Genomic DNA, 72,089 nt, shown 5'->3' with positions numbered 1-72,089 from the left:
CATACTTGAAATAAGAGATAATATGTGTACATTACAGGATGTACATGCAGTTCAGGGTAGTGTGGCAAGAACTGGGGGATATGGGTAGGAACCACATACTTTTAAACTCTTCTTTCTCTAAGACATAACAAAAAGCTTCAAGAAAAGGGGATATCTTTTACCTTTTAATAGAGCTTACAAATCCAAATGAAAAATAACACTTTGAGCCCTTGATCCATACTGGCAAAGTGCTTGAGAATATTGAGAAAGTATTGAGAACATGTGAATGCCAAAAAAGTAAAACTGATAAGATATAAATAGAACACATGCACATACATGTACAGACACACAGAATTCATAAGATTACAAAGATAGCCACTCATCATCCACCAACAAAATGCAAATAAATCCCAATACTATGTATATAAAATACGTAACATATATGATACTATAGAAAATATATGTATGCATATATTTGTGTATGTGTGTACTATTTATGCTCTTTATCAATCTTACCTTTTTGGCATAAAAATGATTATATACAGCTTTGAAACAGATAAAATGTTTTTCTATCTTCCTTATCTTTTGCTCAGGCTGCCCTCATTTCTACTCTCCTGAATCCCCTACCACTTTTACAAAGGAATTTCTGGCCTCCATGTTGACTTGTGGACTTTGCTTATAAGGTCCCTTCTAAAACACGTCATGATTCAGGCCTTTTTTTCTTTCAATCTGTTCCATAGACTATCTGCAACTGAATCACCCATTATGGGCTTGAATGACACCAGTACTTAGAAACAGAGCAAGAGAAAGGCCACCACATTCTTTGAATCTCTGAATCCAACCAGCCCTGAAAATTTCTCTTCTCCTGAACTTCCACGATAACAGATCTAATAAATCTTATTTTAGCTAGCCTGAGTTGGAGTTTTATTAATTTTTATATATATTGTTAATTATTTGATTTGAAAGTTGAGGCCAGGATTGCAGTGTGGAAAGTAACATACTACAAAACAAGGAAGTGACTGAGATAAAATGAACTGGAGATGTTCTGAGGGGGAAGAGGGAGTCCATTTCTGGTTACACATTAGGAAAAGAGATAGTTAAACTTTTATCTGGATTTCAGTCTATATGCATACCAGAAACAGAACTTGAAACATAGGGAACTTGACAGAAAAATATCAGATTTGTGGATATATTAGTTGTTTCTTATTGTCTTCAGTAGACTCCCGATAGAAAGAAACCAACTTCCATCCGAGGTAACCTGTCTGACAGGAGAAAGAATATTACATACAGTTCTTTTCTTTTTTTAAAGAGAGACCTTCTACCTGATGCCAACAATATGAAGGCATGCATCAAATAATCCTCTGGTTTCCAGGAGTAAAACAAAGAAAACAAAATATTTTGCAATGAGCAATTAGTCAACAAGGACAGCGGGGATTGATTTTTGGACACAGGAGTACTTATAAAAATGTGTCATGTTGTTTCTTTTTACTCCACCCCTCCATCATCTCCTGCTCTTGACTTCAGTGTAGAGGTAATAATTGCTTCCTTTATGGGAGGCACCTTATGACAGGGAAACACTGAGCTATGCTTCATCAGCCATGCCAATAATTTACACAGTCTCTAGGCAGAAAAGACAATGGATGTCATTTCTCTGGGGGCTAAAAGAAAGGATAGAAATGATGGAAGACTATCATGTAGAAAAAGAAACAAGTGCATGATCCAGATTCAACAATTATGGATTTACAATATTTCTATAAGTCAATTCTAATCCATGGTGCTTATTATAACAAAACTGACTAGCTGCTTAACAGGGTGCTACATTTCTTTCTGAGAAACTCCAAACAATGTTATACAAAAAACTGAGATTTTTTTACTGCATAATCTAGCCAGTTACAATGAATGGCTTCCTGTCCCTTATTATGTTCACTTAAAACACCCTGAGTTATGTCATTGGTAGTCAAAGAAAAATACAGTTATCCTAGGAAGCATTTCTGTATGTTGGCAGATTCTTAAACCAAGGAACTTGTTCTATTATCAAAGAAGAGATTATTCTTTAGCCTAGGCAAGAAGCAAGTGAAATCTATACACCAACTTAGTTATTTACTTACTACCTATTATTTATTTATTGTGTACATGTGTGTGCATACTTGTGCGTGTGTACATGCCTGTCCTTGGAGATTCAATGGTGTTCTCTCTGAACCTCTATACTATGGAAGGTTTCTCAGCAGCTGTATGTTTTACTGTGGGGTGCAGAATGATAGAGCCACATCTGACCTAACAGAGGCATGAAGATCACCTCAAAATCCTTCACTTTAAGCTGGAAGCAGATACTGAATGTGATTATAGACTGTCTCCTTAGAGAAGGGTAAGAGTAAAATGGTGGGTGGGTGTGTGCACACACACGCATGCATGTTTTCAGCCTGCTGGTCTATCCTACACATTTCCGATTTGCCATTCCCCATAACAGCATGAGCCAATTCACTAAAGTCTCTCTGTAAATGCATATATATATAAAAGTATATGTAATCATAAGTACAAAGACTTACATATATAAGTATATGCATATGTATATACACATATACAACTTACATATACACAGCTGAGTACAAACACTTTATAAAACAACTTGTTTTTTACAATTGTTTTTTTACAACTTGTTTTTTACAAATTGTTTTTACAATTTGATAGTTTCTTAAATGTCAAATATGCGCCTACTATATGATCCAGTCATTCCACTCCTCATATTTACTCACGAGAAATGAAAGAATGTCCAGATGAAGACCAATATATGAACATTTATAGTAGCTTTATCTGTATTATCCAAAAACTAGAAACAATCTTCAACAGGTTAATGAATAAGTAAACTGTGGTAAAAATTATACAACCCAATATACTTGGCAATAACAAATAGACAGAACTATTGGCATATAGGACTAATAGACAAATCACAAAATAATTATCCCAAGTGAAAGATGCCAGACAAAAAGGGGTATGTACCATGGGATATCCTTTATATACAAGTCTAGTATGATAGGAGTTATTTTCTACGTACACACTATGTACATTTCAGATTGTAACTGTTGGTTTACAAATGGGCCTCTCCATGTCTCTCTTTGCTTAACTTTGAGATGCTTACAGGTAGTCAAAAAAGATGTCCATACTTCTATTCATTGTTTTTCTTACTTTACCCTAGTAAGCTTTTAGTAAATACTGGCAACACTAGCAAATTCCTAAATGATAGTATCTTCCAAAATATTATGGGCAAATGAATAGCCTATTGTTTTCTTAAAAAGAATCCAAACTCTGCTCCATTAAGCTGTAATGACTATTTTATTAAGAGCCCAAATTCAAGAACATACAACAAATTCTGCTACTAGGAAACGCAAGGTACTTATGGGCAAGTTGGGGATGGGAATTGGTCTCGCGGTAGCACTTGCCATTCATTCCTTAATTCATTCAAATATTGAATTCAAAACTTTTAACTTTCCTCCCCCTCACAGGAACAATCAGATGACAACGCTGGCTTTCTTCATTTAGGCCCAGAGAGACCTTCCAAGATTACTTGACACTATGCAATCCTCAACTCATGCAAGCTACCAAGTATTGTTTATAAAACAGGGGTAGGATTGTGGGTGCCACAGACCCAGCTGTGGCTTTAGAACAACTGTCGTTTTGAGAAACGCCTTCTCTGTAACTATTTCAAAGAGACAGTATGTCAGTCACCGTCAAGAATATTTGGCATTAACACAGATGAAAGAGCTGAGCTGGTGAGAGTATGACTGGGAACTGGTAACCACGATGGTGACGTCTTCCCCACTCAAGCAAGAGGAGCCTTTAAAGACGACATAGTGCGATTTGCAAACTTTGGTTGAGAATGTACCCTTTGAGATTCCCTTTTGGAGCTGCATTTTATGAATTGCTGAAAACAGAACCCTAAATAATATTTATAGTGATCCTAATAAGCATTTCCCCCCAACTGTTCACAAACCAAGTCCTAAATGCCATTAAATCCATTCATTTCTCAAAAACGTCCAGGTTGCCATTTCTGAATGTCATCATAACAGGTTGGTTCTTCTATTCTTTCATATTTGTATTGGTGTTTGGGACATTTAAAATAGTGTTAAATTTTTTTTAAAAAAAGTGTTAAATTAATCAAGTTAATAGTAGCAAGACTAAGTTGGCAGTACTGTATCAATAAAGACCATTTTGTATCTCTACAGTGTTCTTTCTTTAAGGAAACAAAAACTCAAACACTGGGGCATTCATTAATCTAGAAGATGAATATCTTAAAAAAGAAAGGAGGATATTGTGCAAGGCATCTTTCTGGAAAGCATTCCAACACTCACACTTTCAATAACTAGCTTATAATCAACCATGTGCCAGGCACTGAGATACAAGCATGTATAATAAAGAAAGCTTTAACTTAACAAAGGAAGATGATCAGGTAAACACTTAACTGCTACAGAATGTTCATAATACCACAATTATGTAGAAAAGCACATGCCGAGGTTCTCAACTGTTTTTTCTCCCTAACACATGAAGGATAAAACACAATTTCTTCAGTAACAGTTGTCCCTGAGGTCAAAAATAGGAGAGAAGGCTAAAAGCAAACAGTGTATACAAATATGACAAGGTATAGAGACAACTAAATCTCACTCATATGGTTGAAATGCAGAAGATAGGATATGAAGAAAGGAGTATTACTTGTGTAGAGACCCAGTGGGATACAAATTCTGAAACATTTTGTATATCATGGTAAAAAGTTTGTGCCTAACCGAGGTAAGTAAGAACCACAGAAAAATTTTACATGAAGGTAATACATTTCCATTTAGAAATTTCTATGAGGTGGCACTGTAAAGAACATTTTTTTTAAGATTTTATTCATTTATTTGACAGACAGAGATCACAAGTAGGCAGAGAGAGAGGAGGAAGCAGGCTCCCTGCTGAGCAGAGAGCCCGATGTTGGGCTCGACCCCAGGACCCTGGGATCATGACCTGAGCCGAAGGCAGAGGCTTTAACCCACTGAACCACCCAGGCGCCCCTGTAAAGAACATTTTTAAGATGGACAGCTACAGCTAGGATATGGGCAAAGCTGTAGGATAGTTTCAAAGGCACAGCATTAATACACTAATATAAATTTAATGCTGCTTTTACTTCCTGATGACAACAGCACTGACATCAAACTCAACTGGGTTCTCAGTCATGACTGAAGTCATCTTTGCCATTAAGATAGGGAAATTTGGGGACTTATCTACCAGGCTTTTTTTTTTTTTTTTAATTTAATTATAACTAACATACAATGTTATATTAGTTTCAGGTATACATTATGATTCAACAGTTCTACACTTTTCTCAGTACTCATAAAGAGAAGTGTACTTTTAATCCCCATCACCTATTTCCCCCACCCCCCACCCATCTCTCCTCTGGTAACCAGTCTGTTCTCTGTACTTACAAGTCGTTTTTTTGGTCCCTTTCTTCTGTGTTCATTTGTTTTATTTCTTAACTACCACATATAAATGAAATCACATATGTTGTTCTCTGACTTACTTCACTTAACATTATACCCTTTAGATCCACCCACATTGCTGCAAATAGCAAGATTTCATTTTTATGACAAATAGTCCATACATATACACAAACACACACACACACACACCCCAAATCTTTATTCATTTGTCTACCAAGTTGTTTCCATATCTTGACTACTGTAAATAATGCTGCAATAAACCTGGGAGTGCATATATCTTTTTGAATTAGTGTTTTGTTTTCTTTCAGTAAATCCCAGGAGTGGAATTACTGGATCATATGCTAATTCTTATTTTTAATTTTTTGATGCACCTCCATATTGTTTTCCACAGTGGCTGCACCCATCTACATTCCCACCAAGAGTGTACAAGGGTTCCCTTTTCTCCGCATTCTCACTTGTTATTTCTCGTGGTTTTGATTTTAGCCATTCTGACAAGCATGAGGTGATATCTCATTGTTGTTTGGGTTCCCTGATATTTAGTGATGTTGAACATATTTCCATGAGTCTGTTGTCCATCTGTATGATTTCTTCGGAAAAATGTCTATTTGGGTTCTCCGCCCATTTTTTAACTGGATCTTTTTTTTTTTTTTTTTGGTATTGAGTTGCAGAAGTTCTTTATATATATTGGATATTAACCATTTGTCATATATATCAATTGCAAATATTTTCTCCCATTCAAAGCTTGTCTTTTTATTTTGTTGATGGTTTCCTTTGCTGTGCAGAAGTTTTTTGTTTGGCATAGTCCCAGTAGGTTAATTTTGCTTTGTTTCCCTTGGCAAAGAAGACAAATCCAGAAGAGTGTTAATATGAGTAATGTTGAACAAATTACTTTCTATCTTTTCTTTATGAATTTTGTGGTTTCAGGTGTCACATTTAGGCTGTTAACCCATTTTGAGTTTATTTTTGTGTATGGTGTAAAAAAAAAAAAAAAAGTCCAGTTTCATCCTTTTGCATGTAGCTGTCTAGTTTTTACAACACCATTTGTTGAAAGATTGTCTTTTTCCCATTGTATATTCTTTCCTCCTCTACTAGTTATTTTGATAAGTCCCTTTCTGTATTTTCCAGGTTACCTAAATGTAGTATTATGGAATTATTGATCCTCTCCTTGTGAGAAGGGTAAAGATTTCAGTTACTCCTATATTTCTAAGAAGTGCAGAGAATAAGGAAATACCACCATTTCTTTCTAAGTGCTCTCAGAAAGGACTCTGCCATCCAAGATGTGTAGGTTGTGAACTTTGTCAAAAGGAATATGAAGTGTCTGCTTGTTCCTTATTTAGAAAATGGAATAATAATTCCTACTTTGCCAGACTACTGTTCACAATTATAGAAATACATCGAAAGTGCCCAAATTGTCTTTTATAATAGATCTTAACAAATCATAATCATTTGTATATATTATTATTTAAATTCTGTAAATTATTCTTATAAAAAGGGTCCATGAGCCACAGGAACACCTGGGATAAGGATGCATGGAAATCTAAAGAGGAAAGGGATGTGAGCAAGAAAGATTCATTTATGTTATTCATGAGATTTCATAACATTTGACCCAACTTCTGACACTCTGAAGCATGTGGTTTTTTAAGACAGGCAGTAGTGAAAGATGGGGGTGAAGGAACTGGGGCAGATAAGGGTCTGCGTGTAGATCTGAGGTGTCTGTCAGGATGGTAACTATCAGGAGAGATTAGCAGGCATCTAAAGAAGATAGCAGGGGTTGAAAGCACCAACAGAGGGAAGATAAACGTCAAGAAACGTAGAAATGAAGGGTAAAATCCAATGTTATCACTGGAGTTGCTGAAAGACAGCCACAGTGCTCCTCTAAAGCTTCCGAAACTGAAGTAGTCAAAGGAGGTCATGAGGAAGACCAGGAAATCCTGTGCAGTAACAGAAGTGGAAGAAACCACTTTAGGAATCCCCTTTGGCCGATGAGCTGAAGAGCAGTCTCTGGAAGGCAGACACCATGTTTGCAAGTTACAGCGAGACAATATCATCCCCAAATTTAGAAGTCTGATGTGAGAAGCTTGAAGCTCATCTGTGCTTATGCTCAGATTTTCTCCCTTTTCACACCTCTGAGATTTTCTACACAAACTCAATCTTTCCACCACCATTGGGCCAATATCGTCATATAGAGAATACACATCTACTACTTTCTTGGGAACTCCAAATTTAAATTTGGGAAAAATATCCATTCATTCACTCAACCAGTGGGCTAGGCTCTGTGCTGGTTTCTGAGAAGAACAATGAGAAGATGGGCATGGTGTCTTATTTATGGAACACTGCATTATAGTAGAGAAGACTAATATTAAATGACAAATCACACAATTGCTTAATCCTTAAGTAAGTAATGTGGGGTAAATGGGGGATGCATCAGAATGTATACCATTGTACTCACTGTTGTTTTTTATTCAGTAAGAAATGAAAAGCCACTGAATAATTAAAGGAACTGTCATGGTTGTATTTGTTTCTTTGAAAGGATCACCTAGATAACCTGATCAGAACAGTGTCTATTTACTGATTAAAGCTCACTTTAGGCTGGTCTCCATCATCGTCATTCATTAGAATACAGTCCATCTGGGAACTGTAGGCATTTATGATGCTAACTAAAACTAACAGTTCTCCTCTGTTGCCCACCTCCTCCCCCACCCCCACCTTCAGGGATCCAAGGAGGCATGGGAGATAGCGGTCGAATGGAGAAGGGTGGCCTCACACCAAGTCCATGACTCACTTTTGCCCTTGCTTTGAATCTCAAACTCTTCTCTTTCTTGAGAAACTCAAAAGCTGTCCAGAAAACAAGGACAGGATAGATGACACACCACACCTCCAATCTCCATGATTTTGTGTACTACAGACCCAGTGAAACACACACACACACAGACATAAAATCTTGTATCGCTTCATATAAATGATCAGATCTTGTATATTTGTGTTTGGCTCCATTCTTTATAAAAGAATCTCAAATACCCATAAACATAAATGTAAAAATATTTAACTTATTTCCTTTAAGTCATTGCAAAAAGAAAGGTAAAATACTAAGAAGATGGGTTTAAACAAGGTGACATATCCTTTCAACTACAAAGAATTCCTGTTTACTCATTTAGAAATCTGTGGAAGTATGCATCAATTTGAAGAATACATTTACTAATTCCATTCTAGGAAATGTATTTATTCTGTAGGCCCTTTGATAAGAGCTTAGTATACCAATGAATGATGGGTTTTACAAAAGAGTAAAGAGTCTCATGCCTTATTTGCATCTCAAGGCTGTCACAATTCTTACATAAGTAACAAATAAAAATTGTAAAATGAGGGGCACCTGGGTGGCTCAGTAGGTTAAGCATCTGACTCTTGGTTTCAGCTCAGGTCATGATCTCAGGGTAGGGTGATGGAGTCCCACATAGGGCTCCATGCTTAGCATGGAGTCTGCTTGTGCCTCTCCCTCTGCTCCTCCCTCGGCTCACTCTCTTTCCCTCTTAAATAAATAAAAATCTAAAAAATAGAAATATCTATGATATTCCTTTCAGTAAACAAAGAATATGTATTGTCTCTATATCACTTATTATCTGAAAGTATATATACATTTTATTTATCATCTATCAATCATTTATCCTTTGGCCCATTTCCCTTCATTTAGATTGTCACATCCATGAAGTTTTCAGTACCGGCAGAATTTTGAACAGTAAATATAAATTGACTCCTCTGATCCATGAATAGTACATTTCTCCATTTATTGGGGGCTTCTTTAATTTTTCTCACTAATACTTCAGTTTTTCACAGTTCACCTAATGCACTTATTTAATGAAATTTAAACATTCACAGGGCACATGGGTGGTTAGTCAGTTAAGTGTTTAACTCTTGATCTTGGCTCAGGGCGTAGTCTCATGGGTGAAATCAGCCCTGAGTCAGGCTCCACACTCAGCAGTGTATCTGCTTGAGATGCTCCCCACTTGTGCACGTACGCATGTGTACATACACTCTCTCTCTCTCAAATAAATCTTTAAAAAAGATTCATAATTCTTAATGTTATTGTTTTAAAAAATTATAATTTACAACTATTCTTTGACAGTATATTGAAAATAAATTTATTTGGGGCCCTGCTCTTAATTCCATTTTTTCTGCGTGTTTTGGGTATCTATTTTTTTTTCCCTAGTTTCTTAAAGCGCAAGTTTAAATCACTATTTAGATAACTTAGGACAGAGAAACTTTTCAAAAAATCACATTAGCATTATTCCATAATTTGAAATGCTGTATTTCAATTTCATATTAATTTAAAATATTTTTTAATCTTTCTATGATTAGCTATTTGATCCACAGTTTAAGTGGAGAGTAAAACTCCTGGATATTTGACCATTTTCCACATATCTGTGTATTCATGATTTCTAGTTTGCTTTCACTCTAGTCAGAGAACATTCTTTGTCTTGTTTCAATCTTTTTGATTTATTGAGACTATTTTTATGGTCTAGGATATTCTTCATTGATTCTACCATTAACAGTCAAAAATGACATTTGTGTATGTATGCATATGTTTTACATATATTTGGTCAAATTGGCTGACAGTGATGTTTGTGCCTTCTATATACTTACTTTCTATGTCATTTGCTAACACTCAAGTGTTGAAATCTTCATGTGTAAATGTGGATTTCAAAATTCTTTTCTAAGTTCCAATAGTTTTTACTTGGTATATTTGAAGTTATTTTATTAAGTAAATAGCTGTGAACTGACTCTTTTATCATTATATTATGTCCTTATTCATCCTTCTTTATCCCTGATAATATTCTCTATTCTGGTCCACTTTTTATGATGGAGACAACATTACTATAATTCCTTTAAATTTTTTTTATTATTATACTCAGTTAGCCATTGTATAGTACATCACTAGTTTTCAATGTAATGTCCAACGATTCATTAGTTACATATCACACCCAGTGCTCATTACAGCACGTGCCCTACTTAATACCCATCACCTTGCTACCCCAACCCCCCTCCCTTCTGTAACCCTCAGTTTATTTCCTGGGGTCTCTCATAGTCCATCTCCCTCTCTGAATTCTCCCCCTTTGGATTTCTCTCCCTTGCCCTATGGTCCTCCATGCTATTGCTTATGTTCCACATATGAATAAAACCATATGATAATTGTCTTTCTCTGCCTGACTCACTTCACTTAGCATAATCCCCTCCAGTTCCAACCATGTCGATGCAAAGGGTTGGAACTGGAGGGGATTATGCTAAGTGAAGTTTCTGATGGCTAAATAATATTCCATTGTATATATAGACCACATCTTCTTTATCCATTCATCTGTTGAAAGGCATCTCATCTCCTTCCTCAGTTTGGCTATTGTGGACATTGCTGCCATGAACGATGGGGTGTATGTGTCCATTCTTTTCACTACATCTGTATCTTTGGGGTAAATACCTAGTAGTGCAACTGTTGGGTCAGTGGGTAGCTCTATTCTTAACATCTTGAGGAACCTCCATACTGTTTTCCAGAGTGGCTGTGTCAGCTTCCATTCCTACCAACAGTGTAAGAGGGTTCTCCTTTCTCCACATCCTTTCCAACATTTGTTTTTTCTTGTTTTGTTAATGAGATACCACCTTACACCAGTTAGAATGGCAAACACTGTGGTTTTGATTTGAATTTCTCTGATGGCTAGTGATGTTGAGCATTTTTCAAGTGTCTGTTAGCCATTTGTATGTCTTCTTTGGAGAAGTGCCCATTCATGTCTTCTGCCCATTTTTTTGACTATGTTATTTGTTTATTGAGTGTTCACTTTGAGAAGTTCTTTATAGATCTTGGATATCAGCCCTTTATCTGTACTGTCATTTGCAAATATCTTCTCTCATTCCACTACCTCTTTGTTTTGTTGACTGTTTTCTTTGTTGTGCAGAAGCTTTTTATCTTGATGAAGTCCAAAAGTTCATTTTTGCTTTTGTTTCACTTGCCTTTGGAGACATGTCTTGAAAGAAGTTATTGTGGCTGACGTTGAAGAGGTTACTGCCTTTGCTCTCCTGTATGATTTTGATGGATTCCTGTCTCACATTGAGATCTTTCGCCCATTTTGAGTTTATCTTTGTGTACAGTGTAAGGGATTGGACCTGTTTCATTTTTCTATACGTAGCTGTCCAATTTTCCCAGCACCACTTATTGAAGAGACTGTCTTTTTTCCATTGAATATTTTTTCCTGATTTGTCCATTAGTTGACCATAGAGTTGAGGGTCCATTTCTGGAGTCTTGATTCTATTACACTGGTCTATGTGTCTGTTTTTGTGCCAATACCATGCTGTCTTGGTGATTATAGCTTTGTAATATAGCTTGAAGTCAGGCAACATAATGCCCACAGCTTCGTTTTTCTTTCTCATCATTCCCTTGGCGATTTGGTGTCTTTTCTGGTTTCATACAAATTATAGGATTGTTCATTGCATCTCCTTGAAAAAAATTTATTGTGTTTTTAGCATATGTTTCAATTCTTTTACTTTTAACTTACATATATTTTCATATTTAAAGTGGTTTTCTTATACATAGCATATAGTTGGTTCTTGGGATTTTTTTTTAATCGAATTTACTAACTTTTTTTTTTTTTAATTGATATGTTTAGGGTTTGTAAACTTATCTGTAAAAGGCCAGATCATAGGGGTGCCTGGGTGGCTCAGCTGGTTAAGCATCAGACTCTTGATTTTGGCCCAGGGCATGATCTCAGGGTGGTGAGATCAAGCCCTGGCTTGGGGCTCTAGATGTGGAGCCTGCTTAAGATTCTCTCTCACTCTCTCTCAGCCCCTTTGCCTCCCCCTCAAAAAAAAAGGCCAGATCATAATTATTTTCATGTTTTCAGGCCATTAGATCTCTGTAGTAACTAATTAATTCTGTCAGTATAGTATGAAATCAACCATAATCAATATGCAAACAAATGGGCATGGCTGGATTTGGCCCTCGGTCTGCATTTGTTGACCCTGGTTTAGATCATTGAGAATTAATATGGTTATTGATATGGTTGGATTAAAATCCTCCCAGCTGTTTTCTATTCATTTTTCTTCATTTGGATTGAGTATTCTTTTATTGTTTCATTTTATATCTATAATCAGCTTACTAGTTAGAACTGTTCTATAATAAATATGTCCCCCTCAATAGATGTCGAGTCTACAATATGTGTATTTAATTAGCTGTGGTCTATATTCAAATAATACAGGAAACTGTAGCTGTAATCTAATAACTTCAAACAACATACTTCCAATGCATTCCTCCTATCCATTGTACTAATTTTGTAGTACATATTACTTTGACATATGTTATAAACAAATGAATGTTATTTTTTCACAATCATATTTAAGACCAATTAAATAGGACAAAAATTTTGTATTTCCTATGCCATTTCCAACATTATTAATTTGTGTAGATCTGCTGGTTTTTGTTACTTGATACATGCTGAGGTAGTGGGATGGAGGGGGCATGCTAGGTTTCTTTGATTCAGTATCGATCTCAACGAGGCAGCTTTTTTCTTAAAGCAGGCTCCACACCCAGCATGGAGCCCAACTCAGGGCTTGAACTCATGACCCTGAGATCAAGACCTGACCTGGGATCAAGAGTTGGAAGCTTACCTGACTGAGCCATCCAGGTGCCCGAGGCACTCTCCTTTTAAATGTGTTAGTCAAGTCCAGTCAGGAGATAGAGACCTCAGAGTAATATGAAATGGGGATTTTTAATATAAGGAGTAATTAACTATTAGCAAGGAATTAAATATTGCTAGGAGATAAAAAAGACCTCAAAGAATATCTTTGGGTTGAGGGAGAGTATCCAAGTGTGAAACAAATATGGAAGGCTCTTCCCAAAGCTGGATTTCAGTCATTGTTGAAGAGGGTTTAATTGCAGCCCTCTGGAGAGTGGAGAATGCTCCTGAATTCCTCTTGGGCAAGAGATTTTCCACAGTTGGCACATGGGTTTATGGGATTAGATTGATGCGCAAGGCAGTATGAGCTCGGAATTGAGCATGTAGGAAATTCCCCTTGGAATGCCAGAAGGCCACATTGGGTGGGCAGGAAACCACTTTCTAAGGTGCTGAAAAAATATGCTGTGAATCTGGCATGGAGAAGCTTTTGAACTTGCTGGAACACTAGCCAGGGTACAAGCTGGATTCAACACAAAGCCACTGGGAAACAGCTGAGAAGAAAGAGGAGTGTATTAAACTGCCTGGGAAGCTGGTTATGGAACTTGCAGAACTGAGAAACTGACTGTGTGAGACACTGTTGAACATGGGGAAGCCAGCTGGGCCACCCATAGAATTCAATGAGAATCTGCCCATGTGGGTTGCTGCTTAACTTGTCAAGAAATTAGATGGATAACCCCTGGAACTTGCCCAGATATTGTTCTTGGGGAGAACCGCTAGACCGGTTTCAGGGAAGTCAGGTGAGGCATCGGTGGCACTCTCCATGGTGTGGAAAAGGAAATCCTAAACTAGCCAATTAGGACCGCAGATCTTTCTGGGTAATTCTGTAAGCGATGCTGCTCAACAGCCCGCACAATCAATTGTGAGAGCTGCTGAAATTCACAGAGAATTTGCTCTCCTGGCTGTCAGGCACACTAGTTCAGTTTCCCCCGCAGCAGAAACAAAGAACTTTAGAACCAAGATGACAAGTCCCATTCTCCCTGAGTGTCACTCCAGTGCCCTCTGCTGTTGAAACTTTTTTTAAGTTCCAGTATCATGATTTGGTGAATTTGGAGCTCAGACAAAAGGAATTAATAAATGGTCCAGTCTATTCCCAGACTCAATCCCAAAGGCAGGATCAAATCAATCCCAAACCTCATCTTTGTGAATCTATCTCCTGAGGTGACTTATGGTACAAATACTGTATCATCTAAGGTCCAGTTAGAGACAGAAATCACACAAAAATATGGAAGAATCAGGAACTATTTCCAAGGCATTGACTACTAAAAAGGAAATAAGAGAAAATCTCAACCATCTACTTCTCAGAGAGAGTACCTTAGGAAGGTAGATTTTGAGGGAGATGATCCTCCTCAAGCCTGGGATTCAGATTTCGGTGGAGGATAGAGGGCTCCATCATCTACATCTGCTGAACTGTGTATGACCAGAGCTGATCCACAGTCTGTGGGCTGAGCAGGTGAGCTAAAGAGCAGCTAGGGCTGACAGGCTAAAAACCTCCCTCTGGAACTCTGATGATAGGAGGATGGTGTAAAGAGAACTGTAGGCCAGGAGAGGCTGGCAGTGATCTGCGCCCCGCCCCCCCCCCCCCCCCCCCCCCCCGCCCCACCAAAACCTTATCAGCAGACTGAGGTGGGTGGGTGGGAAATTAAGCAGGAAGCTGTCAAGCTGTCAGGTGTGTTGTTGAACTTACAGGGGACATGGCTGGGCACCAGTGGGACTTACCAGGAAGTCACGGGGAAGAGGCCAACAGAGGGGAGGGTGCTATGAAACTCTTTAGAGAGCTACCTGGGGCTCCCAAAAGGATCCAAAAAGATGGTTGTGGGGGAACCTCTTAGTGAAGACACCTGCAGAGTGCCACGGACCCTTGGGGGTGAGCTCCAACAGGTGCCATCATGTCAATATACCAGCCCTTAACTAGTACAAGAAGCAGCAAAGCGTTCCAGGGTCAAGAAGAGAGGACTTGCCCTCCTCCAGTGTTCTTTTAAGGAAACAAAATGTTTAAGTAGGACAAAAGAAGGGCAGGTGTGGCGTTGAGAAGCAATGGGTCAGTTGTTCAAACACTGGCTCTTCAGTAAAGTTCTTCCTAGGGATCCTCTCCATAAATGATCTGCACCATGGATGTATTCCTTCCCCTGCTCTAGGCATAGAAGGTTTTCTGTTCCCCTCCTTCAGCTGCAGTGGATCTTCATCTTTGTCTGGAGAGTAAGAGGGTGAGTTGCTTCAGGAACATACAGGAGAGGCAAGGGTCCCAAGGCTTCTGCCAGGCCTGCCTCAAAGGGAGGCTTTCTCTTCTCTGAACTTGTTCTCAGTTTTTCTTGTGGACATTCATTAAGGTCTGTGAAAAAGTCTTCAAGTGGGTGGAACCCTTCCTGCCTATGCCACTCAGGGGGTCCAAACTCTCACAGTTGTTCACAATCAGCCCCTACAGCATTTTGTCAAAAACTGCAGCTCAGTTCTTCCTACTTTCTGGAATGCCCCCCAGAATCCAATAGCTGCTCCAAATGAGCAAATCCTCCTGTCCAATCCTCTTAACAGCACCTATCTTTGCTTTGATTTTGGGGTCCATTGCTTTCACTGTGACTCTGCTCTCTGACAAATTCAAGAAAAGCTGTAATTTTGCAGATTATCCACGGTGTTAAGTCAGAAGCAATACTCCTTCTAGCTTTTTACATTGTAAGGGCAAGAGGAGAAACCTTCCCATAAAATGTTATGTTTGGAGAAAAGTGAAAGAATAAATACAAGTAATTTTTTTTTTTAAGGTAAAATTTTTCTAAGTCATCCAAACTGGAAGTTATTTGGATCACCATGATTTCCTTCATCTGGGCACATACTCGTTATTTAGTATTCCAGTTAAAATGTGTGCTTTAAAGTTTAATACAATAGGTTTGTATTTAATACAAACAGGTTTGACTAAACCAGAACCAGGAGGCTCTTATTTAAATTTCCTCTTAGAACATCTTGTTTGAATTGAGCACCTATATTATAACATTATATTTAATTTTCAGTCCATTGATTAATTCATTTATTTATCTGTTCATGTATTCATCTCTTCACATACCTACATATTTACACCCATATACATTATACTACAGGACAATAATATTAAATATTAGAGAGGCAAAAATAAAAAATAAATGAGAAAAGCATATTAAAATACCTATTCCATATCACAATTTAGAGACATGAATGTCTTTAAAATATTTTTTTATACAATCTTTCCCTTTTATCTTGGTTCTCAAGTTATCTCCTGCTCAGTGCTGTATAGTTTATATTCTCTATTCATCAAAAACTTGGCAGAGAGTTTGTATTTTTAAAATATAATAAACCTTGCTTTCTTTTTTTTAAAAATCCAATATGGTTCAAATTATTCTGTAATTTAGCACTGTAATAAATGGATAACCATAAATGTTTGTTCTCCATTATGTTACATATAGTCAAATCTTCCAACTCCCTCACCTTAAATAATGTCTTCTAACTGGTCTCCATCATCCATTGTTAGCAGCCCGGTGCATTCCACGGTGTTCTATCTGATAATTCTATATAGGAAATGTGAACTCCAACTTCTTCAGAGTTTTTCACAGCAATTAGAATAAAGTCCAAAGTCTGGAACTAGTTCTAAAATGCCCCTAATGATCTGCCTTTTACATTCCATGCTTATTCCTTACATGCAGCCACATTCTCTGCCCACCCACCCCCATTGTTTGAAAGTTTTATTATCCTCCCTGCCTTGCCATCTATGTGAAAGCTGCTCTCTTTGGCAATAATGCTTTCCCCCAACCAATAATCAAAACTTTTCCCAGTTTCCTCACCAATCATCTCTTTCTTCTCAGACTAAACAACATGGTCTACCAAAAAAAGGGGGGAAAAAATCTAAAAATCTTGTTTATTTTCCCAGTACTATGTGCCAAGAGTACTGCATAATGACTCCTGGCCAGCCTCCCAAGATGCCTGTGCATCACCACCATCCCTGCCAGATTCTAAGCAAACTGAGGGCAGAAATGGTGTCTACTTTCCACACCAGAATCTCTCAGAGGAATGCAAGATTTGGCAATACTGAAAATAATAAAAATTTGGAAGCATGCTGAATAATGTTTAAAACAATAAAACAAACTCTTACCCAAATACATTTGCCTCTCCCTTCCCCAACTGGCTGAGTTTTTAAGATTTTTAATCTATTAGGTGTTCTGTAACCTTTGTGTCCTATTGTTTCTTTATAACATGACTTAATATGTGATTCTCAATTGCTCAAATTGTGGTCTAAGGTCATTTTCACATCAGTGATTATGTCTGGTTACTCATAATGGGCTACTTTTCTGACATGTGAGAATCACGTTCAGAAAAAAAATACACAAAAACGGGTATCTTCCAAACACAAATAACTATGTTAGATGCCACTGGAAAATAAGGAAGCACAAAAGAGAGTTATTAAAATAAAACATTTCCATATCTCCCAATAGGTGAGAATGGAGAATGTCTCAAGTCAGTAGTGAAAGTGTAGGCAAATATTTTTTTCATAGGAAGAAGCATTAGACTAATGGGGAAAGTTTTTCCAAAGGATAAGAGAGATAAGGGAAGTCAAGGGTCTACTTAATCTTAAGTAGCAGGACCAGTTTCAATAAAAGTGAAGAAGCTGGTGTGCTCAAGGTAGAAATAAAAGAGTGATATAATTAGAACCAGAAGTGTATGAAGTTTTTGACAGAAGCTCAACTGCCAAAGCCAAGGTATTAATAAATCCTGAATGTTAGGCTAAGAGGATTGAGCTTAATTTTGGGGTGAAAATGTAAAATAGGAAATTAATTACTCATTTCTGTGTGACACAAAGCTGTGTTTGAATGTGACATGAAGCTTTGAGATGTGCTGAGGCAAGCACAAAGATAGGAGGTGTCTGAAATAACAGAGCTCAAATAGAACATGCAAATTATACAACAAAGAGATTTAGAACTCTCCTATACTATACTGAGCTTCAGTATCACTATAGTGAGTGTAGAGGAAATAAAATTGAACAGAGGTGGGAGACATTTTGAATACAGTGAAGGAGTAGGTTGTAATTGCATTCTGGATGTAATGCCTACATTATACAAAAAAATTTGTAAAGTGGGAAGACACTGTACGGCTGCATATAAGATGAATTAAAACACAGGATAGAATGAAGTCAAGAATTACATAAGACCAAAGAATTTTTCTTTAGTAAATTAATATAGCAAATATTTTTCAATGTCTTTGATATACATGATGTTAGGCTAGATGCTGAAAATACAAAGATGAATAATAAATTTTCCTGACTCTATAGAGATTCACAAATGTGAAGAAAATGCACATTTATTAGAATATTTCTAAATAAAGTGATGTATTTCATGATGTTTCTCTGTGGTCTGAATGTTTGTGTCCTCCAAACTTCATGTGGTAAAACCTAACCCCCAATGTAATATTAGGAGGCAAAGTCTTTGAGAGGTGTGATTAGGTCATGGGCGGCAGAAATCTTATGAATGGAATCAGTGTCCTTATAAAACAAGTGTTAGAGAGCTCCCTGGTCTCTTCTGCCCTGTGAGGCTGTAAAAGGTAGTCTCAACCTGGAAGAGGGCCCCCAACTGACCATGCCGGCACCTTGTTCTTGGGCTTTCACCCTCCAAATCTGTGTGAAATGAATTTGTTAGGTCATGGTATTATAACAGTCTGTCTATGGTATTTTGTTGTAGCCACCCCAGTGGACAAAGACAAGTTGCTCTGGGAGCACATGGTGAAGAGGCCTCAGCAACCCAGAAGCCCTGAGAAGACTCCCAAGCTGAACAGTGATAGAAATTGTTACAGTTGTCTCTTTGGAATACGCTACTACTGGACTGTTTTCCCCTAGATTTGGCCAGAGCCCCTGATGTTCTGGTGTATTTGCTCTTTGAGATGTTGAGCATCTATGATGCCTCAACCTTCCCAGTTCAAGATTTCTTACACCAGTATCTCTGAAATCAGTTTTCAAGAATTGTTATAATCTGTAAATTTGGTCTTATTTATGCACAACAAAATCTAACAACTAGATGCAGTAAATGTTTCCATCCTTCTATTAGACTAGAGTCATTCTAAGACTTAAATGAAAATGAAGAGACTCAATAGCCAAACAAATCCTGGCCCACAATCATGTCAACGCGCTCATTAATTCCGGTAACAGTGAAGTAGTGTTAATGTTGGTCCATGAAGTTAAATCAATGCTCAAAAATAATGCATGCAATTAGCCAGGTCCTATTCTAAGCATTCTGGAAATGGTTGACAATAACAGAGTTGAGTTCCTAGCTCCTGCAAAGCTCAAGTTCTAAAAGAAGTAGTGGATGAGCAAAGACATAAATATAGTGTGTTTGGTGGTAATACAGTTTACAATAAATATAAGTCTTAAGAAGATAGATAGCATTAGGGGACAATGGGACTCAGATCTAGAATGCCTCTTGTACAAAGCAACACTTGAGCAGAGACTTGAATGAATGGGGACAGATACCAATATCTATTTCTGGTTAGTGGTTTTCCCTTGAGACTGCCTCCCTTTGAATGCTGGCCTTGCCAGTTGCTAGCTGGATAACCTTGGAAAGTATTATCTTCCATAGCTACAAAAAAACTAGTGATAATAGTACACACCTACTAAAGCATGAAGTTTATGGCATTAATTCATAATATCAAGTATTATTATTATATTTCATGTAATTTCGCTAAGCTATTTTATTCACTTCTTTGCATATGTGATTTATTCACATACATATGTGATTTAGGATTCAGTCAAAAACATAGGTATTTGTAGCATGATTAATTCCCTTCTGTGATACCCATCACTATTTGATAATTATCTTTTTTGTTAAAATATATAAGAATGTAATGGAATCCACAGAAAATATAATAATATTCTAAGAAATCACAACTCTTTGGTTAAGTACAAGGAAAAATACAGGGAGGAATTGGAAGTGTTTTCACGCTTATTTCACTCAAAGTAGGAAGTGAATAGGTATTGATGGGAAAGAGAAAGTAGAGCATAGAAAGCTGTAAATTTAGACAGTATACCAACAATTTACAGAATTACAAAAGAATACATATGTACCAAAAAATGTACCAAAAAACATTAAGTTTTAAATATATGTATTACACACACACAAACACACACCCACACATACACCACATTGTCTTTACCCATTCATTCTGTTGATGGACATCTGGGCTCTTTCCATAGTTTGGCTATTGCGGACATTGCTACTATGAACATTGGGGTGCATGTGCCCCTTTGGATCACAACATTTGTATTCTTTGGGTAAATACCTAGTAGTGCAGTTGCTAGCTCTTAGGGTGGCTCTATTTTTAACTCTTTGAGGTACCTCCATACTGTTTGCCAGAGTGGCTGTACAACCACTATTTGAGGTTGTGGAGTAGCAAATTTTCACTTTGCTGAACTTCTTTAACAGCTACATTTTTATTCCAAAAGAACTTTAGTAGTTTTGTTTGGATGGATTGACTTCTGTTAACTTTCAAAACCACATTTTAATTTTATTATAATTCTTTTCTAGAGAATATAAATAACATTTACTGAATGCTTACATTATGATAGATTCTGATCTTTTTTCTGTTTTAACTTATAAGAATATAAAGGTGTAGGGGCGCCTCAGTGGCTCGGGTTAAGCCTCTGCCTTCGGCTCAGGTCATGATCTCAGGGTCCTAGGATGGAGCCCTGCATTGGGCTCTCTGCTCAGTGGGGAGCCTGCTTCCTCCTGCCTCTCTACCTGCTGTTCTGCCTACTTCTGCTATCTCTCTGTCAAATAAATAAGATCTTAAAAAAAAAAAAGAATATAAAGGTGTAATTCTACCTATTTACAAGCAAGCAAGCTGAAGTCCAGCCATTTATCTAGCAAATGAGAAGTACAGGATTTTGGGATGTCTTTAATTTTAACCTGACAGGGCACAACCTACAAACTCAGATATGTCGTTTACAAATAGTTTCTCTGACAGAAGACTAGGATCTAGAAGGTATAAAGAACTCTCAAAACTCACACAAACTCTCAAATAATTACATGGAGATATTTTAATATTAAATATTTTAACATGATTAGCCAACAGGGAAATGCAAATTAAAGTTCCAGTGAATATAAATATGCATCTATCTGAATAGCTAAAATAAAAAATAATGGCAGCACCAAAGACTGATAAAATATGGAGAAAATGGGTCACTCATATTTCTGGTAGGACTTTAGTTGTGTAGTCATTCTGAAAAATATTTCAGCAATTTATTAACAAACTAAATATGCAGCTACCATATGATCCAGATATTGCCAGTCATTTGGCAACAACCATTTATCCATGATTCCCAATAAAATAAAATTAGATTCACACAAAAACATGTACACAAATGTTTATGCTAGTGTTACTCATAATTGTTCCAAAGTGGAAACAAATCAGATGACCTCTACCACATAAATTGTTAAACATAATGTGGTACTTCCATACCTTAGAATATTAAGGGATTAAAAAAAATCTATTGATATAATAAAAGCTAGGATGAATCTTCAGAGAATTATACTGAATAAAAAAAAAACCCAAACTCAAAGGATTGCATACACAGTGATTCTATTTATATAACATCCTTAAGATGTCAAAATTATAGAAATGGAGAACAGATTACTGGTTGCCATAGGTTAAGGAAAGTATGGATGCATGATAAAAGTGAATGGGCTGTAAAAGTGTAACATGAGGAATTCTTGTGGTGAAGGAATATTCTGTATCTTCATTGTATTAATGTCAACACTACTTGCAAATTCACATGAAGTTATAACAAATGATACAGAATGATCCTATATATCCTGTACCAGTCTCTCTCAATACTAACATCTTGCAAAAGCATAGTGAAATATCACATTTCAAAGTAAAAACAAAAACAAAAACATAATAATGTTAAAATTAATCTAAAAAAGATAGCTCACAAAGATTCATATGATAATCAAAGCATCAGGTTTATCCAGATGTAGACCAGAACCAGACTACTAAAAACATTTTAAATTTCTACCACAGTCTGCTTCTAGTCACCAGTGTTTGCAGTTCTAGTCTCTTTCTTTCTCTCTCTCTCTCTCTCACACACACACACACAACACACACAATCTATATTCAAAGGAAACAATTCACAAACTGAATCCATTATTGTCCTCCTCAAAATTCAGAATTTTATGTTATTATGTACAAATATTTCTACTCTTAATTCAAATATCTAAGGACTAAAAACAAAAATGTTTTCAAATACACACATGAAACATCATAAAGAAAACTGAATAATACATAAAATTCACTGCTGTGTAATAATTCTGATAACCTGATAGACATTTTAAGGACACCTTCATCACAAGGATAGCTTTGAATCAAATAAAAAGGTTTCAAAACATAAATTTTCTTTCCTTGTAATGTCTCTGTGGCTCTCAACCTTAGTCACTGCTGGAGAAATCTGAGTCTCCAAACTATGATCATTTTCTACTTTAGGTCTAGAGACTGAGTGCACAAGTAATTTTAAAAAACTACTTGACTATATCAGATTAGTCAAGGTCCTCCAGTGGAAGATAGATACAGACAGGAGTTCTGTAGCAAATCTCTATCAATATATGTTTAGAGGGGGTGGTGGAGAAGATGAAAGTGGGGGAGGAAAAGAAATTGATTACAGGGATTGGCTCATACAGTTATAGAGGAAGAGAATTCCCCATGATTTGACATCTGCAAATGAAGAATCAAGAAAACCAGTGGTGTAATTCGATATGCAGCTGAAGAAATGAATATTGGCCAGGGGAGATGGAGTAGCCAATGGTGTAAATCCTAATCTCATTCTGAAAACTCAAGAACCAGGACAGGAGAAGAAGAAGCCTTAGCTCAACCAGAGAGAGTAAATTTGCCATTATTCTGCTTTTTGGTTCTAATTAGGTCGTCAATGGTTTGGATGATGCCCACCCACATTGGTGAGGTCATTCTTCTTTACTCAGTCTACTGATCCAAATTCCAATCTCTTCTAAAGTCACCCTCACAGACACACCAGAAATACTATTTTGCCAGCTATTTGGACATCCTTCATCCTGGTCAAGTTGATACATTTACATAAAATTAACTATCATTGGTTAATTTTTTAACCAATGACTGTTTTGTTCACTGTTGCGATCCCATCATCTGACACATATGATACCTTCTATACACTAACTATAGCTAGCCAAAGGTGAGTCAGTATAACATTCAGTATTTTCATGTGAATAGGAAGTACCTTGACACAGATAGCAAGACTCATGATGTAAACAGGAAGGGAAGACTATATCTGTGTTAATTAGAGTCTTGCCCCAGAATTTGAAGGAATGATTCAGTATTTCAGAGCATGATTATGGACTATTATGGACTAGCAACAGAAACATAGGCAGTCACCTCTTCAACATCAGCCACAGCAATTTCTTTCAAGACATGCCTCCAAAGGCAAGTGAAACAAAAGCAAAAACAAACTTTTGGGACTTCATCAAGATAAAAAACTTCCGCACAGCAAAGGAAACAGTCAACAAAACAAAGAGGCAACCCACAGAATGGGAGATGATATTCGCTAATGACACTACAAAGGGCTGATATCCAAGATCTATAAAGAACTTCTCAAACTCAACACCCAAAGAATAGATAAATAAGTCAAAAAAATAGGCAGAAGACATGAACAGACACTTCTTCAATGAAGATATACAAATGGCTAGCAGACACATGAAAAAATGTTCATCATCAGTAGCCATCAGAGAAATTCAAACCAAAACCACATTGAGATACCACCTTACACCAGTTAGAATGGCAAAAATTAACAAGGCAGAAAACAACAAAAGTTAGAGAGGATGTGGAGAAAGAGGAACCTCTGACATTGTTGGTGGGAATGCAAGTTGGTGCAGACACTTTGGAAGACAGTGTGAAGATTCCTCAAAAAATTAAAAATAGAGCTACTCTATGACCAGGCAATTGCACTACTGGGTATTTACCCCAAAGATACAAATGTAGTGAAAAGAAGGGCCATATGTACCCCAATGTTCATGCAAGCAATGTCCACAATAGCCAAACTGGGGGAAGAGCCAAGATGACCTTTAACAGATGAATGGGTACATATATACAATGGAATATTAGTCAGCTGTCAGAAAGGATGAATACCCAACTTTTGCATCAGCATGGATGGGACTGGAAGAGATTATGCTGAGTGAAATAAGTCAAGCAGAGAAAGTCAATTATCATATGGTTTCACTTACTTGTGGAACATAAGGAATAACAGGAAGGACATTAGGAGAAGGAAAGGAAAAGTAAAGTGGGGAAATAGGAGGGGAAGACAAACCATGAGAGACTGTGGACTCAGAAACAAACTGAGGGCTTTAGAGGGGAGGGGTGTGGGAGGATGGGTGAGCCTGGTGGTGGGTATTAAGGAGGGCACTTATTTCATGGAGCACTGGGTGTTTTGCATAAACAATGAATTTTGGAACACTATCAAAAACTAATGATGTATTTTATGGTGACTAATTAAATTAGTAAAATTTTTAAAAAATTAAAATTAAAAAAAAGAAGTCAATCAATTGGTTGATATACCTAATAACAATGGGATAACAACAAATTAACTGTATGAAATACAAATGGCAAGAAGCTAGGAAGATAGATGAGACCTTAAATAGGAAAAGAGTAATCTGAAAATAAAAATAAAATACAGAGCAGAAAATTTCCATATATTTTTAGCAGAATGAGGTTTTATGATGGTAGAATAATGCTCACACTATCTTATCATTGTTACCCTAGTTTGGGAGTCTCCTGCTAAATTGCTGATAATGAAGTATGTAAGGAGGACCACATTCCTGATATCATATGGGAACAGTTCAATAAGAACCACTGTAACAGACAATATCAGTGTTCTATTCCTTCAGATTCTTTATTTGCTACATATGCCAATCGCACACATTCTGCATGTTTTCTTCTCTCACCTGGGCTTCCAGAGGATTTCCTTGAGGAACTTAACTTATCTTGCAGGTTTGGAAATCTAGAAGTACCTGGAAATTTTATCCACACCCCCAACACACACATAATGTTTCCTGAATCTAGAGCTAAAAGAAACCCAAAAGCCCAGCATGTTCAATGCAGACAGTATTCTCAGGTGTAACTTATAATCTATAGTTCTAGGAGTGCCTGGGTGGCTCAGTCAGTTAAGCATCAGATTCTTGGTTTTGGCTCAGGTCATGATCTCAGGATCATGGGGCCAGCCCCACTTCAGGCTCCACACTCAGTGTGAAGTCTGTTTGAGATTCTCTCTCTCTCTCTCTGCCCCTCCCCCCCGCTCACATTCTCTAAAATTAATAATATCTTAATATATAAATAAAATCTTTAAAAGAAGAGACGGTCACCCAGATGGCTCAGCAGGTGAAGTGTCTGCCTTTGGCTCTGGTCATAATTCCAGTGTCATGGGATTGAGCTCCACTTCTGTTCCTGTTCTTTTGAGCACTCTCACTCTCACAAATCAAATCTTTAAAATTTTTTTTTAATTAAAAATAAATAAATAAAATCTTTATAACCTATAGCTCCATTTGGAACAGAATCTGAGATTTCACCTGAAATTAAACCCTTGCTTGAATTCTTTCTCTATCATGCTTCCCAATGCCTTACTGATTTTTTCTGAGAGAATTTAAAAAAAAAAAATCATTTCTGTCCATGGTCAGAATCTACTTTTAGGAGAAGCCAATCTAAAATACTTGATACCAAGAATGATCCCAAGCAGCAGACCCTAATGATGAGATTCTGTGTTTGGATTACTTACTGTTGAGATAGAAAGGAGGAGCCAATTACTGATAAGAGGTATCAATAGCCCGTAGCATGCTCTAGCCTTAAAATTGCTAAAATTCTCAACCATGGTGATACCAATGGAAAACACTCTGACTTGACTGTAAGGTCTATGGTAACACATGATTGCCAATGATTTTGATGTTAAGAATAGAGAAAATAGGGGCGCCTGGGTGGCTCAGTGGGTTAAAGCCTCTGCCTTTGGCTCAGGTCATGATCTCAGGGTCCTGGGATCCAGCCCCGCATCGGGCTCTCTGCTCAGCAGGGAGCCTGCTTCCCTTCCTCTCTCTGCCTGCCTCTCTGCCTACTTGTGATCTCTGTCTGTCAAATAAATAAATAAAATCTTAAAAAAAAAAAAGAACAAAGAAAATGATTATGCATGTTGGTCAATTACTAACTTAAGGCAAAGTGTGAAAATCAGGCAGTTGCCTCTAGTATTTAAAAGACCTTTATCAAAGAAATAAATAAGAGACCATTATCATTTATAGCCTGAGGGCATACACAGCAAAGACTAGGTACAGAATCTAATCTAAGAGTGATAATATTTGCAAACTTGGTTAAGTCTACTACATCAAAATCAGTATCCTAATTGAGAAGAGGGATCATGAGACTTGGAATGTAATTAGATGTATGAATTCTCCTGAATGCCTAGAATGAGAACTTCTGAGTCTGCAGAAGTGGCCCACTTGTTATAACCATACTGCAGAGTTGGGATGGACCTTCAACCAAAATTTAGTTTGAAAATCAATACTGATGACATCACTCAAACATCAAGAAGATATGAGAAGGTTTATTGTTCATCCACTGAGATTTTCTAAAGAAAGCAGTGCAGTTTCAAAGAAAGTCCAAAAATGGCTTTGGAAAGAAGACTGGATTGGGGTTTTTATGGCATTTATAGGGTTGGCTAGGATGAGGCTTCCTGAGAATGGTATGAACTTTCCACCAGCACCATCAAAAAGCACTTGGGCATTATCATCAGCTGACCAAGACGTAGACCAGAGGAAAAGAGTATGGAACTCAAAACTCAGCAAACATCAAAAACTAGTCAGACTCTTTATTATACCCACTCACCTCTGTTAACTTATACCAACACGTTCCCCACCATTACCTGAATACTATGCAAGAGAAGTTGTGAAGAAAAACAGTGCTTATTCCCCTTAATATTTGCTTAACTCCACTCCATCAAACCAGTAACTAGGGCCAACCCGCATCATGTTTAAGTGCCAAAGTGTTGAACCTAACAAAAAAGGAAGGCACAACTTCTCACTGAAGGAATTGCAAACCCTTGAAACAGACCCAAGGGAGCCAGGTGAGCCTGCCTGGCCATAAATTTTTGAGATTATGAATCAAGAGGACTAGAACAGTAATATAGATGCAACAACATGGGTGGACCTTGAAGCCTTTATACTAAGTGAAATAAGCCAGAAAGAGAAAGACAAATATCATATGATCTCATTTGTATGTGGAACCTAAAAAAAGTTTAAAAGTTTAATATTTTAAAAAAATTAAAACAATTCAGATTAGCTTTTTCTGGAAGCAGGCTGGGTAAAATGGGTCACAGTGGTCAAAAGGTAAAACTTCCAGTTATAAAATAAATAAGTCCAGGGGATGTAACAGCATGATGACTATAGTTAATGATACTCTGGTATATTCGAAAGTTGCTAAAAGAGTAGATCTGAAAGGTTCTCATTACAAGAAAAAAATTGTAACTGTGTGTGATGATGAATGTTGATTAGACTTAATATGGTGACCATTTTGCAATATGTGTATGTATATAACTAATATAATGTTGTATGCCAATTATATCTCAGTAAAAAAAAGATACCTAGATAAGGGGGAAATGATTACCTAGCATGCAGCTACTCTTCCATGACTCAGGAATAATTACTGAGATGATTTTTGGAAGTACAGTAAAAAACAATAGCTCATATTAAGTAATAAAACCATTTCCAAATATGACTAGTTAGAATGTGAAATAAGTGATCCAAAAAAGGTAACAAATGAAAACACAGTCTAGTTAAAACTGAGGTTGATAGTTTTAACACCTCGATCTTTCAGATTCCAACCAGTGGGCTGTCCACCAATGGATTTGTTATCCCATTCCAGCCAATGGGCTGTCCACTGAAATTACGAACCTGGAAACATCTAGTAAGAGTAGTATGTATATATTGCATTTTGTTGACTTGTCCTTTGAATTTAAATCCTTAATGTATATAGGATATTTGCAGTATTTGAGAAGTTAAACTGTCCATAAAGATACTTAAAATACCCAAAGTTTCAACAGGTCTAGAAGCCAAAGAGAAGGCCAATCTTGTCCCTGTGAGGAAGTTCCTACTCTTGTCTGCATCAACTGCTGCTGGAGCAGTCACAGCACAGACACCTAACTGCACAGGCAGACCAATGTAAGTGGAAAGAGTCATTCTTCCGTGCAAGGTGGGGTGCCTAGTGTGTGTGAGCCTTAATCCCTTCACTGGCAAAACCAGAGGACTGGTTTATTCTTCAGGATGTCTCCCAGAGCTGGAACCCAGGCGACTATCATTCTGCAGTTCAAATACTCTGCCTGTGGTCACATCATTAGGAAACAAAGGACATTTCAGTTCTTCAGGTTTGCTTGTTTCATAACAAAAATTAGAAGGGGTATTAATAAAAAGAAGAGCTGTTAAAATATTTAAGATCAGTATAAAGTGAGTGTGTGATCTATTATTAGTTCTCGGTTGATGTGAGGTATTTTATTTTGCACTTTACAGGAGAATATCACACTAATATTACACTAATATTCTATTTTAAAGATTCAAGATGTCGGACTTTTTTTTTTAAGTCATTAGGGAGAGGGAGAATGAAAACAAAAACAAAAACAAAAAAACGTATGCAGTTGTGTATGTTCCTATCAGAGAAAATTTTCTTTTTGCCAGAGGGAATGAAAACAACTTTATCTGGCTTGTCTCATGGGCACCCACATATAAAACTAAGAACTAAATGTGTTTCATGTTCATATTCTTGGATTTGGGATGTGGTTTCATAAGTTAATCATACTTATTTCAAGGACACACCCATTATTGCCCCACGTAGGTTCCCCATTTCTTTATCCTCGGGAGATGCTGTTGAATTAAGTTTGCTAGTGTTGAGATTTGTATATATAAATGCGAAATACTGGCCTTAAGTTTTCTTTTCCATCGAGTCAGATTTTATAGTTTGTATCTTTCTTGAAATTTGTTCATTTCATCCATGATCTAATTTGTTGGCATACAAATGCCAACAATGATTCCCTGATTCTTCATAATGATCCCTTATGATCTTTTATTTCTCTAAAGTTGATAATAATGCTCCTTTAATTTCTGATTTTAGTAATTTGACTATTCTTTTTTTTTTTTTTTTTTCTTGGCCAGTCTAGCTACAGGTTTGTCAGTATTGAGAATTGTTTTCAGAGGGGTTAACTTTTGCTTTGGTTGATTCTCTCTGCTGTCGGTCTATTCTCTGATTCTTTATTTTCTGCTCTAGTCTCGTTCTTTCTTTCCCTCTGCTTGCTTTGGGTTTAATTTCCTCCTCCGCTTCCAATGTCCCAAAGTAGAACTTCAACTTGTTGATTTGAGACCTTTCTTCTCTTGAATGCAAGCACTTAAAACTACAAATTTCCCACTGTGTCATTCTAAGTTGTAGAAAAGTATTTTCTAATTCCCATTGTGATAGTTTCTTTGAAACATTTTTTAAGAGGATATTGTTTAGTTTCCAGATACTTGGGAATTAACCAGATGTGTTTTTAATTTCCAACTTCATGTCACTGTGATGAAAAATATACTTTGTAAGATTTCAGTCCTTTTCAATTTGAGTCTGGTTTCATGTACTAGCATATGATCTATCTGATGGGTGTTTCATGCACGTTGGAGATAATATGTTTGTCTGCTGTTGCTGTGTGGAGTGTTCTACAGATGTCCACTGTATGGACATCTGTAGAATGTTCAGGTATGTGGATGTCATTTTTCAAGTGTTCTATTTCCTTGTTAATCTTCAGCCTATTACATCTATTACGGAAAGCTGAGTATGAACATCTATTCCTGTTGATTGAAAATTCCCTCCCTTCCAGTGTGTCACTTTTTCCTTCTACATACTCAGGTTTGTTTCTGTTTTAGGGCACATATATGTTTATAGTTGTTAAGATTAAATAATATATTAAACATTTTGTCATTATAAAAAAATCCTTGCCTCTTACTTATATTTTCATTTTTACCTAATTGCACTAGCTATGATCATCAACACAGTGTTGACTATAAGCAGAGATAGTGGGAATCCAGTCTCAAGCCCACCTATGATATGACACTTCAGTGACAACCTCTCCCCAAACACTAACACTCCCCATGCAACCAACCCATGTTTTTCTTTTTGCATTTCAACTCTCTTACTCCCATTCATCATTTTTGCAGACTCATCAAATCTCAATTTATATTTTGCTGCAACAATGTGGCTTTCCATACTATGACAATTTCCTCTTCTCTCCTTGTTTTCTTGTCTATTTGCGTTCCTTGCTTTTATTACATAAAACATAATTTACTAGCACAATTATTTGTTCTTACTTATTCAAATTTTAACCTCTCTTAAATATTTAAAGATAAAATCATAAAATGTCTGAGATTGACTATAAAATTTTGCAGCATAGAGCAGAGGAAGAGAAAAGTAGCAACAGAGGTGACTACATTGGCCATGTGTTGACAATTACTGAAGCTGAAGTATACATTATTGCACACTGTATTCTTTTAAGGTTTTATGTTTGAAAATGCCCACAATAGAGAAAGTTAGCATGAAAAATAAATGAAATCTGTCTCTTCTGATGGTAAAATTTGTGAGTCAAGGTAATGTCATTTTTTTTCCTCTAATCTATATGCCTAGTGACTAGCAAATTTCCTGGCACACATTGGTCAGTCATCAAATGATTACTGTTCATTGTCCCAGTTTCCTAATTTTGAGTAACAGCTAAACATAAAATGTAATAGCATAAAATGAATTCTTATTTCTTGTGTTTCTGGGATTTTTTTCTCAGAAGATAATTTCTTACAAAGATTTATTTATTTGAGAGAGAGAGAGGAGAGGAGATGGGCAGAGGGAGAGAGAATCTTAAGCAGACATGGCACTGAACATGGAGTCTGATGCAGGGATCAGTCTCATGACCCTGAGATCACAACCTGAACCAAAACCAAGAGTCAGACATTCAGCTGACTGTGGCACCCAGGCACCTCAGAAAATAATTTTCATTTGAGATTTCTCATGTGTTTGCCTTTATATGGAAGTGGTGTAGGAATCATGAGAAGACTTCTTCATACATATCTGACTACAACAGCTTTGAGTTGGCCAAGAATCTCCCGCCACATGAATTGATTACATATCCTTAGAGTTTGGAAGTCATAGGGCAGTAGAACTTTGTTTTGTAGGTGGTTGCTGGCTACTCTCAGACAAGTTTTCCAAGAGACTCAGGCGAAAAGTGTAATATTTCTAGTTATCTAGTTTTGAAAGTGCCATAATATAATTTGTGTCACATTCTGTTGGCCAGGCAAGGCATTAAAGTTGAGCCTCAATCAAGGGGGAAAAATTTAACTCCATCTTCTGATGTAAGTACAAAGATGGAGAAAATAAAGGGCAGTCATCTTTAGTGATTAATTATCAGAATTATTGAATAAATACATGAAAAAAATGACTTGATGACACATCTAATCTCCAAAGAGAACCTGTGTATTGACATAACAATTGCCAGTTTTTAGAATTCATTTTTTCCCATTGCTAGATGTCTTGTGTTTAAAAGTTTCTACCTATGTGAAATGGAATAACCCATATCCATTGTCCCACCAGTGTCTCTTACTATGAATTTAAACAAAGTTGATGTAAGTTTTCCTCTTTCAATATGGGAAATAAATATTTCAAGATCTGGGTAATTGAAAGAAAAACTGCCGTTAGAGCTATGTGTTTATAAGGCAGAGATATCTTTCAGGTAAAGTAATCGTTCATCTGTTGTCCTGATTCAAGCCTCATGGCCTTTGCTCAAATTTTACAACATGTGGGAGATGTTGGAAAATTTCAGGTTTTTTTAGGCATTTTGATCTCACTGATAAATACCCTGACGAATACTGGCAACTTTGTGGAAAACTTTTCAGCAGCCATCCCCGCTCACCATTGCTATACACATCTCCTTGACAATGCCACGTTTGTCACCAGCAATTATATGAATTTTTTTAAAAAGATTTTATTTATTTATTTGACAGAGAGAAATCACAAGTAGATGGAGAGGCAGGCAGAGAGAGAGAGAGGGAAGCAGGCTCCCTGCTGAGCAGAGAGCCCGATGCGGGACTCGATCCCAGGACCCTGAGATCATGACCCGAGCCGAAGGCAGCGGCTCAACCCACTGAGCCACCCAGGTGCCCCAGCAATTATGTGAATTTAACAAATGAAGCTCTCCTGAAGATCTCCATTCCCATGGACCAAAACTATAAACCAGAACAATGCCATCGATTTCAACACAGTGACAACTCTCAGACTCCAGTGTGTTCGCCACAAATACCAGTGAGCTAGAGGCAGAACCATGCTTTGATGGGTGGATTTATGAACAAAGCATTTCAACTCTACTATTATGACTAAGATATGACACAAATACCATGAAAACAAGTAGTAATCAAACTTTTCTAGGGCATGGTTCTATAGTAGATCTACTCAATGCACTCAATTATAAGACATAATTCGTAAGTGATAAGTAAAATAAGAAAATGGAACTCTGAGTATTTATCACCCATAAAATATGTTGCTTTTTCTAACATAGAAAACATTGATTTAGACTAAAGGTTATGGAATCATATACTTCCAAACAGATCAAAGTCCTTGATTTGGCACACACTTGCCATGTTCTTACTTGAGAGCTTATGCTAGTTTATAAATACACAAACATGATGTCTAACAGAAAAATATGAAACATACATGAGTTCCAGTATGAATAGTAATATAAAACAAAGCATTCATTTTTTCCCTGACTTACTGATACTCATATATCATGACATATATTTTGTGTGTCTTGATTTCTATCATCTTGGAATACTTTCATTTTTCATGACCCACCACTAGATCTGCTGCCACTGTTAAATTTAATGATATATCTGATTTTGAAGCATATAAAATCTGTAACTTACCTCCATTTTTCTGGATATCATGTTTAGTTTTATAATAAATTTGGAGTCTCTTTTTAATGATTGATAATTCATATTTTTTCATTGTTTAATTAATGCATTAACTTATTTAACAAAATAAATCTTATACTTTTCTAATGTTAAAACACAAGAAAGGACGCCCAGGTGGCTCAGTGGGTTAAAGCCTCTGCCTTCGGCTCAGGTCATGATCTCAGGGTCCTGGGATCAAGTCCTGCATCTGGCTGTCTGCTCAGCAGGGAGCCTACTTCCACTTCTCTCTCTCCACCTGCCTCTCTGCCTACTTGTGATCTCTGTCTGTCAAATAAATAAATAAAATCTTTTAAAAAAAAACACACACAAGAAAACATAAAAAAGAAAAACCAATCAAAAATCTATGAAAACATTTGTTTTACATGCTTCACAAGCATCATCTTTCCCCAAACTTGCCCCTTAAGTGCTCACTTTCTATAGAAATGGCACATGAGCACATCATTTATCCAATAAACGCATTACTTGTGCTTCTTTTCCATATTTTTATTTTCAAATTCTCCCCAAATATCATCTAATTAAGACCTTAAATAAAATATTTCATCAACTGTTATACCTCAAGTCCTACAAATATGTCTCAATAGTGTTTCTCATTTATATTGCCGTGATATTCTCCCAACCGTGAAGTTTGAACCCTTATCCACGTGATTTCCCAAACTGCAACAAGAGTGATTATTCTGAAAACAGAAATATTATACCTCTTCCTTGAAGATCTTTTCAGGACTTTACACTGTATGTTTGGTTCGGTTGGTTGGTTGGTTGGTTGGTGTTTGGTTTTTTTTTTTTTTTTTTTTGTATAAGCTCAAGTCCATATCCAGAATTATGAGCTCCTACATGATATATGAATTTAAAAGATTTCTCCGCTCTTCTGTCATTTCCGTATCTTCCCTGCTATTTGTACCTATCTGTACTCAACTTTACGTGTTCCCTGAAGTGCTGTAATCCATTTATTCTTGAGTGACTAAATTTTATTTCTCTGCCCAAAATTTTCAGTTCTTCATTTAAGATTACATAGTATTTTTTCCTCGTTTTTCAAATCTTGATTTAAATAGCCATTCATAATAGGGTTTCTAGGCACATTACAATCGCATACCATTCTGTACTTACTCCTGGGATCTCAGTATTCAAGCTATAATTTGTCTTATATCTTTGATTCCTCCCAGAATCTTTTAAACATGAAAGTAGAGACAGTCTTTCTAGATCTCTGCTTTAATTCCAGTGCCTGGCAAACTACTTGGAATTTAATGGCCTTCTGAGTTTAAAGCACTAAATAAATCCAAATGTCTTATCAGATAGCTAGTTTGCCTCTCAAATATTTACCTTGCAATTCTGTCCATTGATTCAGTTTCTCTGTAAACCTGCTGTTTTTATTTACATTTTTCAGTGGGATTTAGTGTGTGATAAACAGTCACTCAAGTCATTGTCACAATCCATATTTATGTCAGGGCAAATGATCAGAACACCAATAAGTGGCTACTTTGCTGAGAGGTGAGTCTCCTCACCTACAAATGATTAAAAAGTAGTGAATAAACAACCTCTTTAAGATCATTATTCCACATGCTGAAGGTTAGAAAGAAATCTACAGTAAATGAAAAAAAGTCAGAAAATTTTATATATATTTTTAAATTTTTTATAAACATATATTTTTATCCCCAGGGGTACAGGTCTGTGAATCACCAGGTTTACACACTTCACAGCACTCACCAAAGCACATACCTTCCCCAATGTCCATAACCCCACCCCCCTTCTCCAAACACCCCTCCCCCCAGCAACCCTCAGTTTGTTTTGTGAGATTAAGAGTCACTTATGGTTTGTCTCCCTCCCAGTCCCATCTTGTTTCATTGATTCTTCTCCTACCCACTTAAGCCCCCATGTTGCATCACCACTTCCTCATATCAGGGAGATCATATGGTAGTTGTCTTTCTCTGCTTGACTTATTTCGCTAAGCATGATACGCTCTAGTTCCATCCATGTTGTCGCAAATGGAAAGATTTCATTTCTTTTGATGGCTACATAGTATTCCATTGTGTATATACACCACCTCTTCTTTATCCATTCATCTGTTGGTGGACATCTAGGTTCTTTCCATAGTTTGGCTATTGTGGACATTGCTGCTATAAACATTCGGGTGCACGTGCCCCTTTGGATCACTACGTTTGTATCGGGTAAATACCCAGTAGTGCAATTGCTGGGTCATAGGGCAGTTTTATTTTCAACATTTTGAGGAACCTCCATGCTGTTTTCCAGAGTGGTTGCACCAGCTTGCATTCCCACCAACAGTGTAGGAGGGTTCCCCTTTCTCCGCATCCTCGCCAGCATCTGTCATTTCCTGACTTGTTGATTTTAGCCATTCTGACTGGTGGGAGGTGATATCTCATTGGAAAATTTTATATTTTTAAATTTTTTTTAAAAAGTTGGAAAATTTTAAATGAGCAGTACAAACTGGATAGAGATAAACAGCTCCAAAGAAAAAGGCCTAGAATCAGCAAGAACAAACTTCCAGAAGTTAAGAAGACCATCTGAAGCTTTAATTATAGGAAGAATAATATGTAGAAGAACTCTGATAATGTAGGATACATTACAGTAAAATTCTAGTAGTGGGAATAAGATCAGTAAATAAGCAGAGAAAGGAATACTCAAGGTAAGGGAAGAAGAGCATAAAGGACAGAAGTTAATTGCATACCATTCATAAAAGGTATAATGTTAGAGAAGGTAAAATGCCCAGATTTTGAAGACCTTTGAAAGACAGTCTAATGAGATTTCATTGTCTTCTGAGGCCCCAGGGTACAATGGAAAATTGTTGATATTTTCTGTGAAATATGGAAATGGGTTTTATGAAAAATGGCTTGATAGAGAAAAGCACAAGAGATGGGAGGAATATGATACAGTAGGTACGCAAACACTACAGAAATAAAATAAATAAAATAAAATACCTCCAGCATTGCAAAGTTGTAATAGGTGATGAAATACTCAGACACAGAGAATCGAGTTAATTAACTAAACCCCCTTTATAAGAAAGGAATTAACATAATAGAAACATGAAAAATTATAATGAAAACGTGATCCCGCTTTGAAAATCTAAGACAAAGACTGTTTTGTAAGTATCTCAGGACAACAGATGATTAATTAGTGCTTAAAAGTTGCCAGGAATTGTACTGAATGTTGCTTCTCTAATAACATTTCTGATGGCAAGTAGTTTAAATTTTCATGAGGAATATGAGCTATTCTTAGGACAATTCCATCTAGGCTGATAAATGTAACAATTGAGGCAAGAACCAGATCTTGTAGGATCATCTTTGGGATGTCTAGGTAAGATTTATGTCTTTATCTACAAGTACACAATATTTTTTGAATATCAAAATACAAACTCAATTTATTATTCTCTAGATTTGGCCATAAACAAATATTGCTATATTCTTCTCTGGTTATTGGATTGCTGGGAACTTGCTCATTACTTGCTCCAACTTTCCAAGTTTACTGTATATTAAGACTCATTATGGCAATAGCACTGGGCACAATACTTGGCAATAACATTGTACTTTGTAAGTTAGTTTTAGTTTTCAACCTCCGATTTGGGAAATATTTTAAATGCTTCCCATTTTATTGTCCATTAAAACTCTTTTTCCCCCTTCAGTTGTAGAATGGATTCCAACAAAATCCTAGCCCATAGTCATGACAACTCTCCTTGTCTATCAGCAGTGACCAGATTTTACTTGCTGCATTGCCTTGTATCTTTCAAGAACGGCACATTCTATGATTAGTCATCTCAGTGCCCTATATTGCCTGTTTATTTCTGCAGTATATTAAATTTTATTTTATGGTTTTGTTTATTTATGGGACATAAGAACAAAAGATTTGCCGCACTGTTCTGGTTATTCCTCTGCAATAAACTCTCCATTGTCTAATTGCATCATATTAGAGACCCCAAGCAAGAATTCCCAGCAGATTCAAAACAGAGAGACAAGAGAGAATAATAATTTTTTTCCTACCGTTATCTGTAGGCCCTTTCACTCATATATCTTTCTGCAGTGGATGGCTGGAATGGGTAGGGGCTGGTTGAGCATCTCTTTGTTCACAAGGCTTCTCCGGAGAGCTAGCTTGGGCTTCCTCACAGCAAGGCAGTCTCAAGTTATTCAGACTTCTTATATGGCAGTTGGCCTTCCCCAAAGCGAACATTCTAAGAGACAGGAAGCAAAACTTGGCAATCTATTAAGGTCTGGGTTCAGAAGCTGACACAGCTAATATCCTCCATATGGCATTAGACAAATCCATCAGATCTTGTGGAGAGTCAAGAGGAAGAGATCAGTCTTCATTTCTTACCAGGTGTGCCCAGAACTCTGCAGCCATTTTTGAGCTGCCAAACTTATAAGCTTACTCCACCGAATTCTATTCCTTATAAACAGGTGAAGTGAAAAGACTTAAATACTTAAATACTAGGACTTGGGTTTAGAGAAATTTGAAGACGCATTTTAGTATCTACTATTTTAAGCAATTATGTTCACCAGTTTAATTTATTAAACTGACATCAACCTTGTGTTTTCCTATTCTTTGCCATAAGTGGTTACTTTGTGGACAGGTTCACCTCTGGTTCTAACCAATAAGTGGCTAAAAAATGATGAATAAGCAATCCCTTTGTTATGAACATTATTTTGCATGTTACCAGTAGAAAGACATTTGCAGCAAGTAAGAAAACAAAATTGGAAAGAGTTAACTTTGCACTTCCAACTATTTTTTACCATGTTTAAATGTCCTCTTTGAAAACCTATAGATTTTAAGGGTTTCTATTTCTTGCTTCTTATTCTAATAAAGTATACATGTACTTGACTCTCAGACATTGCTTTGTGAAAAACACTTTCAAATAATAAAGTAGTGGATTTACTGGAGACTCAATAAGATAAGTTTATAAAAATTAAATAATGCCATAAACAGGCTAATTGTTCAAATGTGGAAATAGGACTGGCCTCTGATGACAGGTCTGCCACTCTTCATACAGGTGTTTTTTTCAGAACCTGCATGCTGGCTGATTATAGCTGGCAAACTAGAGAAAGACTTGAAAAGAACTGAAGAAAGTTGCTCAATTTAATGGCAAAAAAGATGCTGCAGAGAACCTAAATATTGAGGTGGGAGAAAAAAATAACTCTATCATGAAGCTTTTTTCCCATCCCTGGAAAACATCACAAAAGCAAGAATTACAACAGTAATATATCATCGTTAAACAACCTCAAAACAAATATTACCAATGACAGTTGTCATTCTTGGCAATCAATTTACCTTACTAGAAAAAGATTTTAAACCTCTTTTACTTTGTATACCATGATAACTGACAAGAATAATATGCATTATTCAGGGTACAATGCATGCATACACATAGACATACATACATAGTATATCTCCTCTAAGTTTTATATATCAGCATAGCTCACCCTTCTGAGAAAAGACCCAGTGTTCCTAACTACATCTGATAATTTTTGGTTAAAGTTGCTCTCAGATTTTTCAATTTACTTCCCTTCTCATCACTGATACTGATTGGAAAATTCTGCTCTGATTTGAACATGCCATAATATTAAATGACAACTGACTGCTATTGAAATGGATTCAAGACTGATATCTACAAACCTTTATTTTAATATGCCCATAGCACATAACTAGTACTTGTAAGATGCTGTAATATGCACACTGTGCCTTGAATAAAATCCATTTTATTCAGATAGGCATTCCATTTTCTCTTTAAAAACACAAAGAAGTTTGGTATTATTTTACAAACTCTATAGAGTTAAAGGAGATGGATAAAGAGAAATTATTTTCTCATTTACCTTTCCACTACTGGTCCATAGTTATTTTATATATCATGAGGTAAATTTTTCAATTAGGATTATGCCAATGACCTGATAATACCTTGAATTAGACCAAACTTCAGAACCACACAGGTACCAGAGCTGGATGCCAGGGTGTTATGGAAGGGTAATTAGACACGACTAACTGCTTTAAGACAGCAATACTCTCACAGCAGTAACAAGGCATGCACGGACTTAGCACAGTATAGTGAAAGATACATGCAAAATGGACTATTGTACAAATGCAATCTTTGAGTATGGAAGACCCTGTGTTGAGATGACAGAATATAAGACCCTTCCTGTAAAAATAGCCTATTTGTTATTAAAACTTGTGGAGAATATTACATTTAATAATATGTATATTTCAAAATAAAACTGATAGGAAACAAATGAGATATTTCAAAATACTCCCACTTGATTAACAAATGGAAAGAGAGGAAATCATAATTGAGTGTCTATTTGACTAGGATTTAAGTAGTAATAGAAAATGTTTCCAGAAAAAAAGAACTGCTAATGGTGATTACATTCAGATATTGTTTTTGGCACTTTCCCTAGAATGCTAACAATAAATATGCTTCTATTTATTTATTAATTTTTAATGTGGGAGTTCTGAGATCCATGATGCCAGAAGAACTGGCTTCTCTAGAACAGTGCCATCCTAAAATCAAGGCTATCATTGCCAGTTTTGCCACATGCCACATGCAGAACTCTGTGCTGCCTCTGCCAGTTTGAATATTCTCATAATTCCCTACTATTTCCAAAGGTTTCTAGCACATTCCATGCATTATAGGTAGGTCTAATTTAATGGGCTTTGAAACAAAACAGTTATATATATTTGAATAGAAATTTGTGTGTGTATAATATATTTGCATATGTCTTTCCTGTGTATACATATACATCTTGTATAGACAGAGACCAAAAATACAACTAAACAAAATTAAAACACTGAACATTAATTTCTTCAAATTTTTCTATAAAAGTTTGAGATCATGCATTTATGATGCATTTTTAATGGAAGGCTACTAGAAATTAACCACACAAGCAGAGAACTCCTGGTAGCACAATTCATCCATGGAAATCAACTTCATTTATATTAGAAGACAATAGGAGGTAAAGGTGTGGTATTTTAATTCATAGGGAATTATATTCAAATCTCTATTCATTTTATTCCTAACTTAATGTATAATCTAGAGTAAATTAATTACATTCCTTAGTCATTAATATGTTACCTGGGAAATTAAGATACCAATATCAAATTCAAATGGCAGCTCAGTTTGTTATATTTATTTGAAATTCACCAAACACTGATCATATACTCATGATGTACATAACGATGTACATGATGTACATAACCATTCTAAGTCTGAAACTATAGCAGTATAAAACATATACAACTCCTGCTTTCACTAGGGATTACATGCTGACAGGCGAAGGTGGATATAAGCTAACAAACACATGGCTAATGAATGGTCTGTTTAATAGGATGGCATTTAAGCAAAAACCTGAATGAAGAGATCACACTAACCCTTTTGGTTCTATAAAATAAATACAAACAGCATACTTCTTAAGACTTCAAGGCCTAGAACCAGAAAGCCATAGTTTAATGCTGGTTCCCCGACTAGGATTTGTACGAATTCAGACAGCTTACCAGATATTTTATGGCTTCGTTCAAGCAGGAAGAACAGAAAGAGAAAAGACCTTGAAGTAGCACGATTAAAGAAATTAAGGAAGAGAGGAGTCAAGATGGCGGAGAAGTAGCGGCTGAGACTAATTCAGCTAGCAGGAGATCAGCTAGGGAGCTTATCTAAAGATTGCAAACACCTGCAAATCCATCGGCAGATTGAAGAGAAGAAGAACAGCAATTCTGGAAACAGAAAAACAACCACTTTCTGAAAGGTAGGACTGGCGGAGAAGTGAATCCAAAGCGACGGGAAGATAGGCCCTGGGGGGAGGGGCCGGCTCCCGGCAAGCGGCGGAGCAACGGAGCACAAAATCAGGACTTTTAAAAGTCTGCTCCGCTGAGGGACATCGCTCCGGAGGCTAAACCGGGGCGAGCCCACGCGGGGTCGGCGTGGCCTCAGGTCCCGCAGGGTCACAGAAGGATCGGGGGTGTCTAAGTGTCGCAGAGCTTGTGGGTATTGGAACAGGAAAGCCGGCTACAGACACAGAGCCGACAGTAAGCTCGCAGCTCGGGGTTACCTTGAACCAGCCGCAGGCTCAGTGAGCTTGGAGCGCGGCCGGAGGTCAGGCAGACGGGAGTTATTGGGCGCTGTTCTCTGAGGGCGCACTGGGGAGTGGGGCCCCGGGCTCTCGGCTCCTCTGGGCCGGAGAACAGGAGGCCACCATTTGTATTCCCGTCCTCTGGAACTCTACGGAAAGCGCTCAGGGAACAAAAGCTCCTGAAAGCAAAGCCGAGCAGATCACTCAGCCCGGCCCCTGGTAAGGGCGGTGTAATTCCGCCTGGGGCAAAGACACTTGAGAATCACTACAACAAGCCCCTCCCCCAGAAGATCAACAAGAAATCCAGGCAAGACCAACTTCACCTACTGAGGAGTGCAGACTCAATATCAAGGAGAGCAGCAGAATTCCAGAGGAGGAGAAAGCAAAGCACAGAACTGATGGCTTTCTCCCTGTGATTTTTTTAGTTTGGCAGTTAATTTAATTTTTTTTTTCATGTTTTTTTCTCTTCTTCTGCTAAAATTTTTTTTAACTTTTACCCTTTTCTTTTTTAACGTTTTTTAACTAGTTTGTCTAATATATATATTTTTTCTTTTTTTATTTTTCTTTATTCGTTTTCTTTTTTTATTATTTTCTTTTCTTTTTTTTTCTCTTCTTTTTTATCCTTCTTTCTTTTTGAACCTCTTTTTATCCCCTTTCTCCCCCCTCACGATTTGGGATCTCTTCTGATTTGGTTAAAGCATATTTTCCTGGGGTTGTTGCCACCCTTTTAGTATTTTACTTGCTCCTTCATATACTCTTATCTGGACAAAATGACAAGGCGGAAAAATTCACCACAAAAAAAAGAACAAGAGGCAGTACTGAAGGCTAGGGACCTAATCAATACGGACGTTGGTAATATGTCAGATCTAGAGTTCAGAATGACAATTCTCAAGGTTCTAGCCGGGCTCGAAAAAGGCATGGAAGATATTAGAGAAACTCTCTCCAGAGATATAAAAGCCCTTTCTGGAGAAATAAAAGAACTAAAACCTAACCAAGTTGAAATCAAAAAAGTTATTAATGAGGTGCAATCAAAAATGGAGGCTCTCACTGCTAGGATAAATGACCAATATCCTTGATGAACACAGATGCGAAAATTCTCACCAAAATACTAGCCAATAGGATTCAACAGTACATTAAAAGGATTATTCACCACGACCAAGTGGGATTTATTCCAGGGCTGCAAGGTTGGTTCAACATCCGTAAATCAGTCAATGTGATACAACACATCAATAAAAGAAAGAACAAGAACCATATGATACCTTCAATAGAAGCTGAAAAAGCATTTGACAAAGTACAGCATTCCTTCCTGATCAAAACTCTTCAAAGTGTAGGGATAGAGGGTGCATACCTCAATATCATCAAAGCCATCTATGAAAAACCCACCGCAAATATCATTCTCAATGGAGAAAAACTGAAAGGTTTTCTGCTAAGGTCAGGAACACGGCAGGGATGTCCATTATCACCACTGCTATTCAACATAGTACTAGAAGTCCTAGCCTCAGCAATCAGACAACAAAAAGAAATTAAAGGCATCCAAATCGGCAAAGAAGAAGTCAAATTATCACTCTTCACAGATGATATGATACTCTATGTGGAAAACCCAAAGACTCCACTCCAAAACTGCTAGAACTTGTACAGGAATTCAGTAAAGGGTCAGGATATAAAATCAATGCACAGAAATCAGTTGCATTTCTCTACACCAACAACAAGACAGAAGAAAGAGAAATTAAGGAGTCAATCCCATTTACAATTGCACCCCAAACCATAAGATACCTAGGAATAAACCTAACCAAAGAGGCACAGAATCTATACTCAGAAAACTATAAAGTACTCATGAAAGAAATTGAGGAAGACACAAAGAAATGGAAAAATGTTCCATGCTCCTGGATTGGAAGAATAAATATTGTGAAAATGTCTATGCTACCTAAAGCAATCTACACATTTAATGCAATTCCTATCAAAGTACCATCCATCTTTTTCAAAGAAATGGAACAAATAATTCTAAAATTTATATGGAACCAGAGAAGACCTCGAATAGCCAAAGGAATATTGAAAAAGAAAGCCAAAGTTGGTGGCATCACAATTCCGGACTTCACGCTCTATTACAAAGCTGTCATCGTCAAGACAGCATGGTACTGGCACAAAAACAGACGCATAGATCAATGGAACAGAATAGAGAGCCCAGAAATAGACCCTCAACTCTATGGTCAACTAATCTTCGACAAAGCAGGAAAGAATGTCCAATGGAAAAAAGACAGCCTCTTCAATAAATGGTGTTGGGAAAATTGGACAGCTACATGCAGAAAAATGAAATTGGACCATTTCCTTATACCACACATGAAAATAGACTCAAAATGGATGAAGGACCTCAATGTGAGAAAGGATTCCATCAAAATCCTTGAAGAGAACACAGGCAGCAACCTCTTTGACCTCAGCCGCAGCAACATCTTCCTAGGAACATCGCCAAAGGCAAGGGAAACAAGGGCAAAAATGAACTATTGGGATTTCATCAAGATCAAAAGCTTTTGCACAGCAAAGGAAACAATTAACAAAATCAAAAGACAACTGACAGAATGGGAGAAGAGCTTTGCAAACGACATATCAGATAAAGGACTAGTGTCCAAAATCTATAAAGAACTTAGCAAACTCAACACCCAAAGAAGAAATAATCCAATCAAGAAATGGGCAGAGGACATGAACAGACGTTTCTGCAAAGAAGACATCCAGATGGCCAACAGACACATGAAAAAGTGCTCCATATCACTCGGCATCAGGGAAATACAAATCAAAACCACAATGAGATCTCACCTCAGTCAGAATGGCTAAAATCAACAAGTCAGGAAATGACAGATGCTGGCGAGGATGCGGAGAAAGGGGAACCCTCCTACACTGTTGGTGGGAATGCAAGCTGGTGCAACCACTCTGGAAAACAGCATGGAGGTTCCTCAAAATGTTGAAAATAGAACTGCCCTATGACCCAGCAATTGCACTACTGGGTATTTACCCTAAAGATACAAACGTAGTGATCCAAAGGGCACATGCAGCCGAATGTTTATAGCAGCAATGTCCACAATAGCCAAACTATGGAAAGAACCTAGATGTCCACCAACAGATGAATGGATAAAGAAGAGGTGGTATATATACACAATGGAATACTATGCAGCCATCAAAAGAAATGAAATCTTTCCATTTGCGACAACGTGGATGGAACTAGAGTGTATCATGCTTAGCGAAATAAGTCAAGTGGAGAAAGACAACTACCATATGATCTCTCTGATATGAGGAAGTGGTGATGCAACATGGGGGCTTAAGTGGGTAGGAGAAGAATCAATGAAACAAGATGGGACTGGGAGGGAGACAAACCATAAGTGACTCTTAATCTCACAAAACAAACTGAGGGTTGCTGGGGGGATAAAAAATTGGATATTTTATCCCCAGGGGTTGGGAGAAGGGGGGTGGGGTTATGGACATTGGGGAGCGTATGTGCTTTGGTGAGTGCTGTGAAGTGTGTAAACCTGGTGATTCACAGACCTGTACCCCTGGGGATAAAAATATATGTTTATAAAAAATAAAATTTAAAAAAAAAGAAATTAAGGAAGATGCAGCTGAGGGAAATACTCATCAAGAGCACTTAAAAGAAACTTTAAACGATCTCCATGGGAAAGAACTTACATTACTGTCGACATAAATTCAATACTCTTTAAGGAAAACAGTAAAATCCAGACACCCAAAACATTTACAATTCACAATGTTTCCATCACATCAAACATCACTGTACTTACAAAAGAAACAGAAAATCTGACTCATAATCAGGAGAAAAACCATCCCATTAAAAAAAAACAACAACAGTGTTGATGTGATTGACAGAAAGCAAAGTCCAAGCAGCTATTATTAACTATATTCAAGAAAAGAAAGAAAGCATGAATACACAGAGGAGCTAATTGGATGATATAAAAAAAAAAAAAAGAACTAAATGAAACTGAAATATTCACTGGATGGGATGAAGAGAAGACTGGATACTTCAGAAGAAATGCTCAGTGACTTGAAGTCATGGCAGTAGAAACTAATCACAGTTGAGAGAGAAAGGAATAGAAAAATACAGAGTCTGACGTGGGAAAATCAAGTATTCTAATCTATAGGTAACTGGAGCCCAAGGCAGAGTGAAAGATCGGGCGGTGGGGCGGGGGTGGTCAGAATTGAAAAAATCCTGACAAGAATTTTTTCTAAACCTATAAACCCCCCAAATCCAAGAAGTTCACTGCATCTATTCTGCGTGGTTTCCAAGAAAACTAAAAAGATACAAATGTTGAATAAATGATAAAAATGTTGAAAGCAAATGTTGAATACTAGTATTGAGGAAGAAATCTTAAAAGAAGCCAGAGGAAAAAAACATCGTTACTGACATGAGAACAAAGATCAGTATAACGGACTTCTCCTCTGAACTATGCAAGCCAGAAGACAATGAACCAACATCCCAATTATTGTTTTTGCTGTTGTTCAACACTATCGACCAAGACTTTCTAAACCCAGTGACCATTCCTGAAACAAATCCAGGTGAAATCAAACTTTTTTTCATAAAATCAAGAGTTGAAGAAATTATCTCCTTATTTCAAATAAATTCCTCTACTAAAATTGGATAAATGTGTTTATTAATCAGTTTCAAAATGTTAAAATGTGTATTTAGGGATGCCTCGGTAGTTTAGTGTGTTAAGCATCTGCCTTCAGCTGAGGTCATGATCCCAGGGTCTTGGGATCAAGTCCCACATTGGGCTCCTTGCTCAGCAGGTAGCCTGCTTCTCCCTCACCCTCTGCCTGTCCCTCTGCCTACTTGAGCTCTCAATCTCTGTCTGACAAATAAATAAATAAAGTATTTTCAAAATTAGCATTTATTTTTAAAAGCAAATTACTAGAAGTTTGGTATAGCTTAGGAGCAAATGACTACACTAAAAAATAGGAGTTGTATAAAAATATGATCGTAAGATGCTTAGAGAAAGCAGACAGTTGCTAAAAAGAAGAGAAAAGAGAACCAGAACTGAGAGAACAAAAAACTTCAGAAAGGGAGTCAATTTCTTCATCTTCTGGATGGAGACCTACAAATAGTTGCCAATTCTGGGTATATGGAAGAAACCAAAGGAAAAGCGCATTGGCATTTACAGGCTGAGGGGGTGTTAAGCACACACAGTCTTTCCCTCATCAGGACATTTGACACATGACATGGGAAGCTAAAAACAAAGCAAAAAGGACTTGAAAAGAGGAGTATACTGGTCTCAGGAAGCCAAATTAGAAGTTAGGACACAACAGGGAGAGATATGATGCAGAATACAGACAGCCCTAGTTAAAAACAGTAAATTACCAGGCATGTAGCACAGGTAAATATCACAGGTACAACGAGACTCACCAATTCATCACAGGTCCTGCCTGCGTTATAGTAAATAGTCGTCATGCTACCTGCCCAGCAGAGGAAGTATAAATCCTTTCGAGATGGCAGCATAGAGAGCCTATCCAATTTTTATGCACAAAGTCCAGAGAGCCTGTTTAATTCTTATGCACAATGCCCATACCTTATAAGCATGTTGAAAAACACAGGCCCACATCATTGAAAATAAAGAGAAATCTAACTATCACACACTAAATTAGGTTTGATTCAGACTTTGAAGTTAGCTCACCAGAACTTTAACACCACTGCAATAAATATGATACATAAAAAACAGTTAAAAGAGAGACCAAAAAATGAAAGGTTGGGGAACCCCTAAAGAATTAGAATATAAAAAAAATGCTAAGAAACAGATCTAGTGTTAAAAGTGTTACATGTTTTGAATATAGATTTTTCCAAGAATACAAAAATTAATTTTATTTAGAAAATCAGCTGATACAAATCACATTAAGAGAGAAAAACCATATGATAATGATGAATATAGAAAAAATTCAACATCTTTTCACAGAAAAATCTCTCAGTCAATATAACCAAACAACAATAAAATTCAACCTGATAGCAATATGCCAGGAACAAGTAATTAGAAAAGAAAATCCAATGTAAAAAGGACTCTCTTTTTCTATTTCTGTTTTGGATGAAATAACTAGAAGCAGGTCAATATTCTGCCAAGAACTAGAAAAGCCAGATAAAATAATATAAACCGATTGCCAGCCATAAGAGCTGTGAAGAGAGGGGCGGAGGGAATGAGATTCCAAAGGAGAAAAAAGTTAATAGCGGAACTAATTTCTTTAGCTGCTTTCAGTAGGCATTGAATAATTCTGGACACAAGAAGAAAAAAATGAAGATTTTGTGCCCAAAGAGAGCAGCTGTTGGAGGACAAAAATCAGAATTTTTCAGGAAGATTTGATAGAGGGTGGCTCAATCACATAGTCCTTTTCATCTATATTTGCATAATTTTTTGAGATCCCAATCCGGGTAATTAAAAACCAAAGAGCAGAGCTTTCAGCACTCTAGAAAGAAAAATACTTAAGTTTATGGTCATTCACTTCTGGGAGGTCAGAAAGAATATGGAGGCTTCCATTTGAAAACCATGGAGAACCAAAGGTATCCAGAACAATTCTATGCCTTACCACGGATTCAGCTGAATCTTGAGTCACACAGTCCTTGGAGTATGAAAGTAAGCAGTCACCATTCTACTACCTTAGAAGATTGGAACAAAGTAATACATAGAGCTCCTTCATCTTTTTATAAATAACTTGTATTAATTCAAAGATTACTAGAGAAGCCAAAAAGCTAGGACAACATACCTTATAAAAATCAACAGTGATAACAACAACAACAACAAAAAACACAATAAAGCAAAAATAATAGAAATAAACCTGCATTATATCCAGTTAATGAGCTTTAAAAAACTATGATTATTATGTTCAAAAGTAGAGGAAAAGATGATGACATATATAAAAACATGAAGAATATTAACAGATAATTGGAACTTATATAAAATGACTGACTAAAATAATAAGAAAATAGAGGAAAAGTTGGGCTTTATTTTATATGGATTCCCATTTCTCCGTTGAAATTCTTTTACATATAATCAAATGAAAATGTCAGAGTGAAATACATAGTATCTAATATTAGAAACTGATTCGATGGATTAATATGCAGACTAGACCGAGAAGATGCATCAGTAGAACATAACTAAACCAAAGACAAAGAGATAGAGAGAAAGAGAAAAATTTAGGCGAAAAAAAACACCTCAAGTGATACATGACGGTGTTCCAGAAAGACAATACAAACAGAAGCAGCACTTAAAGAACTTCAGAGGAATAAGACAATTTTTTCACTACAGACCATGTGGCATTTTTCAGATTCTTTTACTCTTACTTAAGTAATTGTTTATTCTTTCTATATCCAAACACTGATTTGTTAAAAGATAGGGATTCAAATGTTTTACATGTACTAATTACATTAATTTAAAATTAACATTTATTAATTAAAATATTACAGCCTCTGTTCTATAATCTTAACTTCAGGAGACTATCATGAGGTACCTAATATTGTGCTCATTTTCCAAGTCAGTATACTAAGAAACAGATATATAGCAGCAACCAATAAATCAAACTAAAACATTAATTGCAGCAAAGAACATGCTATTTCTTATTTTCAGGACACACAAATAGTAGAGACATTCAGTGATTTTCAAGTAATTCAGACCTTGCTTGCCTGGAAGCTCTGAGTTCATTTTGGAGCACCACTTAGCCCAGATTATTTTGTATAAATATTTCCATTTCTACCTTTTTATGTTTTTGAGCTTTGTACTTTCACCCCCACACACACACAGAATTATTGGAATATTGTTTCTTGTTTTAAGACCTTTAAATCCTCAGTATGGCAATTTATAAATAATGAGAGAACATAATAAACACCAAGGTAGAAATAACAAATTGATCATGTAGTTAGCATTTGTTAACTTTTCCTTTGTTTATTACAAGTTTTCAACAATTTTTTTTTAAAGATTTTATTCATTTATTTGGGAGAGAGAGAGCGCGTGCGCACTTGAGCGGGGGAAGGCGGCAGAGGCAGAGGAAGGAGTAAACTCCCTGCTGAGCAGGGCACCTGATGCAGGGCTCAATCCCAGGGTCCTGAGATCATGACCTGAGCCTAAGGCAGACACTTAACCAAATGAGCCATCCAGGCACCCAACAATTTTTTTTTTTTTTCCGTTTTGGCCTGTGGTTGGATTTACACAATTTGAGGAATAATATATTTCTGACTCAATCTTTACTTGGAGTAATAGAGTTTGCAACAAAATATCTTTCATTTTTTGCAATAAAATATGTCAGTCGATGAGCCTTGATAGTTTTGTCTTCTTTGTTGCTGGAATTTCTGTTCTAGTCAATATATTTGTTTGCCAAACTGAGATTATCAGAGCTTTGAAGGAAAAATTAGAAGATTTATCATGTTCACTTTACATTTTTTATGCTGATTTTTATGCTGATCGAAATTACCTACTGCCAACAATTTTAACCTGATGAAATGTAACATGTTAATATCACTAAAGAATCAAAGGCATTAAATAAAGATAACCTTTAAGAAATGAAAACGAAAGAAACTGAAACTCACCTAATTTAACACAAAAAAATCATGCTAAGATTTGTGCTAGCAACAGAAGATCAAATGATGAATATTTTATGCTTTCATTGGAGGACCTGCAGTACAGGAGATAGAGTGCATTCACCACATTGCTTAATTGTAACAAGTGCTTTAAAAAATATGAAGGGTTTAATTCTCTCTTAATTACCAAGGTTGGTCAAATTAATCCTATTTGGAATGTTTATAAAACATTCCTGGTTAGCATAAAAAAAATCAACAAGATGTATTTATTAAAAGGCCCCATAACTGACAGTGAGGGTGGGGTCAAGAATGTGGCCTCCATGATTCTCACTGCGTCAGCTAGCTGGATGGCAATAAAAATGGACCCAGGAGAAGAGCAAGTGTTAGAAACAAGGTAAGTTTATTTTTGAACAAGTTGATTTGCATGTACTTTGTCATATTCTCCTCCCAAAAGTTCTAATAAGCAGAATATAAAGGTTTAAATCTCAGAGGCAAGATCAAGTTTTAGCTCAATGATGGTCTAGAGACATTAGAGTGACCTCAGGGGAAAAAAATTTATTCATGGGATTCATGCTGAAATTGAGCAGGTATGTCCATCTTTACCTATAAGTTTTTTTAAAAGATTTTATTTGAGAAAGAGAGCAGGAGAGAGCACAAGCAGGGGGAGCTTCAGAGGGAGAGGCAGAAGCAGGCTTCCCGCTAAGCAGGGAGGCTGACGCCAGGCTCATTCCCAGAACTGTGGGATATGACCTGAGCCCAAGGCAGATGCTTAAAAGTCCAAGACACCCAGGTGCCCAATTTACCCACAAGTTTTAAAATAATTTTATTTGCATTTTAAAGAACTAATCATGACATGGACTTTCAAGAGGTCATAAAGCTTGGAGGGTGGTACCTTCATCATTTGCTCTTTTGAAGAAGAGTGGAGAATGAATCTGAGAGCATAGAATCTTTCCCTAGATCCCTTCACAACTGACTTCCGAACAGATTCCCCCATGTGCAGTACTGGTGGGAGATTCAAGGACCCAAGTAAATATTTAATTTTTTCCATCTTTATCTTTGAGTAACTTCTTCAAAATGAGTTATTTTCCCTTCATGAAGAGAACTAAAATAGTCTGATTTGTTGTTCTCTGATGACATCAACCATTCCTCTATCCCCCAGCCCTGTAGTCCACAGTGGGTTCCTCACTGCTAATCTCTGGGTTGACTCAATATCCCATTGACTTTTTTAGCCCTTTCCATTCTCTTATAACTCCTCCCCTAAATTAAAGTCTTTCTACTGAACTACTTTGCCAGGGCTCTGTTTTCCTGGGTAAGATCTGATAACAACAATGCTATCTTGGTTATATGGATAATTTATTTTGGGTGTTTATGTGTTCTATTTCACTAACTTCCACCTTCAACTTTGTTAGCTCCTGACTAATACTTTTGGGGAGAATTGTTTTTGCTGTTCTGATGTATACACTGCTGGTAAGCCTCATGAGTTGAACATTTAAGAAAAAATACGTTCAATGTTTCTTTTTTATTATTATTACATTCAGTTAGCCAGCATACAGTACATCATTAGTTTTTGATGTAGTGTTCAATGGTTCAATAGTTGCGTATAACACCCAGTGCTCATCACAATGTGTGTCCTCCTTAATGCCCATCATCCGGCCACCCTGTCCCCCCATTCCCTTCCCACCTGTAACCCTCAGTTTGTTTCCTAGAGTCTGGAGTCTCTCATGGTTTGTCTACTTGTTTTCTAATAAGAGCATTTAATACTATTAAAACAACAACAACAACAACTATAAGTGAAGGGACTAGCCTAGAGGAACAGGAAGAATATCAAAAAGCAAAAAGGTAAAAAGATATTCAGAAGTATCTAATTTATATAATATAGACAAGGTTCTTGATGAGACACATTTTTAAAACATTTTATCCAACTCCCTTATTAGTAAAAAGATGAAATCGTTCATTCAAAGGGAGAGAGACTTTTACTGTTGGAGACAGCTTTGAAGATAATGAATAAAGTTGTAAAAATTAAAATTGTATATAATTAAGGTACATCGATGAATCTAGAGGACACTGTGCTGAGTGAAATAAATAAGACACACAAAAAAATATTGCAGGATCTCATATGTGGAATTGAAAAAAACAATTTATAGAAGCAGAGAATAAAAAGATTCTGAATCTTGAGTGAAAAGTAATGACAAGTATATCAGAATATTAAGACATAAAATCACTCAGCCAATAATATAAGGCAGCATCAATGAGAATTAAACTGTTTATATACATTCCATGAACTGTTCCTCATTTTTTATATTTCCAAAATCAAGAAATGCATCTGAACTAACCCAATTTACTTTTTCTTCTTTTAAATTTTCATTTGCCTATGTAAGCCCACCTTTTTAAAGTATACAATTTGCGTATAACACCCATGTTCATTACAACACATACCTTCCTTAATACCCACCATCAGCCTCACCCATCCCCCCACCCCTTCCCCTCTGAAACCCTCAGACTGTTTCCCAGAGTCCGTAGTCTCTCTTGTTTCTTCTCCTCCTCATTATATGCAAATAATGAATCATGGAACACTGCATGAAAAGCTGATGATGTACTGTATGGTGACTAACAACATAATTTTTAAAAGTTTACAGTCTGGTGGCTTTCCACAATATAATCACTTAAACACCACAATGCAGATATAGAAAATGTTCATCACTCCTAGAAGTTCTCTCATGAGAGTAGAATGATGGTTATCAGAGGCTGGGAAGGGAAGGAAAAACTGAAAGTTTATACCCTTTGACCAACATCTCCCACTTATAAGATGAATAAGCTCTAGAGATCTAATGTACAGCACAGTGACAACAGTTAATAATGCTGTGCTGCATACTTGAAATCTGCCAAGAGTAGATATTAAGTGCTGTTGTTACACAGGAAAGAAGTGATAACTATGTGGGGTGACAGATACGCTGGTTGGCTTACTTGTGCTAATCCTTTCACAGTGCACATCAGTGCATGTCAGTGTACATCAAAGCATCACTTAATACAGGCAATTTTTCTATATCAATCCTACCTCGGTTCATTTGTTACAATTATTAGAACTAAAAGATTTTATATTTATTTTTTAGAATACGCAGTCCAATGGTGCTTGTTCTAAGTCTAAGTCCCTGGAAATAGATGAAATCTGTTTTAGGGTTAGAATAATGGAGTCTTTTATTAAAGATTAAGTTTACTCACTATAAGCTTTCTCATCATGGCAAGTTTCCTTAATCATTATAATTGTTTCCTCACATATATTTTAGTATATGTGCTGCCGAAGCAAGCACAATTGTTTCCTCACATATAAAATGCAAAATAACTCTTCTATTCTACTTAATTTGGTATTAATACTATAACAAATACAAAATCATTCTGTGTTCTTTATAAAGTCAGGATAGCATACACACTAAAAAAATTTTGCAATTAATATTAATGAAATATTAAATTGAATTGATTGATACACTATCAAATTTACATTAGGGTTTCAAATTTCAGAGAAACATAGACCTTAGGGAAAACAATTTCCCTAAAACATATCCATAAAAGTAACTGAGTAGACTGAGTGATGCAAAATACAAGGCTCAAGATCTGTCTTCAAAAAGGATACAGTTCATTTTTTTAAATGATTTATTTGAAAGGAAGAATTAGTCACTGGTAATATATGCACACATAAATAAGACATGACCATGATCAGTGGACCTTTTTAGTGATGCTGCCCACAAATGGGCATAGTGTGTGAACACATCAGGCTAGTTATGAGATTAATATCTCTCAGTTCCAAACACACTCTTCTTATCTCTACTTTGTGATGTTGGAGCTGGAACTGAAAACCACATTTCTGCTTTTCCAGCTTGTTCCCTGTAAATCTTTGCCAATAGGGGGAGCTAGACATGTATTGCAAAGGTGCAACAGGAAGCTAAGACCCATTTCTTCGGGTCTATTTCCTATTCCTGTTAGTGTCCCTCCATAATGCCTCTTCACTGCAGTAGTGGCAATGCCTCCTTGTATCAACTCAACCCGCTTTATCATACCCCACCAAGAGTTAACAAGTGGTTTGTGCCCCCTCTTCAGAGCCCTAGGTCTCGGCCATGCAGGCCCCTCCTCTTAATTCAGAGACATCAGCACCAAATGAGTGCCACCTCCTCAGTACATAAAAGCTTCAGCTCCACTACTTTCCAGCTTTTAAATTTTAAAATTCCAGACTTCTCTTTGTTTTCCAAGACCTATCAATAATACCTGTTTCCTACTATCATTGCCCACAGGCCACTTAAGTGTCTTCCTCTTGACTTTTCAGCTTGAGTTAACATTTTTTTCTAAATTATATGACAAAGTTGAGTAATTGTAAAAAGCTTGAGACTGTTTAGTCTATAAAGCCCAAAATATTTACTGTTAGACAAAATTTGCTGACCCCTGATTTGAACATCCTTGGGCATAGTAAGAAAATTCAGTACCACTTTGGTGTGAAGGGAAGCATCAAAGAGCTTCAAGCAAAAGCAGAGCTAATACAAATGCCAGTTATGTTTTTATATCTTAGTTTTGTCACTAGTAAGAAAGTATTTGGCGTATACATATAAATGCTATTAGAATGCACATAATGTAAAGATAATCTTGAGTGGAATGGAAAAGATTTTATAGGAAAAAAAAGTAAGAATCAGAGTCAATTTGAAGTGTTTTGCTTTAAAATAAATTATCTCTTTTCATAGGTGCATTATTCAGGGCATATCTACATTTACTAGTGGTTTAGTTGCAACACTATGTTCTTTAGTATTGATAACTGATGGTATTTTGCACCATTTTCAACCTTCTCTATGACCCCTGCCATCATGGATTCCATATGTGTCTACTTCCTACCAGAGACCCAAAAGCTCTCTCTTCATGATACCATAATGGATGTGGAAAGATGGTGAGCATAATTCATTCATTTTTTACAAACTAGATACCACTGTAGTATAGTGACACAGGATGAATCCAAATTTTACATGCATTTACCTATTTGGAAGATTCTTTATAGTGATCTACTGTGGTCAATGTGTACATGTGGCATTTTACTTAGATTTCAAAAATACCATAACAAATGATTGCAATAAAAAGTGGTTATTATACATATTAGTAATCCATATATTGACAAGAAACTTTGTAATATTATATACGGGATAAAAGGAAGCACTTAACCACAACAAATACAGATGGGATTAACAAACAAACAAATATCACTTCTTCCTAATTTAACCTATGAATTCAGAGAAATTAATCACAATATCAACTAAGGCTTACATAAAAGTACATTTTAAAAAGAATACAAGAAAAGCCAAGAAAACGAAAGAAAGGATATTTATGTATGGAGGTGAGTAGTGGAAATACCAAGAAATAGAGAGAGAATGGCGCTTGCCCAAATACCTATTTCAAATGGGCAGATTACAAATATGATATTGGCATCAAATTAGAAAAATTTTACTAGAATAGAACAAAAGAATAAACATATGCATACATATATGTCTATATGAAATAATACATATATATTGTACATGTCTATATACATTTGATGCATGTACATAGATGTTATATATGCATGCATATACATAATGTGTGTATATGTATACATATACATGTTTTTATATAGGTATGCTTATATATAGGAACATATGCACATTTATGTAGTCATTTATAAATATATAATCGTATGTATATAACTCATAATGCTGAATATTAGAAAATTATAGAATTATAAAAATATAAAATATTTTATATATTTGTAAGTATTTTAAGCCTAAAGTAATGTACTGGAATAATACAGACCAAATTTACTAATGTGGTTGCTTCATTCTAGATCTCCTCCCCTGAGGCAAAGCCATTAATATATTAGAGCAAATTTCATCCTACTTAATAGAATCATGTGCTACAATTAATCACTGTTCCTCCAAGGACACACGTCACTTATCTGGTTTCCAGAGTCCCACAGTACTTTGGTTTTCTCCAAAATACTGGTGTTTCCTTCTTATATTTTCCAGATCTTCCTTTCTCCCAACAGTTAAATGCTAGAGCAACATAAGGCTCAGGCCACTAATCACTGCACCATTTACATGCTGCAATTCATAAATTTTAATCATTTATCCCAAACACAATTCATATATCCAGATGCCCAGTCAACAACTCCATTGGTGGCAGCAATGCCATTCTACTTGCTCAGGTCATAAAATATTGTAATCATTCTTTCCTTTCTTTTCTTGCTTACTCCCATGACATCCATCAGGGAATCTTTTTTTTTTTTTTAAAGATTTTATTTATTTATTTATTTGAGAGAGAGAGAGAGATCACAAGTAGGCAGAGAGGCAGCCAGAAAGAGAAGGAAGCAGGCTCCCTGCTGAGCAGAGAGCCCAATGTGGGGCTCGATCCCAGGACCCTGAGATCATGACCTGAGCCAAAGGCAGCAGCTTAACCCACTGAGCCACCCAGGCGCCCCATCAGGGAATCTTTTAGCTGAATTTCTGATCATGTTTAAAAAAAAAAAAAGGAAAAGTGAAACACTTCTTGCTCCTTCCAAAACCTAAGTCAGCTCCTGTTACAGTCTGGGTTCTTTAGAACAGATGACAAAGGAGAGAGAGTTTGGGGTACAAACTATTCATTGGATAACAACATGTGGGCAGGAAGGGGCAGAAGCAGAATTAAGAAGAGGGTCTAATGTATCAATTCACAATTTCTTTAAAAAACGTTTTTTGGGTTTTTTTTCTGCCATGGTGGGAAAAAAAAAGTCACAGATGTGTGGGTTTATTATTTTTTTTAAAGATTTTATTTATTTATTTGACAGAGAGAGATCTTCTCTTCTCAGGTAGGCAGAGAAGCAGGCAGAGAGACAGAGAGAGAGGGAAGCAGGCTCCACGCTGAGCAGAGAGCCCAATGCGGGACTCGATCCCAGGACCCTGAGATCATGACCTGAGCCGAAGGCAGCAGCTTAACCCACTGAGCCACCCAGGCACCCCAGATGTGTGGGTTTATTAATTGCCATATTTCCGTATCTTTGAACCTTACCATTCTCCTCTGCAGCACTTAGATTTCATCTTCTCCCACCTTGGGAGAAGTCCATACATCTATCTGTTCAGATTCCATATTCCAACACGTTCTTTAATATCATTTCCTTAGCGCTTCAGTTCTATCTTCTAAACAATTTATTTGTACTTCACATGACTGTTCACTAACCTTAAATGTATGTGCTATTAAAATCAATAGGTTGCAGTTAATTATGGCACAGATTAGCATCATGTTATGTATGAACAAGTTTCAGTAAATTGTACTTTACTTTGCCTGAACTTAAATCTACTTTTTAGTTTCTTTCATTTTGGAGACAGATCTTATAAGAACTCTAACTGCAGAGAAGCACAAAGAAATGACCTTTCAGAACACACAGAGTTCTAAGGAAGTGTTGGACTGTTTCAAAGAAGACAAATCAAAAACATGCTCATATGCAGATTCCTAAAAGCATCACTCAAGACAACCTCTCCTCCATACTTGAGTCAAAGGTCCAATTTAAGTATAACAAAATCCTAAATATTCTACCCAGATATTTATCTCCTAGTAAAAGTAAAACTTGGTTTTCATATTTTAGGCCCAAGTTACAACTCATTCTTAGCCACAAAGTAAGTGTTAGTCTTCATAATTCAGAATTTTCCCCTCATTTCTGAAATAGAATAATATACTCTTCCCTTTCAGCTTCATACAAATATTGCAAGAAAAAAATGTATAAAATTAAATTGTAAACATTTGAAAATGAGTTATTTTATCCAGAAAATTATTGATGTATCCTATAATTTCTTATACTATCCACAGATTCTTCTAGGATTTGAAACTGACAAGCCTATAATCAGCAAATCAGCAAATTAGATTTTTTCCTTTTCTTAAATTATCACATTTCAATGTCACATTAAGTGGTCATAGTGGGTTTCTTTTAACTGTTCCTATTTTAAAAGCAATGATTATACTTTTCTCTAATGTAAAATATAGTTTTTTGTGTATTTCTCATATGTATACTTTATCAGATAAAGCAACTATCCTTTAAACAGTATACATAGGTTACTTACAATGCTAGAAGAGATAACTCCTAGAAAGTATTAGTAAAAGGAAGATACTCCTTGCAATAATTTTTTAAAAATCTAAGAAAAATATGTACAATCTCTGGGAAAAACTATAAAAATTACAAAGAATAACTATATATGGCATACTACAGGATATTTATGGATATACCTTACTATTGTATGGATTCCAAATGTTCTATAAATTCAACACAATTCCAGTAAAAGTCCCAGTAGGAATTTTCATAAAAACTTGATTCAAAAATGTCTATAAATATTAATGGCCAAGAATATCAAAAGCACTTCCAAAAAAATTTTTTTAAATGTTCCTAGTAAATATCATACATACTATAAACCATAAACCCATGGTAATTAAGATAGTACGGTATTAAAACATAAATAAGACAATGGAACAGAACACGGATCTCAGAAATAGACTGAACACACACTAATACAGGTGGTAGATCTTTATTTACAACAGGAATAGCATACCAAAGTGCATCAGTGGAAGATGAGTGATAATTCAATAAATACACTGAAAAAATGTTTGTCTAAGTAAAAAATTAAAATTGAGCACTATTATATTGAATACCAAAGGAAAAAATAGAAATGGCTAATATTTTAATTTATTGAAGAAAATCAAACAATCTCGTGAACATTAACTCTAAGAAAAAATTTTAATAAATCTAAGTTAGCATCAATCATGAACTTACACTCATTAATAAACACCTCAATATTGAAAAGACAGGTTATATACTGGGAGAAGATATTTGCAACATGTAAAACTGAGAAAAGTTACAATCTATGACATGATTTCCTAAAAACCACAAAGAAACAATCTAGAAGAAGTATAAAAAATATACAAATAGCCATTTTATAGTAAATTAATATTCTATCAATAATGTTAATATCTGGCTAATGAATTCTTTAGTCCTATTAATCATCAGAAAATTACCTTATCCAGACCATGGTATGACATAATTTAATATACACCCAACTGGCCAACAGGTAAACACTTATACATGCCCTAACATGTGTGAATCCCAAAATGCTATATTGAATGAAATAAATTATATATATATAGCAGAATTCTATTTGTATAAAATTCAAGGTGATATAAAACTAGCCTCAGTTATAGAACACAGGCAAGCAGTTTCGAACTCAGAAGACTGACTGGAAAGGGATAAAAGATAATTTGTTGGGGCACCTGGGTGGCTCAGTGGGTTAAGCCTCTGCCTTCCACCAGGTCATGATCTCAGTGTCCTGTGATCAAGCCCTGTATCCAGCTCTCTGCTCAGCAGGGAGCCTGCTTCCCCCTCTCTCTCTGCCGACCTCTCTGCCTACTTGTGATCTCTCTGTCAAATAAATTAAATAAAATCTTAAAAAAAAAGATAATTTGTTAATTGTTTTGTTGGTAATATAAAATATACCTAAATAAGGAAGAAAAAAATGAAAGTTGTTTCATTGGAATTATATAGATGGGCGCAATATACAGATTTAGAAGTTACAAACTAAGTGATATCTTTTATGGTTCTTATTCTTTGTAACACTCAGTTTTCTAATTCATAATAAAAACTATCCTCATGGAATTATTTTAAGGTTTCAATGTTATAATTTGTGAAAACTATTTTAAAATGTTCTTGTTCACTGAAGACACTGCACAATGGAAATGATAGAATTAGTAGCCACCGACAGTAAGTTATTAATATTGTCCATATGTTCAAAAAGTTAAGAGAAAAGCAAGAGCATGTTAAGGAGAGTAGTGGAAAATAAAAAATACACCAATTTAACTTCTAGACATAAAAAAATATTGAATATAATGAATAGAAGAAAATATTAGTGAACTGGAAGACATAGCAATAATTGCTATCCATAACAAAGCCCAGAAAGGAAAATATTGGAAAGCAAATGAACACAGCATCAGTAAGTAGTAGAACAAACTCATGCAACCCTGTAATTATCGACTGTTAGTGGACAAAAGAAAAGACAAAACACTTATTTGAACAAATAATGGTTTACATTGTTTAGATTGATTGTAAATTCTAGAAATAAAACACTGTAGAAAAGATGAAAAACGTCTTTGAAAGGGCTCATTTTCAACTCAACACAGCTAAGCAAAGAATCCATTAACTTAATGAATGTTAACTGGAAATTATCCCAATGAAACACAAAGGGAAAAGCAATGAAAAACACTGGGACAGTGCATCCAAGAACAGCAAAAAATACGAAGTTTTCTAAAACATGTTTCAGAATATAAGAAGGGGAAGAAAGAATGGATGAGAAATATTTGAAGTTAGTATTTCTTCAATTTCCACAACATAATTAAGACCTCAATAATTTCCCAAAATAATTAGTAAGATGCAATGTGGCTTCTGTCTGGTTTGCTCCCTGTCATGGATAGCCAGCTCTCACAATGCGAGGACACTAAGGTGAAGACCACATGATGAGAAACTTAGACCTCCTGTCAGTAATCAGCATCAGCTTGACTGGAACTAGAGAAATCACTCCTAAGATTCACACCACTACCAAGACTTTAGCTCCAGTGGCCAATAACTTGACTTCAACCTCTTCAGACCCAGAAACCACCCAGATAAACTAGTCTCAAATTCCTGAACCCCAACAAACCATGTGATACTAGAAATACTTGTTTAAAGCCAGGTTAAAAAGCCAACGTTTAAGACAATTTTTTATCAATAGATAAATAAATCACTAACATACTTAACCAGAACAGGAAAATCAAACAATCTCTTTTAGCAAGACTGAAAAGAGGTAATAGATTACTTTTGGCAGTTTATTGTTTTTTGGTGTAGTACTATAAACATACAGTAAAATGCACTCGTCGTAAAGATACAGTTCAATGAAATTTGACAAATATATCGACCAATGAAACCTAACCCAATCAGTTATAAAGCATTTCATAAAAAGGAACTTCTCTGAGTTAATGACCATTACATATTCAACTTGTCAAAAATATAATTTTAAGTCAGTGAACCTCAGAGGTAAATGCGATTTCAAACTTGCATCACTTTTTCTAACATCCCCTTGGATTATGGGCAGACAGAAAAAGAAGAAGCAGGGAAATCATCTTAGCCTTCAATTTTTTTAGTGAGGAAAAACTCCAAATTCACATGGAAAAAGGTGTGGACACAGAGAGAGATGACATTCATGGCCATTAATGTAAATTTAATAAACATCTAAATCTGAACCACTGTATCTTATATCAATTTCAGCTCATAATTCTTCATTTCCTATTATATGATGCCACTCCTTATCGTCAGTCATTCTAAACTTTGGTGAGTAACAGAATGAGGAGAGGGATTTTTCTTTCTTAAGGAAGTGATGAGTAATATCTTATATTGTGAATTAAAAGGGGTAGCAGCACAGCATGATTAATCTCAATACATACAAGAGATTTTCTACAACATAGGTTTCATAAAGCCTTTTATCACTCCATTCCTGCCACCCAAACACTAGCCAAAATAAAAATGAAAAGGGAAGAAGGTTGTAGTATTTGTGGTCATCAACTATTATCAAGTGAATACAATACAATGTGAGAGGTGATGCCCTCCTCAAATGCAGCAGGGGGCAAGCACAGTTTCCCTGTTTGATAACAAAAGGCTTCAGGACTATCACTCCTAACTAAATATTGGGAATGCCAGGAGGAAGAGAAGACTGAAATCTCTTTCCTATTTGGACATCTGCTTAGAACTTGGTGATCTACATCTGGGATTCAATGAGCAGAAGAAACATGAAATAGGACTTGGATATAAAAGTGAAAGAGTAAAGAGGGAAACCTACCTGATTGTTATTACCTGTAGAAAGTATGAAGGACAAGTGAACATTGCAGAAAGCACCTGGGCCTGAGTCATCTTCTACTATCTTAACCAAGAGTCTTCTTACCAAAAGAGGGAAAGGAATAGGGTGGATTGCTCTGACAGGAGCTATCGGGACAAAAGGTTTAAAGTAGCTGGATCAAAGTATATAATGGCAAGACCATAGAACAGGGTCCTTCCTTAAAACTTACATAATTACTCTCTCCCCAGAAAAGCACCAACACCAAATACCTCTTTACTCAGTGGAAATCAACATTTTATCAGTTGCAGCCAAACCAACAAGGAGTTGATGATAATAGCTAATGGGGAGGGGGGACACAGTTTCCTTCTTATCTAGCAGTCTATATCTATCATAAGCAAAGAAAATGTCTCAGAAATGAATCACACACATATCCCACTGTTTATTCCGGATGCCAAGAGTTTGAATTGGAACAGAATATGCCTTCTCCATACTTCCAGATCTATAAGCAGATGTCCAGTCTACACTGATGAGGACCTTAAGATACCTGAATTAAATATGATTTCAGAGTTTTAACTGGTACTAGACCAAAAATAATAGAAACAGACTAATTCTAGCTTTGAGATTCCAGAAGTTATGAGAGATACCTGGATGTCATTAAGAAAAAAATGGGATTCCAGGAGCATATTCAAAACAATGATGTGGGGGGTGCTTGGGTGGCGCAGTGGGTTAAAGTCTCTGCCTTCAGCTCAGGTCATGATCCCAGGGTCCTGGGATTGAGCCCTGCATCAGGCTCTCTGCTCCACAGGGAGCCTGCTTCTTCCTCTCTCTTTGCCTGCCCCTCTGCCCACTTGTGATCTCTGTTTGTCAAATAAATAAACAAAAATCTTTAAAACACAAAACAAAAACAGTGATGTGGGGATGTCTGGGTGGCTCAGTCAGTTAAGTGTCTGCCTTCAGCTCAGGTCATGATCCCAGTGTCCTGGGATCCAGTCCTGCATCAGGCTCCTTGCTCAACTGGGAGTCTGCTTCTCCCTCTGCCTGCTGCTTTCCCTGCTTGTGTGCACCTACACTCTCTCTGTCTCATTCTCTCCAACAAATAAATAAATAAAATCTTGAAATAAATAAATATTACAACAATGATGTGAAATATGAAACAACTCAATGAGTTTAAAATGCTCAATACTGTCCTCAGTAAACAGTTGGTTTTGTAGTAATTTCATCAATTTGCACTCTTAAGGATTTAGGGATATATATGAACTTGGGTTATAACCATACACTAGATTTTTTTCCAAGACTATTAGACACTGTACCTAAAATGACATCACAATCCAAAATTTCAAAGGGTCACCATGGTCCCCTGTTAGAATGGCAGAGCATGGAGACTAGTTGATAAAATGAAATTATGGTTTAAGTCTGGCTTACAGGGAGCTCAGTGACCATGGATACACTGTTCTTAGGCCTGATTTTATAATTGTGAGACTCATTGGTAGCTGGCACAATGCTGAACAGATTCCTTAACCCGTGTGGTAAGATGTGTCATAGAGGAGAAGGCAAATTGAAATCTTCCTCACTGTGTTAGTTTGCTAGAGCTGCCATAACAAGATACCAAAAGACAGATAACTAAAACGAATGAATTTTAGTTTGCAGAACTGTGAGAAAAGAGTCACATTGGATTAGGGAATACCATAATGACCTCATTTTAACTTAATTATTTCTTTAAATAAATATAGTCATATATAATCCTCCAAATATAGGCATATTCTGAGGCTCTGGTGGCTAGGGCTTCAACATATGAAATTGGGAGGGATCACAAGTCAGTCCATAACATTCACCATGACTAAATTACTAAATTAACAGCCTACTTGGCCAATTAATAGTGAACAAAACAGGTGAGAATATAAAACAGTGAAAGGCTCGTCTCCTCAATAAACAGTGTTGGGAAAAATGGATATAATCCAAAAGAATGAAACTGGACCCTTATCTTACCATGCACAAAAATTAACTCAAAATGGATTAATTTTGAAATGAAACCATAAAGCTCCTCAAAGGAAACTTCGAGAGTAAGCTTCTTAACACTTGCCTTGGCAATGACTTTTTGACAACAAAAGCAAAGGCAACAAATGCAAAAATGATCAATTAGCACTATATCAAACTAAAAAGCTTTTTCACAACAAAAGAACCTATCAATGAAATGACAATCTATGCAGTGAGAGGAAATATTTCCAAACAAATTTTCTGATAAATATTTATCCAAAATACACAATGAAATAATACAACGCAATAGCAAAAAATAAGCCAATTTTTAAAAATGGACAAAGGACCTACACAGATATTTTCCAAAGACATACAAATGGCCAACAGGTACATATAAAGGTGCCCAGGGAAATGTACATCAAAACCACAATGAGATATCACCTCACATTTCTTATTATGCCTATTATAAAAAAGACAAGCAATAACACCAAACAGGAAGTGTGGGGGGGGGATGGTAAAATAGGCAAAGGGGTTAAAGTATACACTTGTCCAGCCAAGCACTGGTGATGTATGAAATTCCTGAATCACTGTATATTATACCTGAAAATAATGTAACACTACATGTTAACTACTGGAATTAAAAAAAAAAAAAAAAAAGAAAGAAAAAGATAAGCAATAACAAATGCTAGTGAGGATGTGGAAAACAGGGGAACTTTTGTACACTGTTGGAAGAAATGTAAACTGGTACAGTCACTCTGCGAAACAGCATGGAAGTTCCTCAAGAAATTGAAAACAGAACTACCAATGACCCAGAAATCCCATCTTTGGGTATATCCAAAGGAAACAAAATCATTAGCTCAAAGATATACCTGTGTTTTCATGATCAACTGCAGTATTCACAGTAATCAAAATGTTCATCAGTGGACAAATGAATAAGGAAAATATGGTACACATGCCCAATGGAATACCACTGGGACAACAGGGATGGACTTTGAGGGCTTTATGTTAAGTGAAGTAAGACAGAAGAAGATAAATACCTTATGATCGCACTTATATGTAGAGTCTAAAACACAAAACAAAACAAAAAACAGAGCTCTTGGATACAGAGAACAGAGTGGTGGTTCCCTGAGTCAAGAGGTGGGTGAAATGGGTGAAGGGGGCTCAAAAACATACCAATTTCCAGTCATTAAATAAATCAGGGTGCTGTGATGCACAGCCTAGTGACTAGAGTTAATACCATATTGCATATTTAAAAGTAGCTAGGAGAGTAGATCTTGAAAGTTCTCATCACAAGAAAAAAATTTTATAACTGTATGGTGACAGATGTTAACTGGACTTCCTGTGTCAATCATTTTGCTATATATATAAGTATTGAATGATTACACTGTATACCTAAGTAATATAACATTATGTCAATTATATCTCAATGAAAAAATGAGCAGCATGCTCTCTCCTCTTTCATTATCTCCAAGAAAGGAAATATAATTTACTTAATCATATTGTAGAGAACTCACAGACAATGGGAAAAAATTTTCACACTGCAAATTTCCTATGCTTAAAGAGGAAAAAAAAACCTCTAATCTTTATATTTTTTTAATTTAGCAAAAGCATGAAAATGGGCATGAGAAGTAAAAGTGTCAATCATTCATGTCATTTTGTGCTGTGTGAAGCACACAAGGCAGATTATGAGGCAGACCTGTGATCAGCATAGCTGAGAAGAACTTGGGTTCTATATATTCCAAAAGGGCCAGAATATATTAATTCATAAGACACAATCATGGTTAATTTGCTTCCTCAAATCCAGCCTCTATCAGAGAACTTCGATGTGGGCAATATGTATTAAACATGTACTTTTCCATCTGTTTTCTCATTGATGTGACTCCCAAACTGATACAGTGTTTACCCATTGGTTACTACCCAGAATGGGAACAATGGCTAGTTTTCTGATTCCTAACTGTAATATTGATAAACTCCATCCTTGTTATATTTATAGTTTGTCTAAAAACATTGAAGTGTTAAACTTATATGTGACAGGCAGGGTATTTTAAAGGGTGCTTTTAAAACACAAAAAGAAAGTTAAGACTTAGCTTTACTTGGAGACTCATAGCAGTTCATCATGTAAGTGACAATCACAAAATTCATCATGTTCAATATCTTTCCTATGCTTATTCTTATCAGATTTCTCAACTCAAAATATATATCTCCAACGGCAACTATGAAATGTGAATTAAAATGCTTCTTGGAGGGAGGAAGAGCAAGATGGTGGAGGATTAGAAGATCTAAAATCATCAGGTCCCAGGAATTCAGTTATACCGTTATCAAACCATTCTGAACACCTACAATCACAGCAGGAGACAGAAGAGAAGAAGGGCAGCAATTCTAGGAACAGAAAAGCAACCATTTTCTGGAAGGTAGGATGTGCAGAGAAGTGAATCCGAGGCGATATATAGGAAGATAGACTGCAGGGGGAGGGACCGGCTCCCAGCAAGTGATAAAGCAGTGGAGCACAAAATTAGAACTTTTAAAACTCTGTTCCACTGAGGGACATCACTCCGGGGGCTAAATGGGGGGTGGAGCTCTCATGGAGACAGTGTGGTCCCAGGACCGGCAGGGTCACAGAAAGATCAGGGGTGCCTGAGTGTGGCAGATCTTCCAGGTATCGCAACAGGGAAGACGGCTGCAGAGACAGAGCTGAAGCCAGGGCTCCGAGCTCGTGCTCTTCAAGCAGGGAGTGGCAGATCCAGGGAGACCCCTTCCTTTCTCCTCCAGGAGGAGCAGCGGGAGAGCATGCTGCAGGAATGTGCTGGGTTTAGAGACTCCAAACGGGGCTGTGCACTAGAGATAGAAATGCTCAGTCATGGGCTGGGTGAGCTAGGAGTGTGGCCGGAGACAAGGGAGATGGGAGAGACTGACTGCTTTTCTTTGAGGGTGCACTTAGGAGTAGGGCCCTGAGCTCTCAGCTCCTATGGGCTGGAGATTGGGAAGCCATCATTTTCATTCCCATCCTCCAAAGCTGTATAGAAAGCTTTCAGGGAACAAAAGCTACCGAGAGCAAAACGGAGCAGACTGCTTAGGCTGGCCCCTGGTAAGTGTGGTGCAATTCCACCGTGGGCAAAGACATTTGAGAATCACTACAACAGGCCCCTCTCCCAGAAGATCAGCAAGAACATCCAGTCAAGACCAAGTTCCCCGATCAATGAGAAATGCAGAACTCCAGAGCTAGGAGAAAGCAACACAGAATTTATGGCTCTTCCCCCATCATCCTTCAGTCTTTCAAATTTTAATGTCTTTTAATTTTATTTTTTTATTACTCTATTTTAAAAAATTTTTCCTCTTTCTTATTTTAACATTTTTTAACTATTTTATCTTATCAATACTTTTTAAAAAATATTTTTTAAATTTTCATTGTTATAGTCATATTTTATCCCTTCCTTGTATTTAAACTTATTTTTGTATTTTGTATTTTGTGTATATATATATATATATATATATATATATATATAAATAAATTTTGGGACACTGTCCCAAAATTTAAAAAAAACAAACAAAAAAATATATTATATATATATATAATATATATGTTTCTTTGTTTTTCTATATGTATATAATATATATTATATAATATATTATATTATATAATATATATTATATAAATATTATATATTTATTATATATTATATTATATTTATTATATATTATATTATATATTATATATATTTATTATATATTATATTATATATTATATTATATATTATATATTATATATATTATATTATATATTATATTATATTATATTATATATATTATATATATATATAATTATTATATATTATATATTATATTTATTATATATATTATATATTATATATTATATTATATATATATAATATATATACTTCTCATATTATATTATATATTATATTATATATTATATATTATATATTATATTATATATTATATATTATATTATATATTATATAATATATTATATATATTTATTATATATTATATTATATATTATTTATTATATATTATATTATATATTTATTATATATTAATATATAATATATATTATATTATATTAAATATATATTATATATTATAATATATATATATAATATATATTATATATATATATTATAATATATAATATATGATATATAATATAATTATATATAATTATATATATAAATATATATATAATTATATATATAAATATATTATAATATTTATATTATAATATATATTATATATATAATATATATTATATATATATAATATAATATATTATATATATATTATATATTATATATATATAATATAATATATTATATAATATATATAATATAATATAATATATAATATTATATTATATAATATTATTATATATTATAATATATATTATATTATATATTATATTATATATATTATTTATTATATATTATATTATACATTATATTTATTATATATTATAATATTATATATTATATATATATTATATATAATATTATATATTTATTATATATTATATATAATATATATTATATATTATATATATTATATTATTATATAATATATATTATATATTATATATTTATATATATATTAAATATTATATATTTATATAAATATATAATATTTATATAATATATATTATATAAATATAAATATTATATTTATTATAGAAATTTATTATATATTATTTATTATTTTTATTATATTCATTATAAATAAATATATTATATAAATATATTATTATATTTATATATTATATATATAATTATAATTATAAATATAATATATATATATAATTATAATTATAATTATAATATATATAATTATATATATATATAATTATAATTATAAATTATATAAATTATTATATAATTATATTATATATTATATAATATATTATATTATATTATATATTATATATAATATTATATATTATATATAATATATAATATAATATAATATATTATATAATATATAATATAATTATATATTATATTATTATATAATTATATAAATTATAATTATAAATATATATAATTATATATTATATATATATATATATATATATATAAAAGCCACATGCTAGATTTAGGGTATATTTTGATCTATTAGAAGAAACAGTGTCCCAAAATTTAAAAAAAACAAAGAAACATATATATAATATATATTTTTTTTTTTAGTCTCCACCCTGAGCACATTCTCTCCTCTTTTTTTTTCTTATCTTTTTCAACCAACTTCTTACCTTATTAATTACTCTTTTATAATCTTTTAAAATTTTCATCTTTATAGTAATATTCCATCTTTCATCATGTTTACCCTTATATGTGTGTGTGTGTGTGTGTAAAGTTTTCTTCTTTTTTCTTCTTTAAAATTTTGGGAGGTAGTTTCTTCTAACAGACTAAAATATGCCCCAAATCAGGTGGGTGGCTCTGTTCTATTAACCAGTATTATATATATATTTTTTCTTTTTTTTCACCCTTTCCTTTCCCCCTGGTTTTGGGTCTCTTCTGATTTGGTTAGTGCATATTTTTCTAGGGTCAACACTACCCTTTTAGTAGTCTCCTCTTATTCATCTTTTCTTATCTGGAAAAAATGACAAGGCAGAAAAACTCACCACAAAAAAAAAAAAAAAAAAAAGAGAGAGAGAGACAGTACTGACAGCCTGACAGCTAGGGACATAATCAGTACAGACACTGGTAATATGTCAGAACTAGAGTTCAGAATAATGATTATCAAGGTGCTAGTTGTGCTCAAAAAAAGCATGGAAGATACTAGAGAATCCCTTTTTAGGGAAATAAAATCTATTTCTGGAGAAATAAAAAAACTAAAACCTAACCAAGTTGAAATAAAAAAAGCTATTAATGAGGTGCAATAGGAAATAGAGGCTCTTATTGCTAGGATAAATGAGGTACAAGAGAGAATTAGTGATATAGAAGACCAAATGATGAAGAATAAAGAAGCTGAGCAAAGAGAGACAAACAACTATTGGAACACAAGGGGAGAATTCGAGAAATAAGTGATAGCATAAGACAAAGCAATATTAGAATAATTGGGATCCCAGAAGAAGAAGAAAGAGAGAGAGGGGCAGAAGGTATACTGGAGCAAATTATAGCACAGAATATCCCTAGTTTGGTGAAGAGAACAAGCATCAAAATCTAGGAGGCACAGAAATCAATAAAATCAATAATCTAATCAAATCTAATAAAACAAAAAATCAAAATCAATGAAATCATCTAATAGTAAAATTTACAAGTCTCAGTAACAAAGAGAAAATCCTGAAAGCAGCTCAGGGCAACAGGTCTGTAACATACAATGGTAGAAATATTAGATTGGCAGCAGACTTATCCACACAGACCTGGCAGGCCAGAAAGGACTGGCATCATATATTCAGAGCATACAGAGCAGAAAATATGCAGCCAAGAATACTATATCCAGCTAGGATGTCACTGAAAATAGAAGGAGAGATAAAAGCTTCTAGGACAAACACAAATTAAAAGAATTTGCAAACACCAAAACAGCCCTACAAAATATTGAAAGGGGTCCTCTAAGCAAAGAGAGAGCCTAGAAGTAAGAGACCAAAAAGGAAGAAAGACAAAATACAGTAACAGTCACCTTATAGGCAATACAATGGCACTAAATTCATATCTTTTAATAGTTATCCTGAATGTAAATGGGATAAATGCCCCAATCAAAAGACACAAGGCATCAGAATGGAAAAAAAACAAGACCCATTGATATGCTGTCTACAAGAAACTAAGTTTGGACACAAAGACACCTACAGTTTTAAAGTGAGGGGGTGGAAAACAATTTACCATGCTAATGGACATCAGAATAAAGCTGGGGTGGCAATCCTTAAATCAGATCAATTAGATTTTAAACCAAAGACTATAATAAGAGATGAGGAAGAACCCTATAGCATACTTAAAAGTTCTGTCCAACAAGAAGATCTAACAATTTTAAATATCTATGCCCCAACATGGGAGAAGCCAATTATATAAACCAATTAATAACAAAATCAAAGAAATACCTCAAAAAATACAATAATAGTAGGGACTTTAACACCCCCCCTCACTGAAATGGACAGATCACCTAAACAAAAAATCAACAAGGAAATAAAGGCTTTAAATGACACATTGGACAAGATGGACATCACATATATTTAGAACATTCCATCCCAAAATAACAGAATACACATTCTTCTCTAGTGCACATGGAACATTCTCCAGAATAGATCACATCCTGGGTCACAATTCAGGTCTCAGCTGGTACCAAAAGATTGGGATCATTCCCTGCATATTTTCAGACCACAATGCTTTGAAACTAGAACTCAACCACAAGAGGAAATTTGGAAAGAACCCATATACATGGAGGCTAAAGAACATCCTCCTAAAGAATGAATTGTCAACTAGGAAATTAAAGAGGAATTTTAAAAAATCATGCAAACAAATAAAAAGGAAAACACAACTATTCAAAACCTTTGGGACACAGCAAATGCGGTCCTGAGAAGAAAGTATATAGCAATACAAGCCTTTCTCAAGAAACAAGAAAGGTCTTAAGTACACAACCTATCCCTACACCTAAAGGAGCTGAAAAAAGAACAGCAAAGAAAACCTAAACCCAGGAGGAGAAGAAAAATAATAAAGATCAAGTAGAAATCAATGAAATAGGAACCAAAAGAACAGTAGAACAATAAAACTAGGAGCTGGTTCTTTGAAAGAATTAATAAGACTGATAAACCCCTGGCCAGACTTAAATCAAAAAGAAAAGAGAAAGGACCCAAATTAATGAAATCATGAATGAAAGGAGAGAGATCACAACCAACACCAAAGAAATACAAACAATTATAAAAACATATTATGAGCAACTATACACCACCAAATTTGACAATCTGGAAGAAATGGATGCATTCCTAGAGACATATAAACTACTAAAACTGAACCAGGAAGAAATAAAAAACCCAAACAGACCCATAATCAGTAATGGGATTGAACAAGTAATGTCATAAAAAATCTCCCAACAACAAGAGCCCAGGGTCAGATGGCTTCCCACAGGAATTCTACCAAACATTTAAAGAAGAATTAATACTATTCTCCTCAAACTGTTCCAAAAATAGAAATGGGAGGAAAACTTCCAAACTCATTTTATGAGGCCAGCATTACCATGATCCCAAAACCAGACAAAGACCCCTTCAAAGAGGAGAATTACAGACCAGTATCCTTGATGAACTTGGATGCAAAAATTCTCACGAAAATACTAGCCAATAGGATCCAAGAAGACATTAAAAGAATTATTCACCACGACCAACTGGGATTTATTCCTGGGCTGCAAGTTTGGTTCAACATCCACAAATCAATCAATGTGATACAATACATTGGTAAAAGAAAGAAAAAGAACTATATGATACTCTCAATAGATGCTGAAAAGGCATTTTACAAAGTACAGCATCCTTTC

This window comes from Neovison vison, chromosome 4 (genome assembly GCF_020171115.1).
Source record: "Neovison vison isolate M4711 chromosome 4, ASM_NN_V1, whole genome shotgun sequence".
NCBI classification, from domain to species: Eukaryota; Metazoa; Chordata; class Mammalia; order Carnivora; family Mustelidae; genus Neogale; species Neogale vison.
The sequence above is the reverse complement of the archived record's forward strand: the minus strand, read 5'-3'. Positions refer to the sequence as shown.